The 72,089-nt window shown below is 42.1% G+C and overlaps 2 protein-coding genes across 3 annotated transcripts; both read left to right on the forward strand.

Moving 5' to 3' along the window:
* The first annotated feature begins 12,609 nt into the window (after nt 1–12,609).
* LOC123103432 (uncharacterized) lies at nt 12,610–21,788 on the forward strand. Its single transcript, XM_044525020.1, has 12 exons — nt 12,610–13,114; nt 13,882–14,011; nt 14,106–14,208; nt 14,480–14,603; nt 16,074–16,139; nt 16,350–16,388; nt 17,620–17,700; nt 17,844–17,891; nt 18,970–19,020; nt 19,099–19,167; nt 20,217–20,474; nt 20,945–21,788. Exons 1-12 carry the CDS (start codon nt 12,929–12,931, stop codon nt 21,203–21,205), a joined length of 1,416 nt encoding a protein of 471 aa, XP_044380955.1. The 5' UTR covers nt 12,610–12,928; the 3' UTR covers nt 21,206–21,788.
* A 3,211-nt stretch (nt 21,789–24,999) lies between these two features.
* LOC123103433 (grpE protein homolog 2, mitochondrial) lies at nt 25,000–29,629 on the forward strand. Of its 2 annotated transcripts, none has more exons than XM_044525022.1 (6): nt 25,000–25,289; nt 26,732–26,897; nt 26,983–27,173; nt 27,295–27,462; nt 27,648–27,776; nt 29,272–29,629. In XM_044525022.1, exons 1-6 carry the CDS (start codon nt 25,152–25,154, stop codon nt 29,371–29,373), a joined length of 894 nt encoding a protein of 297 aa, XP_044380957.1. In that variant the 5' UTR covers nt 25,000–25,151; the 3' UTR covers nt 29,374–29,629. The 2 variants fall into 2 exon arrangements, with proteins under 2 accessions (XP_044380957.1, XP_044380956.1); XM_044525021.1 differs by having other exon boundaries at nt 25,001–25,289; nt 26,732–26,909.
* Nucleotides 29,630–72,089: the final 42,460 nt, after the last annotated feature.

Here is a 72,089-nt window from a genome sequence, read left to right on the forward strand (position 1 = left end):
ACTTTATTATTGCCTCTAGGGCATATTTCCTTCACCCTGCTCCTACTTTCTTTAACTTTCAGGCAAAAAGGATATATGTTATAACTAGGGAGGAGGCGAACGAGTACGAGAGGAGGACGGAGGCAACTCGTCAGGCAGTAGCTGTTGCATCTCAGTACGACCCCGGCTACAACTTTGAATATCCACCAGGCCAGTTGTGGCCATAGACCAACTTAGGCCAAAAGTCTAAGCTTCGGGGGAGTACGTATTTCTCACCGGCATTACATTCATGTTCACACACTCATTTTAGTTGTCGGTGCTCATACTTTTTCATTGTACTATCCATGCTAGTTTAATTTCTTTTCTAAGCCTTCTTCTTGTGAGTTTGAAAAACCTTAATAAAAACCAAACAAATAGTTGTAACTTTTAGCTAGTTTACTTTCCATGCTTGTAGTAGTAGTAATTAAAAGAAAACCCAAAACGATTTCTCGTTCTTCTTTTGCTTGTTGGGAGCTTTCTCATGTAAATAGTTTTATTTCTTTTCTTTTCCTTCAGGGGTCGAGAAGAGAAGACCCTGATGAAAATGTTGAGTGGCTCTCATATGCATTATTGTTGATTTAACCAAGAGCCCATATTATCTTGTCTTCTCCCTTGTATTAAATGCTTGCATATTCTAGCTTAGTCCAATGCATGTGCACTATTATTATTATCCACACCGTTCGATCGTGCAAGTGAAAGGCAATAATAATGATATATGATGGACTGATTGAGATAAGATAAGCTGGTATGAACTCGACCTATCTTGCTTTTGTAAATATGATTAGTTCATCGTTCCTGATTCAGCCTATTATGAATGAAACATGTTTGCAATGACAAGTAGAGATTATAGTTGCTCATGCCATGCTTAATTAGCTAGGAGTTTATAATGGTTTACCTTGCATGCCAACATGCTATTAAAATGGTTGTGATGTGGTATGATAGGGTGGTATCCTCCTTTGAACAATTCGAGTGGTTTGACTTGGCACATGTTTACGCATGTACACAAAACCAACATAGCCTCCACGATATTTATGTTCATGGTGAATTGTATCCTACTCATGCTTGCACTCAGTGTTGATTAATTTTAATGCATGTTCATGACTGTTGTCGCTCTCTAGTTGGTCGCTTCCCAGCCTCTTTCTAGACTTCACTTGTACTAAGTGGGAATATTGCTTGTGCATCCACTTCCATAAACCCCAAATTTATTTCATATGAGTCCACCATACCTTCCTATATGCGGTATCTACCCGTTGTTCCAAGTAAATTTGTATGTGTCAAACTCTAAACCTTCAAATGAAATTCTGTTTTGTATGCTCGAATAGCTCATGTATAAACTAGGGTTGTCTATATCTTCCATGCTAGGTGGGTTATTCTCAAGATGAGTGGACTCCGCTCATCATTCACGAGAAAATGGCTGGTAACCGAGATGCCTAGTCCCATGCTCAAATCAAAATAATTGCAAACAAAACTCCCCCAGGATTGTTGTTAGTTGGAGGCACCCGCTGTTTCAGACAAGCCATGGATTGATGTTTGGTGGTGGTGGGGGAATATAAACTTTACCATTCTGTTTGGGAAGCGCCTATAATGTGTGTAGCATGGAAGATATATAGATCTCTTGGTTGTTATGTTGACAATGAAAGTATACCACTCAAAATATTATTTATCTCTGTTTCAAAACTGGAGCTCTGGCACCTCTACAAATCCCTGCTTCCCTCTACGAAGGGCCTATCTATTTACTTTTATGTTGAGTCATCATCCTATTATTAAAAAGCACCAGTTGGAGAGCACCGCTGTCATGTGCATGCATTACTATTAATTTACATTGAGTATGACTGTGAATGGATCTCTTTTATCATGAATTACAATGTTTAGTAGTCCTTGATCTTCGGGGGTGCTCTGCATTTATGTTTTGCGGTCTCAGAAAGGGCTAGCGAGATACCATTTTGTTATATCATATTATGATTGTTTTGAGAAAGTGTTGTCATCCGAGATTTATTATTGTTGCTTGCTAGTCGATTATGTCATTGATATGAGTAAACATGAGTCCTAAATGTTATTGTGAATATGGTTAGTTTATAATCTTTGCTGAAAACTTGAATGTTGGCTTTACATATTTGCAACAACAAGTCAAACAGAGTTTGAAAAAGTTTTTCTTTATCACTTTCAGTTTGTCAACTGAATTGCTTGAGGACAAGCAAATATTTAAGCTTGGGGGAGTTGATACGTCTCCAACGTATCTACTTTTCCAAACATTTTTGACCTTGTTTTGGACTCTAACTTGCATGATTTGAATGGAACTAACCCGGACTAACGCTGTTTTCAGTAGAATTGCCATGGTGTTATTTTTGTGCGGAAATAAAAGTTCTCGGAATGACCTGAAAATCAACGGAGACACGTTTTGGAATTAATAAAAAATACCGGCAAAAGAATCAACACCAGGGGGCCCACACCCTGTCCATGAGGGTGCAGGGCGCGCCCCCTGCCTCGTGGGTCCCCTGAGGCTCCACCGACGTCAACTCCAACTCTATATATTCATGTTTGGGTAGAAAAAAATTAGCGAGAAGGATTCATCGTGTTTTATGATACGGAGCCGCCGCCAAGCTCTAATCTCTCTCGGGAGGGCTGATCTGGAGTCCGTTCGGGGCTCCGGAGAGGGGAATCCGTCGCCATCATCATCATCAACCTTCCTCCATCACCAATTTCATGATGCTCACCGTCGTGCGTGAGTAATTCCATCGTAGGCTTGCTGGACGGTGATGGGTTGGATGAGATTTACCATGTAATCGAGTTAGTTTTGTTAGGGTTTGATCCTTAGTATCCATTATGTTCTAAGATTGATGTTGCTATGACTTTGCTATGCTTAATGCTTGTCACTAGGGTCCGAGTGCCATGATTTCAGATCTGAACCTATTATGTTTTCATGAATATATGTGAGTTTTTTATCCTATTTTGCAAGTCAATAGTCACCTACTACGTGTTATGATCCAGTAACCCCGAAGTGACAATAATCGGGACCACTCCCAATGATGACCATAGTTTAAGGAGTTCATGTATTCATTAAGTGTTAATGCTTTGTTCCGATACTCTATTAAAAGGAGGCCTTAATATTCCTTAGTTTCCAATAGGACCCCGCTGCCACGGGAGGGTAAGACAAAAGATGTCATGCAAGTTGTTTTCCATAAGCACGTATGACTATATTCGGAATACATGCCTACATTACATTGATGAACTGGAGCTAGTTTTTTTTTGAGAACTGATGACAGTGAGCAACTCCCACTGCCTTTGTATTAAAATAATAAGGTTAGGGGGGGTTAGAGAGTTCAGACTGTACAAAAATACATGTTGTGAGAGGGGGGTGGGGGGTTGTTAGCTATACAACACAACCGAACAGAAAATCAAAGCAAGTTGACAATGGAAGTGATGCAAGGAGCCAGCTCCCGCCTAGCTCTATGAGCCAGCATAGCAAAATCCTTCTTGAACCTGCCCCTCCAAGAATCAAAGGAAGGCTGAATCCCCCTGAAGTGTTTGTCATTCCTCTCCTTCCAGATCCCCCAAGCAGCAACCGTGAAGACTTCTAAGAACATCGGCCTTGTCCACCTGCTCTTGCCTTCATGAACCATTTTAATCCAGTCAGGGTCATTTGGCCAATGTATTCCCAGCGCAGCCCAGCACCTTTGACTGAAAGGGCAGGCGAAGAAGAGATGAGCAATGTCTTCCTCGGGCGGCTGGTTACAGAGGAGACAGGCGTAATTATCATTCTGGATTCTGAAGTGTCTGCGTCGAAGCATATTCCTGGTATTCAGTCTGTCAGCCAGCAACAGCCACAAAAACACCTTCCATTGCATCGTGCACTTGGTTTTCCAAATCAACCCAAAGATCTGATCTTCCTGAACCTGACTAAAGCAGTGCTCATAATATTTGGAAGATCGAAAGTTTGTCCCCCCCCAAACACATGACCATACGTCCCTGTCTTCATTCAAAGCCATTTCAAGGGTTTCCGACTGTATCTGAATAACCTCATTCTTAGCTTCCACTGACAGCGGTAGGTGGAACACCTCCCCCAATCTTTCTGACGACAGGAGATGTCTAACAGACACATCTGGATTTCGAGCAAACGAAAATGCTCTCGGGTACCTGTCTTGAAGAGTATCCATGTTCCAACTGTCCTTCCAGAATAAGATCGTATCACCGGCAAACACTTCAGCTTTAGTGATTCCTCTGTATATATCAGACATCGACATAAGGTCTCTCCACTAGAAGGAGCCACACGGGTCAGAGGCATGAGGTATTTTGTCCACATAGTACGAGTCCCAAATCAGTTTGACCCAAGGGACATCATGTTTATTATAAAACTTGTGAAGTTGCTTTAACAGGAGCCCCTGGTTTTGGGTTTTGAGGTCAATGATCCCCAAACCACCTTTGCTCTTGGGTTTGCACACCATATCCCAAGCTGCCAGGGAGCCACCCTTGGGCCCATCATCAGATTTTCTCACCCAAAGACACGATCTCCTCAGTTTATCCAGGTGCTCAATGATCCTAGGGTTTATCTTGATGGAGCACATGGCATAAATGACCAGGGAAGTGACCACAAAATTGAGCAACGTAAGCTTGGAGCCATAGTCCAGGAGCGAGATTGCAGCAGGCATCTTACGCTGAACGGAGGCTACCATTGGCATCAAGTCACTCAAGCTCGGGCGTGTGGTACCCATGGGCAGGCCCAAATAAGTGAACGGCATGGTGCCAAGAGAGCAGCCAAAGATAGCAGCAATCTCCCCTGCCAGCATCGGGTCACAATTGATGGGCACTAGAGTTGACTTGTGGAAGTTTATTTTCAGGCCCACCGACTTCGCGTAGTCAACTAGGATGGACTTCAGAACATGCGCCTGCGAGACTGAGGCCTGGAGCACAGCGATCGTGTCGTCAGCATACTGAATGACTGGGTAGTTGCTGTCAGACATAGGAAGAGGTAGTTGAAGCAGTCCATTCCGCGTGGCATCATTGATCGCTGACTGAAGCAGGTCCGCCGCAAGGACAAAGATCAGAGGGGACAGAGGGTCTCCCTGTCGGACTCCACAAAGGCAGTCAAACAGTTTCCCGGGGGCTCCATTGAGCAAAACCGAGGAACTACCAGAAGAAAAAATGCATTTGATCCATCCCAGCCACTTCTCATCGAAACCCATATGTTTCATGATCTCGATCATTGGTTCATGCTGGATGGTGTCGAATGCCTTCGCAAAGTCTAATTTTAAGATGCAACACGCTCTCCCCGACGACTGGCACTGATGTATGTATTCAAACGCCCAGGCCTGGCAGTCCTGGATCGATCTCCCCTTCAAGAAACCGTATTGGTTCCGATGAATGATTTTGAGAACCAGCTTCTGCAGACGGTTAGCCAACAATTTAGTTATCAGTTTCAGGCAACAATTGAGCAGCGTGATGGGTCTGAAATCATTGGCAGTTTCAGGCGACTGGGTTTTTGGGATTAGAGTTATGAACCCCGAGTTCAGACTCTTGAGATCAATGGTACCCTCATAAAAGTCATTGCATAATCTATAGAAGTCGTGTTTGATAATGTGCTAGCACGATTTCAGGAAACACCCGTTAAAGCCATCCGGGCCGGGCGCTCTATCCGATGGCATCTCTCTAACCACAGTGTCAATTTCCTCATGTGTGAAAGGCGTGGTTAGTCCCTCCAGCCCGTCCACTTTCTTAATGATTCTAGACAGGTCAAATTTCATCTCAAATTCACCTTTCTTGCCCAATCTCTCTCTGTAGGTATTGAACAGCTCATTGGCTTTACCCACATGATCTGTTACCAGCGAACCGTCTGGAAGTTTCAGTGAGGATATGGAGTTCTTGCGATATCTTTCCGAGGCCGCCGAGTGAAAGAATTTGGTGTTGTCACCCCCGCAAGAGAACCATCTTATCGTATACCTCTTTTTCCAATATTCTCGTTTGTAGCCAAGGAGGGTGACTAGGTGGGTTTTGAGAATATCCCTGAAGTTTGTTTCTGGGACCGATAGCGTCCTTTTGTCCTCGATATTGTCAAGTTCCAGGAGAGCCCAGTTTGTATTATCAATACAAAGGTTCAGCCTAGAGATCCGCTTACTCCAGCGTTTAAGGGCATACCTTAGGTTCTTAAGTTTTTTGCATAAGAGCTGAGCCGAATTCGGTGCAAAGCAGTGCTTCTCCCAGGTTGATCTAACCAGCTCGAAGAAACCCGGATGAGAAATCCAGAAGTTTTCAAACCTAAATATCTTACTCTTAGGTACCGAGGATTCAATCGAAATCACACAGGGTGTGTGATCAGATACTGGTTTGGGAAGGGGACCCACTGTGGTGTTCGGATAGTTTGAGGTCCAGTTAGACGATGTAAAGAACCAGTCAATTTGTTCTAGCAGTGGATCAGACTGCATATTACTCCACGTATATTGCCTGCCCTTAATTGGTAACTCAACCAGAGCCTAAGCGTGTATGAAGTCATTAAACGTGAGCATATCATTAGCATCTCCTCCCGGCTTGTTGCGATTATCTGGCGCTCTAATATAATTGAAATCCCCACAAAATAACCAATCCTCATCATCAGGTATATCCAGGTCAAACAGCCAAGATGTGAAATCGGATCTTCCCTGCCCCGCGCAGGGACCATAAATATTAACAATTTTCCAGGACTTGCCAGTGTGCACAGAGGTTAGCTGAATGCCCAAAGCAAAAGATTCAGAGCAAAAAACACAACCAGCGAAAACAGAGCTATCCCATAGCACAATAAGACCACCGGAGGCCCCTTGGGAGGGCACAACCTCAAACTTATCAAAATTTTTCGGACAGAATAGTTTAACAAAAGCTAGATCAAAAGTAGCACGTTTAGTTTCTTGCAGACAAATAATTGAACACCCACTAGAACTGATAGCATTGCGCAGCGCCAAAAGCTTCTTGTCGGAGTTAATCGCCTTAAGCTGCATCCAGGCCACCAGTGTTACTCTTGTGCATCTCTTGCGTAGCAAGCAACTTGTCTTCACTCAGCTGGCTCGGATGAACACCACACATATTAGTCCCAATGGACTGAATAGCATGGATAGAAGTGGGAGGTGGGAGGGTATCAGATACCTTTTCATTGTTCCTAGCAGAAGAAGAGCCTGCAGTAGAAAGGCCAGCAATATAAGGGTCCTTCCTGGGCTTGACCTTGGAAACTGGTATTCTCCTGTCAGACATTGGTGGCACCCGGAACCCATCATATTTGTTTGCGCGTGCACTGCGACGAAGGAGGACCGTGTCCACATTGGCTGTCTCCGTGAGTATCATACGCCCGATTGGGCCTGCATCAAGAGCCATGGAATCACGGACTTCCAAATTCACATCGGGGGCCAACCTTGAGGTGTCAATCAACGGAAGATCAGATGTAGGTTTTCCAAACCAAGCAGACAGAACGGTGACATTACCCATCTGAAACATTGAGCCAAAGATACGGCCGAAGATATCAACTTCAGGCCGTATAAGAGCAAGCACAGCCAAGCACATGCGATCAAGATGTAGTTGAATGCCAATGAAAGGGTTAAGCGGATAGCATGCTGTTTGAGGGGTTTCAGCAGGTAGTATAGCTCTGGTGTAGATCCTCTTTAACATCCCTCCCATCCATGATAGCAAATCACTGTCAGTGACAAAGAACAGAGCAGAAACAGAGCCTCCAGCTCGGACAAATGCATGGGCTGCAGAGGGGACACCATTTATGAAATTATCAGCCAATTCCTCGACATACGAAAGCTCAGACCACACATCAGACAGATTGTCAACCAGATTATGTTCCTGCTGCACACCATCCATCAAAGATGGACCATCATATTCAAAGTAGGTTCTGAAACTGAATCCTGTGTATGGTGGTGGCACCACTGGCCACGGACTCCAGTCATTGGCATGATGCTGATCCTGGGCGTGTTGATTACCAAGCCACGCTGCCTCATTAGCTGCTTGCTGGGCCTCCATCTCATTGATTCGAGCATGTTGCATGATCGTGTAGTAGGGCAGAGTGTACGGGTGTGGAGAAGCATTCAGGAGAGGGGGAGTATCCTCTGTCCCTTGCAGACCAGGTACAGTGTCTCTGCCATTCAGAACATAAACGGGGACAGACCAAGAGCGTCCCAAACCCGGCAGCATTCCAACTTTAGTGACCAGCAGACTATGGGGGACTTCCGCAATATCCTTAATGTGGCACTTGACCAGAACCCTAGCTTTATTCTCATTCGGTCTTGGCCATGACAGCAGTTTACCAAAACATGAGACCGCCTTATGAACATAATGTTCAATCATGTAATCCATAGGAAAAGCAAGCATTAAGATCCAGACTTCATATTGAAAAGCAGGCATTCTCATGTTAATCCCCTCGTCATGGGGGATTAGTGTGAAGTAAGAATCATCATTCAATGCGTGCGGCCCCTCTCTAATGGCGTCATCTCTACTCTGAACATCAACAAAAGCAACACAACCCACAGCGATCGGATAGACAAACTCATCCTCAATCTGATACTCCAAATCCTCCCTAATAATCCGACAGACTTCTTCTAGCCAAAATCTTTTCTGATGATCTGGAACAGGTGGTGATCTCAATCAGAGCATACCTCTCGTGGTTCAGCGGCGCCTCATCCACCACCATGGTGCTCCTCTGCAGGCGATGATCTGTCCCTCGCTCAATGTGTGAGCCGACGGGAGTGAAGGCAAACGGCCTAACTGGAAAGTTCGCCATGGCGATGCCAGTAGGGTTTTTCGAGGACTCCGGTCTTGGAGTAGGGGATGCAGGGGCAGAGGAGAAGGAGGAGGCGGATGAAACTGGGGAGACTGAATCTGATTGGGCCCCCAGGGCGGTGGAGTTGACAGCTGCGATGGGAGGGGGTATTCGGAGCGTCAAGCAATGGGGAAAGGACATGTCATCACTACATGGGATTTTCTATTTCACCTTCCATAACAAACCCTGGTTGTTACCGTGTTTATCCCACCTACCCCCCTGGCAGCCGATATCTTTCCGTTCCACAAGAGGAGGCGTAGACAGTTTAAAGGTCTTGGGCCGCCAATAGTAGGCCGGCCCAATCCAACCCCCCCGACACGTAATATGGCCCAACAAGTTACACGAGCTGCATCTCTGTAGGCCAGGACAGCTACGACTTATATGATCCCTGCTGTTACACGCCAGACAGGTTTGAAGCTTACGGCCCAACATGCATGCTTCACCCCGATCAGGAAGATATTCTGGACATAAACATTGATCGATAAGGCGGATACAACGTTGGCAGAAGATACCTGGGCAATCCGTGGTAGAGTGGCCATGACGCGAGCATTTGGAGCATTTAAGCAAACGAGAATCAATATAATCCTGGGATGGAACATCAGCAATCTGGACCATAGAGGCGACTTCAGTATTAGAATAGCCCGCTTGCCAACCGTCCATAATATGTTATAGCTTCTCGTCAGAAATGGAATCCCAATATGAATCACGAAAACGAGATCCCTTGAAAGAAGGTAGGGCTTGCACAATTTGCTTTCCAGAGCAAACAAAATCTCCCAAACGGATATTCAGCTCTTGATCCGCAATCACCGGAAATTTGAACTGCCCAAAAAAGATTCCATCGGTGGCTGACTGCCGACTCCAGTCTGGCGTGGAACCTTGTGAATGATCATGCGAATGCACCAGATGTTGAGCAACTGAGTTCAGCTGGTCAAATTTACTTTGTTGATCTTGGAGCCATTTTGATTTGATCGCCAAAGAGCGGGATCCTACCTCGTGCAGAAAACTACCCGCATGCCAACCAACTTCATGATGAACACCAGCGTGATCAGGGACTCCACGAAATAGATGAAAATGACAGATAAAATCTGGCCAGATCCGATCCTTAAGACCATAGATAAAGTGTCCCACACGGTTGGAGGCAACCGAGAATCAAAAACGACGATCACTTAGTTGCAAAACCCTAAATTTTGATGCGAGGCCGCCAATGCAAGATTGGAGCGCTAGGGCCACAGATTCCTCAATCAGCTTGAATGAAGCCGACGAGAAAGAAACAACAAGGAAGAATTCCTTGGAGGATCCAGGATTTGTCCCAGCGAAGTGCACTGAAGATCCAAACTTGGCACGTACCTGAGATTCAATCGCCAAGCCCGGAGAGAAGTCCCAATGGAGGAGGCTCTCCATGAGTAGATGGTGGATGCCACGGCCGGAGTGGCCCGTGACAGGGGAAGGGGTGGTGGTGGCCGCCGGTGCCGGAGTGGCCACCGGCGGGGGCCGCCTAGGGAGGCACCAAGGGAGTCACCTAGGGAGGCGCCAAGGGAGTCGCCTAGGGACGTGCGTATGCTTTCAAAATAACTGGAGCTAGTTCTGTGTCACCCTATGTTATAACTGTTGCATGAGGAATCACATCCGACATAATTATCCATCACTGATCCATTGCCTACGAGCTTTTCGCATATTGATCTTTGTTTAGTTACTTTTCTGTTGCCACTGTTACAATCACTACAAAAACTACTACTGTTACTTTTGCCACCGTTACCACTACTTCCATATTTCTTTGCTATTAAATACTTTGCTACAGATATTCTTTGGCTCCTCTTGTGTCGAATCAATAAAATTGGATTGAATACTCTATCCTCGAAAACTGTTGTGATCCCCTATACTTGTGGGTTATCAAGAGGTATATATGTAGTAGTGGAAAGTTCTTGATGGTGTGAAGTCCCCAAAGCGAGGAGTAATAATTAGTGAGTTTTTTTTTATTTTTTTCATGAGAGAAGTATTCTTGCCCAATATGCACTAGAACTAAGATATTATTTACGCGTGATCCGAAGGACATAGAGGCATGAAAGCAGGGCTTGTTCTCGTCGCCATCTAAGGTAGCCCTAAACCTCCCATGCTGAACATAGAGATTTCTTTTCATGTATTGTTTGTTGGAGCACTTTGATAACAGCTTGCTCGAGAGCCAGTTCAATGTGCAAGAGGAAACAACTCTCTTCAATGGTGCCAAGAATTGTAGCCAACATTTTTTAGTTATTTTCTCTCGTGTTAATAGGAAGAGAGAGTTTTTGCCAATGCTTTAGCACGACAAGGAGAGAGAGAGAATTGAGGGGGTACAAATAGTAGTGAAAAAAATCTAAGAGACCGTGAAGTCCTAAAAGTGAGGAGTAGTAATTAGTGAGTATTTTGATTTTTTAGGAGTACTTTGATTTTTGATCCATGAGAGAAGTATTACTGTCCATTATGCACTAGAATTGAGATTTTAATTTTTCATAACCCGAAGGAAGTAGAGGCATGAAAGTAGTGTGTGTTCCCGTCGCCATCTAAGGCATCTCTAATCTTCCCACGTTGAACCTAGTGACTTTTTTCAATGTAATATCTGTTAGAGCACTTTTGATAATAACTCGCCGGAGAGCCAGTTCCACATGCAAGAGGAAACAACTCTCTTCAATGTTGTCAAAAATGGTAATCAACATTTCTGTAGTTGTTTTCTCCGGTGTAATGGCAAGAGAGAGTTTTCGCCAACGATTTAGCATGACAACGCGCGGGCGAGAGAGGTTTGAATGTAAATGGGCCGAATCCGAGGCTTGTTGGACCGCCATCCCACCATCTAGCATGTAGGCCCTCATATTTTCAAATCTAGAAAGCGCGGGAGAAGGGATGGATGTGTTTACCGATATCAAAAGCGGGACGTGACCAAAGACAAAGTGAGTTAATGGTGAGGCTGAGAGTTAGGAAATAAAAGATCCCATGCTTGGTTAACATCACTCGGTCAACTTTCTAAAGTTGATAGGTCTTTTGTTGGATCATGCAATTTTTCATCGAGCAACGGCAGATAAATCAGAGCTAAATTGTTTATGCATGTGTATTGAGAATGTTTCCTTATGATTGCCTAAAGAATGTGTTGTTGTTTTGCAAATGTTCTATCATCGGTTTGAAGTCTCTCATTAAGATCCAATGTGTTTTTTCTCATGAAGTAGAGGAGAACGGGGAATCAAGCTCACGAGGAAGTTCGGTTTTAAAGCATGATCATGGGCGAGTAAACGACGATGATGGCTATGGAATGGTGCGAGGCTAAATATGTGAGGGTCCCAGTTTAGGAATATCATTACATACAAACATATTTTTATATTGTATTTATTGATATTATTATGTTGATATTTGTTTCAATAAACTGAGCCAAACTTATCACGTGTCACATGTGATAAGCAATCCAAACTACTTCAAAGAAAAAAAACTGAGCCAATTTTTTTACAAGGTTCTTTTTTTTTGCGGGAACAAGGTTTCATTTACTCCCCTCGTTCCTAAATAATTGTCTTTCTAGAGATTTCAACAAGTGACTACATATGGAGCAAAATGAATGAATCTACACTCTAAAACATGTCTACATACATCCGTATGTTGTAGTTTATTTGAGATGGCTAGAAAGACAATTATTTGGGAACGGAGGGAGTATAAAATAACACACTATATCACGGACAGGAGTGAATATATTGGTACAAATACATACGGGTATACTCTACACCTCAGTACGGTTACGTAGACGTACGGTGAGACCATCGTGCTCGAGCCCAACCTCCTTCCCTTCCCCCGCGACGCCCCCCTCTTCTTCTTCCTCCCCTTCCCTCTCTTTCACCTCCTTTCAAACCCTAGAAACCAATTCCCCAACCAAAACCCTAACCCTAGGTCCTTCCACCGTCTCCGCCTCCGCCTCCCGGCCCCCACCGCCCCTCGCGGTTCCCGCGGCCTCGTCCTCCCGCGCCCAGTCCCGCCACCACCACTCGGCCCTCGCGGACCTAGGGTTTGCGCGCCCTCGAGCCGGAGCCCGAATCCCGAGCCCTCGCGAGGGCGTGCGTGGTGTGTGCGGCTACGAGGTGGGAGGCGGAGATGAGATGAATCTGCCCGGTGGTGGTGGCGGCCATGAGTAGGCTCTCGTTCCGGCCGCGGCCGCTCGACATCCACAAGAAGCTCCCAATCCTCAAGTCGGCGCGGGACTTCGAGGACGATGACCCCACGGTGGCAGCGTTCGCCGCGGCAAGGGTAGGGGTTCTGCTGCGGCACTCCGGCTCGGACCTCACTGCTGCTGCTGCTGCGACTGACGGCGAGGTAATTTAATCAACTGACAACGTTTCAGTGGAGCGTGCAATCCTATGAACTGTCAATGTTTGGTAGCTCGCAGAGTTCTCTTTGTAGGTTAGTTGTTGGGTGTTGTTGATTTCAGTCCAATTAGCATGTTGATGAATTCAGCTTTATTCCATGCCAAAGAACCATGTCGTGCTCTGCTTCTGTATGTTATCCATAGGAAAACCATTATTTGGAGTTCTTAATAAGTTTTTTCTGTAGACATTGTCGTACGACTTCTGACATCATACTGCTGCTCTGGCCTTGTCAAATTCTTTTTCTTTTGAAGTTTTGATTGTTGAGACTACTTGTCCCAGTTTGAACTTTGTAGCATATATGGTTGTTGTTAAGGTGTCTAATTTACATTGATATATCATATATCCTACCATATTATTCATTGCTTCAAAAGCAGCTAAAAAGCCAGTGAATGCAGGTTATGTTACGTGATCCGTAATGATATCTTATTTTATTATTTTATATCAGTTTATATGTTCTCAGTTATCCTATACCATTTGTATACTGCTAGCGGCATCAAGGTGTGCGTGCTGACACCACACCACACCATACTGCTGCTTTCTGTATATCAGCTACCGTGCAATACTGCACATATCACATGGTGCATAATTGCTTATATTTTGTGATCTGAAAATCAAATTTGTGTCTCCACAAACAATAAATCTGAGAACATTTATACATATTATTATTTTGGGGGTTGTGCTGATCAATACAATGATTGTTACATGACTTTGCAGGGAAATTCAACTCCCAGTAAGAAGAATGCTCAAGAAATACCAACACCACAGTTTGATGATGTGGAGACCTATGATAGGGATTACACTCGCACCTTTGCACAACCATCATGTTATATACGAGGAAGAGGAGGTTTATTTCTTACTGCTATTATGGAATTGTAGTTTTTTATGTTGACAATATTTTTTTTATGAACTCTATTTCTAAGAATGATTACCCTATGCAGCCAGAGCTGAGATCGGTGAATTTGTTGAGTATGACTTGGATAACGAAGATGAAGACTGGCTTGACGACTACAACAATGAGCGGAAAAATCTTAACCCTGAAAAGTAAGAAAATGCTACAGATCTAATAAACCGCTCTACTGGTTATGGTTTGCATTTTGGTTACAGTTAAACATGTTCCTTTTGGAATCTAGAATTAAAGATCAAGAGTCCAGAATCCTGTTCACAGTCATATTTTCAGTAAGAGACCTTTGATGAAATTTTGGTTGTCTCAGTAATTTTAACAAGCTTTAGATGACACATTTACCATTTTATTATTTTTGCCTTATGGAGCGAGTATGTTATGCTACATTTTAAGTGAAATCTCATATTACAGGTTGGAGGTCCTCTTATTCAAGTTGGAAATTTTGGACCACAAAGCTCGAGAAAGAGCAGGAGCCATAACACCAACTTTCATAGGACCTGTTCCAGTTCTCTTGCAGCTCGATGTTGCTATGGAGGTAAAGCAGCATGCCTAGACCTTGCACAATGGCTTTAGGATGTTATGCTAAAATGGGAGCAAGGGAATTGTAAAATTGATGCACTGAACATATATGCAAAGCATTTTGCAATGGAGATTGTACTTGTTATTATAACATAATGCTAAGTTAACTGTATAGCTTTGTCAACCTACTAAAAACCTTACCTGTCTGTTACCGTCGTTATTAACTCTGAGACATTGCCAGTTTATTTTTACCGTACTTTATATGGCACAAATGCCAACTTACCATGTCAGTTGAATCAAGGCATTTTACCTAAGGACCCCTCATGCTAGCTTTAGCACGTGTCACACACTTCTTTTTAATATCAAATATGAATTGTATTAACCACTTTGCTGCTATACATGTCAGACACACCTTCATAGCTCTAGTAAATTTCGTATGTTCTATATGTAGCAGACCCCTGTAAGCCATCTTGCTGGCGGCAGTAGGGTACTTGGTGGGAGTAATCCGCGTGAGCCTTGTTTTTTTTTCTTTGCCGTGTTCCATTAAAAAAAATGACATTTGTAATTACTCCTTTTTTTATATCTGTTGGTTGTCATAAAAGAATGAACTTGACAATTCCAGTATCCTTATGTGTCCATCTCTGTTGTCTTATGTTGGTACTGAGGGTAAATGTTGTACTGCGTCTCTCTAGTTGGCATGAACATATATGTGCATGCGCAGAAGCTAAGGTGTAAGCAATGTCTGCTTGCGTCGTTTATTAGTACTCCCTCCGGTCCTTTTTAGTCTGCATATAAGTTTTGTCTGAAGTCAAAGCATCTCTACTTTGACCAAACTTATAGAAAAAAGTATCAAGATTTACAATGTCAAATCAATATCCTTAGATTCATTACTAAATGTAGTTTCATGGAATATATATTTGGCATGGTAAATGTTAATATTTTTTAATATATATTTGGTCAAACTTTGCAAAGTTTGACTTGATCCAAACCTAATACGCGGAGTAAAAAGGACCGGAGGGAGTATCAATTACTTCTTGTACGGGTTAAATTAACACATTACTATCTTATAAGGGTGAGCATAATTTACTAGTTCAATTAACTTAAGACTCACAACCCATAGTACACGGGTCCCGTTGACCTGATAGGCAAAGGATATATTGCTATGCTATTATGCTCATACATTACATTGCAGGCTCTATGCCTTACTCCATCTCAGTTAATATATTGATCAGAATTTGCTCATGATTGCTGAAACCTGCTTGTGTGGAGATCACATATGATACTTATCTAGAAGGATTTCAAGACATTGCAATTAAATGTCAACAAAGTTATTAACGGAAACTTATTGCATTTTTTGTTTGGTTTTGGCTTTTGTCTTATCAAAGGTACCTGGAAGGGGGCCCGTTTTCCCTTTCATTAGTTTTGCAGTCTTGTTGTACAGTTGTTTCCTACAGAGTGTCTGCTTACCAATTGTTTCTCTGTGCAGGCTTTGCAGTATTTGTCTGTTCGGTATGCTGTTTTCCAAGCTGTATATAACTATTGGAGAGCTAAGGTAGTCTCCACTGTCAAAATACAGCATATGGTCTTCTTAATACAAGACTACGAGCGATCAACTTATACCTTTTATTTAAATGCTGTAACATGGCTTGCTGTCAATATCTGTCAAACCTTGTTTTCTCATTGCATATCTGAGATTTTCTTGTACCGTGACTTAATTATGTTTGCTGCATTTGTTATGCTTACTGCTTCTTTCTTTTATTAGAGGGAACGGTGGCAAAAGCCTATTCTGCGGCGTTTGCAGGTTAGCTTACTTTATTTGAAGTGATTGACCGTGATGTTTCTGTATTGTTTTAATGCTCCAGGTGTTGGTAGATTTTCTTTTGTATGTGGACACTGTTTCTACCAACTGATATAGTACTCCCTCTGTCCGGAAATACTTGTCGAAGAAATGGATATATCTAGACGTATTTTAGTTCTAGATACAACCATTTTTATGCATTTCTCCGACAAGTATTTCTGGACAGAGGGAGTATATCCTAGATTCAGATGTGAAACGTTCTTTTCTTCTGTGTGTATAATCTAACACAGGATATGCTATATCTTAAATCATCTCACCAGACTTGTAATCATGTTAAAGCTATTTCAATCGATGTATCTATAGGTGATTGCTAGGAGTGTCTACACAAGTTAAATTGATTCTTTAGTGAAAACCAGCTGCAAATCGTAAGAATATTAGTTCTTCTTGGTGCAGTAGCATGTGCCAGGTACATGTTCAAAGTAAGATAAGTTTGCTATGATGTCCCAACGGCCTTACGTTTCCATCTGAGGAGCTATTTCTACTACATGCATTCATGCATACTCTCAGAATGAAGCTCCTGGTCAAATATATGGAATGTTCTGGTATGGTTGCTATTTTGTTGCACAGCTGCTGGCTGACTGTAAGGCCCAAAGCCATGGCCATGACACCTACGCATTTTGATCAGACATGGTCTTTTCGATTTCATCCCTCTGATCGGTTTTAGGGATGGTATGAATAGGGTAGCCAACTTTTATTCTTCACTGTTTCATCCTGTTCATCCAATCAAGAAGCCAAGCTGGATGGCCCCAATCTATCCACCTTTGTTCCTCCAATCAAACGAAGTCACAACATCTACAAAAGATTTGGCTATTCTTTCACATCTGGAATTTATTTGCCCATAAGCAGTTGCTTCAGTTTGCTGTGTCTTTGACTTATAGTTATGTAATGGAACCAGGTGAATTGGCCAGTTAATCATTGGGTTCCTGGCACAACAAAGCTAAAGCCACTGGTGTTCCTTAGTGTAATTTGTTCTAGGGGTTTAACTGGATTCACCCAAAGCAGTTTTAAGGGCTTATCTATGAAGATTTATAGTTGGACTTGTAAGCTACCAGCCCAACAAGTGTGCTCAATAGAAAAGTTTTTGCCAAGCTAGTTTTGTTGGGGAAAGTGTCAGTCTATCATACTCTGGTTCTGTTACATTACTATTGACTAATTTACTTTTGATTTTCTGAAGCCTCCTCCGCCGGTGAATGATACAAACCCATATAATGTATTCAGACCAAGAGAAAAGGCCCATCGTCTTCATACAAGAAGGGTGAGTGGCTTTAGGCCAGAGTTAGTTTGAACACCTGCCTTCGGGGAACAGCAATTACTGGAGAAACTTTTTTTTCTCTTTGATAGCACCTCCCTGCAATCATATTTCTCTTGCGTATACATAATATTTGCTTCCTTCTCCAGATGCAAAGACGAGAAAATAATATCCAGTCGTTTGAAAAACTCCGCCTGGTAAGCTGCATTTAGTTTGTTGTGGTCAGTTTTTCGATTGTGTTTCTCTGTTCCTGTACATCTTTATCTTTAGTTGATAAATGTGTGAAATTTTGGTTATATAACCATGGGGGAAGCTTATAATTACACTGTCCAATTATGATGATTTTATTAAATGACATCATGTGATTCCCTCCATGATCAAACTACTAATGATTTCTTTGTCAACATTTCTCATGTCAAAGTAGGTCTGCTCTAAGATTTTTCTTTGCTGCTATGTGAATAATCTGCTTTTAATGATTATGAGAATCTTGCACGCAACTGTTTAAAGGAGACCAAAAAAGGAAATCCATGATTTTTGTAAATAGTTTTATGTTAATGCAAACAGTACTGTTTTTGACGCCTGGTTTTGCGAGAAATTGAAATAATGGGATGATTGGTTAACCGTTCTCTTCTGCTTGTATTGTCAGTTTCTTGGGATTTGGATAGCTGCTGCACATCTCATGCTATGTTCTTAAACAATTCTCCCTCCATCCATTTTTCAAAGTTGTATTTTAATCAAGTAGGGGGATTAAGGAAGGCATGATAGTTCTAAACAAAATAACACTAGAGAAATGACCTGGTACCCATTGGTTAATATGCATGCTTGCCCTTAAATTTCTGCATGCATGCTTTATATTTTGAACAAGATTGCAAAAACTATATACCTTATATTTGAAATGGAGCGAGTAGATAGTTCCGAAGTCTACCAAGTACCAACAATAGCATTGTGCAAAACTTTATCTGAAAAATTTGAATTGCATTTCTTGTCACCTTCGTTTGGTGAAATATAGTATGCTAGCTGCAGCTTTTTAGCTATTACTCCCTCCGTTCCTAAATACTTGTCTTTCTAGACATTTCAAATGACTACTACATACGGATGTATGTAGACATATTTTAGAGTGTAGATTCACTCATTTTGCTCCGTATGTAGTCAGTTGTTGAAATGCCTAGAAAGACAAGTATTTAGGAACGGAGGGAGTAGATTACAAACTTTTTGCTGTATGTTTTTTCTTTGTGTGTTTTGCTGCTTACAACTCTACCTTAAAATTTATATTAGGTACGGCGCAATTTGGACCAAGCAAAGGCATTAATGGGGGCTCTGATTAAGGTTAGTTCATGCATAAACTGATCTTATAGCGGCAGCGTTACTAAATTTAACTTCTAACTGATAATATACACTCTTCAGAGGGAAGAGACAAAGCGGGAGGTCATGGAATGTGAGGTCAACCTTCAGCGCGTTCAGATGCAATATAAGGTATGGGCCATCATACATTTTGGTTCAGAATTTGCTTTTACATATACTCCCTCTGTTCCTAAATATAAGGCTTTTTAGAGATTCCAATACAGACTACATACGAAGCAAAAATGACTGAATGTACACTCTAAAATGTGTCTATACACATCCGTATGTAGTCCGTATTGAAATCTCTAAAAGGTCTTATATTTAGAAACGGAGGGAGTAGTTTGTATACTTGTCTTCTATAGGAAACATAACATTCAAATGAAAATAAGAGGCCACCATTTGCATCACATGGTAGTGGTGAATGGGTTTAATAAATACTCCCTCCGTTCCAAAATAGATGACTCAACTTTATACTAACTTTAGTACAAAGTTGAGTCATCTATTTTGGAACGGAGGGAGTAGTTAAAATGCCACTGTGATGGAACCAAATACTACCCGCACTCTATGTTTTTAAGGCGGTAAAGCGTCATAAGGCGGAGGAGGGCCGCTCTGACGCCTAAGCGCCAAGGCGAGGCGGTAAGGCGAGGCAAGGCAACGCCTTAAACATTGCAGGAAAAGAGTCATCAATAGGTCTGCACATATTAATACTAGAAAAAGAGCAATGGCTGAGAGATGGGCCACTACTTATGCACCTCCCAGTGGCCCAAAAGCCCATCTAGTGGCCATATACACCCCCGTGACCTAATTCCACTATCTCCTTCCCTTCTTTCCCACCACAGCCGCCACGAAGCCATACCCTTCTGGTCCTCCCTCCCTCCTCTTCATGGCCCCACCCTTCTCCCTCACAGCAGCAAGCCCCAGGAGCCCCCAGTCCTCCCTCCTCTTCATGGACTATACTTGTGATTTAATTCTGCCCATTATGTAGCAGATAATACTGGGTAAATTAAATATATATTTCTACCTGATATTATGGTGCACTCTCATCCAGTAAAGGATTTATCGTTAACTGATGTTACGACACAGTTTGTTTTGATGCTCTGGTCTGTTACCTTCCTTGCTCCAGTTTCATTTGATTCTTGTCACCCTCCTAATTTCTATTGTTCCCCTTTTCTCTCCTTCAGCATGAGGCCCAGCTTGTTGACGATGGGACTACACTGTCAGGGTTCCAGCAAGCTTCTAGCAGGTTTGGGTCAAGTGATGATGATTATGCGGATTCAGATGACACCGCAACTGAAGAGCCATATTTTCGGCAACCTGTTCTCCATCATCGGTACCCTGATAACAAGCAGTCGGCAATCCCTACATTGCGTATAAAGCGTGAGCCGGGGCTACCGGTGCTAAAAAGGAGGCCTCAGCAGAATGGCTGGGTATTTAAAAGGGTATTCCATCTTCCTATCACTGCCTCTTTTTTGTTATCAGCCACGTGAGTTGAGCAAACTGGTACCAAGCAGCCCTTTGCTGCTAGTTACTGGCAACGCCAAAGCAATGGGATAGTTTTAAGCCTGATGATTTTGAGTTAAGTTTTATTTGAAAGGTACTCCCTCCGTTCCAAAATATGTGGTGTGAAACCACGGCGCTTATTTTGGAATGGAGGTAGTATTTAGGAGCTAGGAGGACAACTTGGAAATAAATGATGTTTTTTGGGTACTTTATATGATACTTCCAGCTTCAACAAATTTGTTGGATGATGAACTTTAGTGTTCTATTCTTTTTAGTCTCGTTCCTGATTCTATGTTGAATTATTTATAAACTTCAGCCTGCTTACCAGTTCTGATAATTTATTTGTCAAGTCTGCTTACCAGTTCCACTGCAATAAAAAGGTCGTTTACCAGTTTTCCCGATTACACAGGATCCTGAGGAGCCAGTATTGTTATTCACAAGGCCGCTAGATCCTGACAAGTTGGTGGCAGCGGGTATCAAGTTGCCACCAGACCCCCCTATTGAGGTTGATGCCACCGTGCCACCATTTCGGTGCCGAGGGAGAATTGGCCGAGGTGGACGCATCATCTTTGATCGATGGAATCCTCTTCTCCGAACACCAACATCAGTTGGCCAGGAAACCACCCATTTCACACCATATGGCCGTAGGCCGCCCTCACCGGAAGGTTGAAGCAAATATTTGTCTGCACTCACCACTTATTTGACAGATGCAGCTAGTGCGAAGCGCTCAAGCAATTGTTTCTGCCTTGGTGCCAAATTGGCCCTTGGACTACATTCTCATGGCTGAGTTATGAGCTCTGTGGATCTGATGATCAGGTCAGAAAGCTCGTGGAAAAGCTGCAGGCTCGGTCAAAACCGAGAGGCTTGAAGCTCTGTTGCGGCTTACATTTTATTTTCAGATCTGGCTCGGTCATCATCTGTCACAGCTGTTGTAAAATTACTACAGTGTAGGTGAAGGGGTAGAGAGCATTTTTGTCTAATCTTGGGCATGTAGGGTCGGTATCTAGTTTGGTGCTCTCTCATTGATTATTCATTTGGAGAAGCGGCGATCCTTCTCATTGCTAAATTAACGTTCTGTATAATCTTTTGACACTTTGGTGCATTGTATTAACCGATGTGCACGCGTGTATATACTGAGAATCTATGCCCATGGGCAATGGCACTAGGTTAGGTAGAAGTAGAAGATGGAAATGGAATAGGTGTAGAACAATGTTGCTAGATCTGTCATTAAAGTGATTGTATCTGCTTTACTTCCTCATAACTGTTCCAAAATTTCATACGCATAAAAAGGTTACAAGCCTGAAGCTGTTCTTCATGAAAGGTTTCCCCCCCTTCTATTTCACCTGGATTGTGTCCGTGGATGTTTAAGATAATAATATTCTTCAGCATAGACACTGATCTGAGAAAACAGCGAAGGAGTCGTGTTACATGCATCATATGACTGAACTCGTTTCAAGTTGCAAGGGCAGATTTGCTCTATAAGTTGATGTTTTGATAAGACCATTAAGTGCCTGTTCAGTTCCACTCCACTCCCTCGACTCCGCTCCGGGAGTGGAGCGGGGCGGAGTGATTCCAAACAGGGCTTAAGTACTGAAGGTGGGTGGAAGTACATGCCTGGTGGGTAGTCTTTGTGCTGACGAACTGTGCAATTCTTGGCCAGTCCTCACCAAACCTGCACAATGTAGTTGCCCCCAAATCACATGGACGTTGTGTTAGCTCTGTGTTGACACTCAAAGCACAGAAAATGCATCAAGTTACAAAAAGTTCACAGCAGAATTTTGTTCTTCGGCAAAAATGAAGGTGCAATCTGCATCTTTATGAACTCTGTTGTCTACACGCATTTGTTTTACCTTCCTAGGGCAATCTTGAAGTTCACGCTTTCCCTGATGCTCCAGCGTTCTTGTGGAGGCCGTGCAGTGACACGCAGCAGCTCCATGACATGCTTCCTCTGAACGTTCTTCCTCATCGACGGCGTTGGGCGTTGTTTCCCCATTGTCGCACCTCGATTGTTGTGAGCACAGCGATCTTCGTCTCAAGGGCATAGACCCCTACTACTACATATATAGCGGCTGCAGCTGAGACCAGAAATGAACAGAGTTAGTGTCACACAAAAGGTTAGGTTACCAGGCAAAAAATCGAAGCAGCCTGAGCTGACTGAAAAGGTAGACAGCTGAATTCTGCATGCTGGGGTCACATGTAGTTTGTGATCAGTTGATTTCATGCCAAAACGATTGTTGTTCTGCTTTAGCTGGATAGGAAAAAACACACCTGCTTCATACAAATATAGTGACCAAACTTGGCCAATCCAATCGATTACTATCTCTCGTTTATATATGAATTTTACTGAAATGCAAGTGTTCCGGCCAGAAGTTGAATGCTTGGAGCACGAAATTAATACGGGCGTCTAGATTGTAAGATTATTAAGTAGCTTAACCTAACTTAGAGGGTTTTTAGAGACGATCTTCCGGAAAAGAAGACACACCCTGTTGATACAAGTAGTCTATATCAATCCTATTAACCATGAGAACTAGTCAATCCTATTCAACTAGGATGTCACATACACCCTCTTAAAAGGATCTGACACCCTCGTCGGCCCAAAAGAAACGTTCCCTCTTAACACACGTTCATGTATCCAGTGCCGACATATGCCATGCGGTGTGCCTTGATGGGCCACACACGCCATGCTCCACATATACGTACCCCTATCTGCACATGTCCATGTAACTGTGAGGGTTGGCTTTGATGCCATTTTATGACACATCGGCCTCTCACCCAGGCTATCGGTCATTACTCCTAGTTATCACTTGTGATCTAGACTTGCCTGGTGTATATCGCACATTTATATTCTTGTAGACTTTGTTTGTTTTCCAAGCGCATAAGATTGTAGGACATCAACAATTTCCCTCTTCCCGCAAAAAAATAATAATTTTTCCCCTCAAGTGAATGACCTTAGATTTATCAATCTGTACTATGCGCAGGTTGAAAGTATTCTCTCTCAAATAACCTTTGCAATCAAGATACAAGTACTCTCTTGTCAACACACCTAATGCAATTCTTACATGTATAGGTGACGCTATCCTACCTCATGTCGATTTAGGCTTCGAACCAAATATTGTGCTTATGCTGCATTTTTTTTGTGGTGCTACAAGCATCATCTTCCATGTTGCATACATTTGATGATTTTGTTAAGACTAATGACAAAGTGTTACATGCTAGAGTTTTTTCTACAAGGATTGACAGGCTCAGGATTATGATATTAAATCGGATCGGCCCTACAATCATCATATCGCTGCAGCGCCGTTGACTCGGGACGAGTTTGTTTCTTGATTGTTGGTATCTGATTACAGTGGTACTTGATCCCGTTACTCGTGTTTTGGTTGAGATGTGACCGAATTAAGTACCGCGAATCAAATATTGGGACTGTACAAAACCGATTACGCCCACCCCTGGCCTTTAAATGATTTTGCCCGAGCTTCTTCTCGCTTTCGTCCCCCTCATCTCCTTCGTAGCTATGTTGACCGGACACAACATTCATCCATCGAGCATCAATAGATGCCGACGACCGGCCATCACCAGATTTCTTGTTGCAACATCTTCCTCGCAGCATCCCGCAACGGCGGCCATCAACAGTTCTAGTTGCTGCACATGTTGCTCCCTTCAATGCCCCCCTTCAACCGTGAGACCTTCTCTCGGCTCTTAGGTATCCATGACTGTGAAATTCGTATCAGGAGAATCATGCGACGCCACCCCTAGTTGTAGTATGTTTTCTAATCTCTTTGGATTGGTTGCCTTGTTTGCGTTATCATTACCGGATATAACCAAACAAAACAGACAATAGTCTCACTACAGTTGCAATGTGATGTATTCTCGTATCGTTACCAGAACTCAGATAGTTAGGTTTCATCTGGTGGAACCAACACACCGGGGTTCAGGTCCTGAATTTGACACTGGTGGTCGTGTTTTCTGGATTTATTTCAGACATTTCGGTGACGTGTATTCAGCGAAAGGAGATGTTCTCGTCGAACTATGAAATCGTCTATGGCGACATCATCAATCTTAAATGATGTGTCGGCTCAGCCTCTCAAATGTGCTCACGTGCGTTCATAGGGATGAATGTGTATGTGTATGTATGACCGTTGCGTGTGTATACCGTGTTAAAAAAAGGGTGGACGAACCAAACACTTCCTCAAAGTAAACTGCTAATAATAATAAAAACCGATATAAATAAAATCAAGAAAAGCAGTCAATATAGATTAAAAAGATACGACGTCAGCTGTAACCCTTCTGTTTGTTCTCAGGAATGTCAGCGGCTCAGATAACCCAGCCGCTCAAACCCTTAAACCCTCTTCTTGGACGACAAGTTGATCCCACAAACGTCCCTTCAAAAGACACAAATACCCCTGCCACCCCAGCCCTGTCTCGCGATGTATTCACGGGGTATAACGGTCATTCGCTTCGATCCCTAGGCGCTCTTCCCTCCCCCGCTGGCCGCAATTCCCTTCCAGACGTTTCGATCCCTCTCTGGCTCTCTCCTCCCCCCCCGCCCCCTCCTCGGCGCCCGCCTCGCGAATCCGTCGGAAACCCCTCGCCGCTCCCTGTTCTAGCGCAGAGCAGAGATGGTAGCCGCGCGCCTCCTCGCGCGGGCCACGAGGCAATGCGCCGCCGCGGTGGTGGCGTCCGCTGCGAGGCGGCCGCTCGGCGGTGTGGCGGCGGTGGCCGCTCGCCCGCTCGGCTCTTCCTTCGGCCCCGCCAGGGTGAGATTTTCTCGGCCGTTTCTACGGACGGTCTGAGCTTCGATGTCCTTCCAGTGTTTTGGGTCGCATCTCGTAGGTGATTTCTAGAATTTTTAGGATGCGGATGAGTGGCATCCAGGCTTGGTGTTTCCGGCTGCAGATTATTCTTCGCCCGTGGTTTCTGCTCGGGGGGAATTCAGGGATTTATTCCTATTGATGGTTGGTGGAGTTGTGGGTTTTGCTCCTAATCGAGGTTGGATTTTGGATACGTCATAAGGTCATGCTAAGTCTAGGTTTCGGCGGAGTGTTGGGATTTTGGATATGATGGTCTATGAGTTATGTTTTCCAAGTGTCGGACCATAAAACCCTTGGATGTTTGGGTTTTGGATGTTGTCAGAATTGTTATTTGAATATAGAGTTGGGGATTTTCCTGCAAGGGGCCTAACTTCTACTATTAGAATGCACAGTTTTTTTGGGGGGAATACAGATTCCAGAATCCCAGTTTATCACGTACTTGTACTTATGCCTGCAGTAGTATGATGTGCTTCCTTGTAAGAATATGATTTGAATGTTGTGTCAGTTAACTCTGATTTGTGCATTGTTAGAAATTAACATGGCCTACACACAACTAATCTGAGTCCATAATTTCACCAAGGTAATAAATGGATTATCGTGTCTATGAACAATCCAAACAGTCAACAGGATGAAAGAATGATTGCACGCCAGTAAATTTCACACATGCTAGATAGTCTGAAACAAAGCCAAAGAATAAATCCATCATATCTTGGGTTGTATATGTTTATGCTATCGACTACTTGTTGCAAGATGGGAATAAGAAACTAGGCTGATGTAAATATGCAGCAACTACTACAAACAAATTTAATCTGCTCATCTGCCAGAGATCTCTCAGCATGTGGCTATGTATACTGTCGTTCTTATATCTTGGTAGAGCATCTTTCCGGCTGCTCACTCCGTGACCTTCACTGAGAGATTTCAAATGGACTACCACATACGGATGTATATAGACATATTTTAGAGTGTAGATTCACTCATTTTACTCCGTATGTAGTCACTTGTTGAGATCTCTAGAAAGACAAATATTTAGGTGTGGAGGGAGTAATTTAATGATCGAAATCCTTTTTCTTACAGCTAGTCGAAATCCTAATCTTTAGACTACAAATGCTGTGATGGTTTTGTTCTCAGAATGGACTATGTACATATGTATAATTTATTAATCCACTTCCACTTTCTGAAGTCTTATTCCACATAGTACTAACATCTATCATATTGACTCCTAAACTGTCTGTAGGCACATGATCTCTTTATTACTTTCACTTAATGGGAGACTCTGCTAATTTGGTTTAGATAACGCCTGAATTGCCAATAGTAATCTTCTGTCTTTGGGCTGTTTCTGTTTCTACCATCTATTTACTTATATGAGCTGTATATTCTCTGACAAGCAGGTTCCATATATGTTGAATCAGCCCTTGAGATACTCAAGCAACATCTTTCAAAGGTTTGGCTTTTCATCTTCTACCCCTCAACAAAATGATAAGGAGGTACATGAACCCAAAGACCAGGAAAGTACTGCACATGAATCGAATGGTGAAGCTTCAAAGGAAGACAGTGGTTCGTCTGGAAGTAGGTTTGAAAGACTTAAGTCCCCAGTCTGTCAGGAGGTGATGAACTAAATGACCTGCGTTTTCTGGTTCAGGTACAGAAGATCTTGATCTGTCAAAGGAGGATCTAGTGAAGCTAGTTTTTGAGAAGGATGAATTATTAACCTCGAAAGATGAAGAGATCAAAGATATGAAGGACAAGGTTTTGCGCAGCTATGCAGAAATGGAAAATGTCATTGCCAGGACAAAGCGTGAATCTGAGAACTCGAAAAAATATGCAGTGCAGGTGTGATGTTGTTACATCTGATTTATAGTTCAAAATTTTGATGGCATAGTGATATTTATAAGCATTTTGATTAGCTATTTTGAATTTGCTATTTCTTATAGCGTCTTAATCGTGTATGCAGAACTTCTCTAAGAGCTTGTTAGATGTTGCTGACAATTTGGCTAGAGCTTCATCTGTTGTAAAGGAAAGCTTCTCAAAATTAGATACATCCGAAGATTCTAGTGGAGCTGTACCATTACTAAAAACCCTACTGGAGGGTGTTGACATGACTGATAAGCAACTCGGAGAGGTACTTTTTCTATATAGTGCATGCTATTCATCAGAATATGATTCCGTTTCCTGCGTATTGTAGCTTTTCTGTACCTGAATTTTGTCATACTTTTCATTTGTGCTTTTAACTATTTCTTCTCCTTTTGCACATTGCTTTCTGGGTGATAATATTGCCTAATTGGGATTTTCCTCAATTTTGAACAGGTTTTTAAGAAGTTTGGAGTCGAAAGGTTTGATCCGTTAAATGAGAAATTCGATCCTGATAAGCATTTTGCACTTTTCCAAATTCCTGATCCTTCAAAACCATCCGGAACTGTTGCTTCTGTTGTGAAGGTATGTATCATCATCAAGATTCTTATGTGTATGTTTTTCCCTGTTCAATTGAATCTAAAATGGTTGGTTCTTAGAGTTCTTGAGTTTGATCTATTGCTTTATTCATCTATAATTTGTTGATTGACAGTTTTGTATTCTTTAGGCTTGTTTTACGGACATATGATCTTATAATTTTATGTTTATACAGCCACACCGGACCTACCCGTCTAGAAATATGCTCTTTTCTACTCATTGTAGATGGTCATGCTGTTAGGTAACTTTGATGAAAGATGTATATAGAATGAACAATAAATAGCAAATCAGAATATTTGGATTGCATAGAACAAGCGTAAAGAATAGTCAATGCTTGGAAACACCTGGCCCAGTTACTGGCTACTGGCTTTGCTTTGTAAATTTTTTAAAATCCAGATTTATTATACGTGGCTGTGACACATGTACCCCTGTACACATATTTTGGCTGTTTTGACATTATATCTCCATGGAATAGCATTTACAAGGAGAATCACTTCTGAGAGTAATGTCTGATTGCATAAAATTTTAAAACAACCTACATGTGTAGTTAATGTTAAACCTTTTGTATTGCCATATTCCCTGCTTTACCTATATCGCTATCTTAGAAACAATGTTGTATTGATATCCTTCCAACTTCCCAGTCTCTCCTTGACTCATTATGAGAGTAATGCTCATATGATGTACGGATTTGCACTGTGATAGTTTCATTAGTGAATAGAAGAAAATGTGTCTCAAGTTGCAGCATAAATCGATTAGTTGTATGAATGGAATTGACAATAATTTAGACATGAGAAGTGAATTTTAACTTGGCATTGTTGGGCCAAATGTTTGATTCAACCATCAATTGTGGGTAGGGTAGCGATATCATGCCCCTCCTTCCCTGTAGGTTGTTTGCTCAATGAATATTCACAGCCGTTCCCTTTTGGACTTTGAAAACCAGTCTGTTTTGAACTTTGAAGTAGAGAAATCTCTTGTGAACTCCCTGTGCACCTATGGCTTTCTGCACAACACTAGAAATCCAGTAAATTGTGCTCAAGCTCAACCCTTTGGCCATTAAGTTCAGATAGTTACGCATGGGGCTTTTATCCGTCTCACTGGGGGTCCTGCATAAACTTCTGGTGCAGTTTTGCTAAGAAACGAGGCATGAACTTGGCTGTACTCCAGTAGTCACAGTAATGGGCTATTTTCATGTGTCATGATTTTTTTCTCCCCAGAGGCTATATCAGGACAAATGGAGCGTTTTGAATATGCATATTTATGTGGGCAGCTTGCAGCCTGAAATTATGCAGTGGTCTTAAACTTAAATCTCTTGATGAGTTTTGGATAGCGACTATGATTGAAATGCCCATCACATATTGGTACAATCAATTGTGCATACCCCAAATGGTTTGAGATTGGCTGGCTGAAACCTCTATTAGAACCGGCAAAATTCTGTTTTCCCCCTGACGTATGCATGATTTCCTGCACATTTTTGTGATTTCAGGTGGGGTACATGTTACATGATCGCGTGCTCCGTCCTGCGGAAGTTGGTGTTACAGAGGGAGGTCCGTCCGAAGAGCCTGAGGAGAAATCAGGTGGAGATTAGATTAAAATCGGAATCTAGTAAAATATACCAGAAGCAAGAAGACGTAGCTGTTCCTGCTTGACGACGACCGGTACCTCATCAGCGAAGGAGCTTGGCGATGGCAGTGTTTCGGATTGTTTTTTAATGGTAAAACACAAGGTTGGCTTGTTGAAATCCCATTTGTATGTGTGCACGTCACACCATTCCTTAGCAGTACAATGTTTCGGAGAATTTTGCTAGGGCTTCGAAGACCTTAATAAGAGTTTTTCTTTTCACATGATAAAAAAGTGAATTAGGGCATTCCTAATAATGTTCCTTAGCAGTACAATGTTTCTCTTGAAAAAAAGTGAATTAGGGCATTCCAAATTAAGTCACCAAACAGACTCCCCCAAATGACCGTGGACACCTGGCCGGGCATAATGACAATATTATAAATAGCATAATGCATCAAGAATTCAAAGATAAATATTCCTCAAATGCAAATAGCAATCCAAACATAATAAACTTATGAATAAAATAGTTCAAAATTTTCACTCATGTTCTAGTTGCACGCAGGAGTTTCGCCTGCAATGAGAACATCAAACGTTGCGTTATGACATTTGTGCAAACATTTGTCGGGTGCGGTGTCCGCCCGACGTCGGTAGGGTGAAGGATATCCGGACGACGACTGAATTCAGGGCGCACGACGGCAACATCCGGCAAGGCATGCATGGATTCTAGGGGGTTCAGCAAGGCCTGCACGACATTGGAGGGGGTAAGGCGGGAGCGGTATCTGGGAGCGCAAATATAGAGCCAAGGAGGATAGATGCATTGTGAAAAAAATATGGGCTCCAGTACCGTTTTGGGTGGGACATGTGTGTCAGAGACCGACATGGAGGATGTTCGGACTCCCTTAGAGCTCCCCTCGATTTGGGGTCGGCCTGGTGGAATTTGGAAGTTCGGACAGTTCCAACTTGTTTTGGTTAGCCCCATTGGAGTGCTCAAAGTGTTTGGACCGTTCAGTCGAGACATTTGGGCCGATTTGGTGAGCCACTTTGGATATGTCCTAACTCGTCTCATGTGCTTGTTTAGACTTTATTTGTTGTGCGTAAGAAATTGCTATGGAGGCATCCAAGATTATTGACTAGTGGAGAGGAGAAGATGAAGATAAGGCATAATAGTATTTTCTTATATAGTTCATTTTATCTTATTTGAGTCACATGACCACCTATTACTAAGAGGTGTCAAAGTGTTCTGAAACATATGTTTCTCTCATGCTTCACTGAAACATATCCCAAGTGAGATGTGAGAGAAATCTCTTTGTGTTTCGAAGCATTTACCTGTCAGCCAGAGACAATAATCTTCTGGGTTGCAAGAGAAATGCTCGAACCGAGGAGTCAGCTTTACTTGTTCCTCAAGTAAATTTGTTGGGTGCGTTTGAAATCCGACTGTTAGATACGTGTTGGTTGGCCATTGGCCGGACGTTGTGTCCTGAATGGTCATTCCCCCTCGGGGTTTCTCCGGCTATAAATAGCCAGCCGCGCCTTCCGAGTTGGTTGACTGCTCTGTGTGATTTTGACAAGTTTGTCAAAGCACCCTCTCGCTGAAAGATAATACTTAAATCCACCGAGAGAAAACTCTAGAGCCAAAAAACTAGATAGTGGTTTAGCATCACATAGATCTAAGTCTAGTACACTCAGCCTATTACTCTTGAGAGCTGTTAACTCTCTAGACAGTTAGGCTTCAAAGTCTTCAGTAACCAAGAGTAATTGTGGTTTTCAAAGATAATCTGTGAAGGTTATGAAGATCGCCTGAATAATCTACCTCCAGTAATCGACACAAGTTGACAAAATTGCTGTCGAGGAGAATAGGCCGGAGAGTTTTGCTCCTGTGTTCAATCACAAGTCCCTCCAACCAGACGTTGCTAGTTTGCAGAAGAGTGAACTTAGAACAAATACATGGTCGCCATCGAGCACTACGGGTTTCATCTTTGCCCTTGTAATACTTTTAGTCGTTTATCGTCGGTAGTATTTTTATCGGATGATTTATCTTCTGTGCTCGTAGTTGATTTGTTTTGTTATTCCGTTTATCTATGCCGAGATGTTTTTTTTCATAGATTTGCATTTGTTCAGTTTATTTTCCGCTGTTGTGTACTAAGACATTTCAAGGTTCCGAAAGAAAATTTAAATCTCCCATTCACCCCCTCTGATCGATATACTCTCGATCCTACACAAATTCAAGCAAACAAGCATCTTAGACGAGACACATTGATGCACTGGTTGTGGACATTAGACTCCTTGGAGATCATAGAGCGGTGGAGTGCCTTGCGGACCACCCACTTCTTGCCTAGCATTGAACCAAAGATCAAAGCCGTAATGTAGGAGTTTGAATTGTGTCACAGAGGCGGGGACAAAGCGTTAAACCTCGAACCGCGATGCAGAGTTAGATACAAAGCGTGTGAGATCGATCGATCAGGAAGACCTAATCGCTCAACAACCGATGCATCACCTCAAAGACAACCTTGTCCTCCTCGTCATCCTCCAGGGGATGTGCGTCATTGATGCCCACTTTCATGATGCACCAGGACGACACCGTGTTGGCGATGGGCGTCAGGAGGACAAGCAATGACGGTCCTTGATGACAGGGGTACGCCAAAGAACGGATCCGTGGCAGGAAGGGCTTGTAGTAGCGTTGGCAGATTTCCCAACCACCGACTATGTTTGACATCGCACGGGGGGTGGGGGTGCTCATACTTGAACACACCAAGGAGGCACACCCTACAAGTTTCAACGGTCCTCCAACATCATGTTACAAACTATCACGACGGCGAGTGGGCATGTTCGACAGCGTCCGGCTTGGTTTGGGGCGCTAGGGTGACACATGTTGGGATGCAAGTGCTTCAGGGGCACATGTTGCACGGTAATGTGGCTACAGTGTTGGGAAATGCAATAAAAAACAAAAATTTCATCCTACGGTCACGGTCCAGGAACACTAAGAAGATGCATAAGAGGTAGATCGTTACCAACTTCAAGCTGCAGCGAAAGAAGAGTCGGTGTAGATTGTCGATGAAGTCCCTCGAGCCGTTCACGAACGATCCTTTAAATCGAAGATCGAAAGAACGACCTCACTACAGATTGCAAGCGTACAAGCTTCATGATCCGGTAGTGCTTCACCATCCAGAGCTAATCGTCGCCGATGAATTAGAGGAAGGAGAAGAGAACCCCACATGGCTTCTCTATTATGAGGATTAGAGAGAACTACAACTACTTCAAATCTAGATAAGTCTAGATCAAAAAGTAAAACTAGAGAGAGGGGGCGCCCGAGATCAAAGGAGAACTTGTGTCTCTCAAAGGGGGCGCCCCCCCCCCCCACACACACACGCACACACATGCACACACACACACACACACACACACACACACACACACACACACACACACACACACACACACACACACACACACATATATATATATATATAGGGTCACGCTATTCGCCACCCTGGGTGAGGAATAGTTATTCTTCACCCCCTCTCTATTTTGACATCAATTCACCGTATTTTTACGTTTCGTAAATTTTATCTTATTTTATACATAAAAAGAGGACGTAAGAAAATATGTAGTCGCCGTAAAAAATATTTTATATTACGTAAAATTACGAATGTAAAACACAGTGTAAAACATACATAAAATGTGATTTTTCTGGTCTTATAACCTATATTTTTATTTTTTATACCAACTTTTACATATTGAATCAATATGCATGTAACTATTTATATTCTAAATATAATTTATTTACAAAACGATCGTAAGATTACCTCGGGTAAAGAATAACTTATTCTGCACCCTGGGTGATGAATAGTAACACTATATATATATATATATATATATATATATATATATATATATATATATATATATATATATATATATATATATATATATAGGTGGAGGGAGGGCTAGGCTGACTTGGAGGGGGGTGATCCTCTCTTGGGTCATGGCCAAGGTGGAGGAGTCCTTCTCCAACTCCCCCGCGCCCAGCTAAAAGGGGCGCCATCCCTACATGGGCCTTCAAGGCCCATTAGCTCTCCACTAATAGGCCAATTGATATTTCCTTTAGCCCATTGATTCTAAATAAATTCTAGGGACTCCTAGATCATTATGTATGTCCTCTATTATTTATATTAGGTCCCCAGAAACAATTTCTTCCTATATATGATTTCCCAATACCCGAAACTCTTCCGGTAACTCCGAAACGCTTCCGGTTTCTCTCGAAACTATTTCTTTTATCCCCAAAACTATTTCGAGAATATTTTCTCATAACTCTCACTCTACTAACACTCAATAGATCATGATTCCCTTAAGCTTGTGACCTTGTAGGTTTTGTAAAACATAGACATGAACAAAACTCCCATTCGTTCAATGACCAACAACGAAACCATAAATATTCACATTGATCCCTATGAATATGCGAATGATATTCGAGTGAACCTTTGGTTATCATGTGCTATTCCCTTTGCTTTATGATACTTTACAAAACCCGAGGAAAGATGTATCAGCATCTTCTTGAGTCATTCTCATGCTCACTATATCGGTCTCCTCGTTATCGATTTTGTTCTTTCTCGTTGACATGTTCCGATATCCTTGTGACCTAGTCAGCTGTGTTTGTACAGACGATGATGGATGTCATCACACTGAGAGGGCCCTTAGAATATCTCTCCATCGTCGGAGGAGCAAACCCCACTCTTAAGCTCTCCAGCCCTTGTCAAACTTCCCGAAAAAGCTGTAAGTTGTCGTTATGATCACCATGTTACAGATGACGTTTGAGCAACCACAAAGCCCATTGTCCAGTAAGAAATGGCTATGACATTCTCATGGTCTAAGGAACTAAAGCATACGTTGACTCTCCATGTTATATCGATTGACTTGTGATGATTATATCTCGTAGTATAACAAACAAGTTGGGTCAATTGAATATGATCATTCTTCTAATGTCATACTCTCAATGTTGTTTCTGACTATCATTACACTTAATGATATACCAAGATCCGGAAAACATGATAAACATACAACACTTGAGCTAGTCCTATAGGCGAGACTTGGAATCAGTTTTTTACCATTTATCATTCCACACGTGCTTATGAGTTTTCCACTGAATCACATATTCTAGGATCATAGCAGTTATATCATAGAATATAAAATCTTAATTGTAAATGTGGAAATAAATAATAAAATATTATTGCCTCTAGGACATATTTCCAACAGACTCCCATTGGCACTAGAGTCAATGATCTAGTTAGCACATTTTACTTTTACACCAATGGAAATCTGGTGTTTAATACATGCTATGCTTGTGGTATAGCCTTCGTCCTTTCAAATATTACAAGTTCAGATCCGAGTGTATCTTTTGTATTATTATGCATCTGTCTCACTTTCACAAGAATACAAAATTTGTGTGAAACTGATTTTGTATATATTGAATCAGTGGCAGGACCTTTGATTCCTTAGTCCGAGCTATTGAACCACTATTCAGAACAATGTTCCTTTAATACAAACTATCTAGAAACAATACCAAGTTCACAAATGAACTTTTGATTCACCACCCTCCATTGTCGCTTCTAAAGTGACAACATACTCAGCCTTCGTTATAGATTTTGCCACAGTAATTTTCATGGACCAATTCCAACTTACTGTATCACCAATTGACACAAATCCTTTTATTCAAAATTGAGAATAGCTTGGAGTACCGATGAAGACTTTATCGATGTAACTACTTACAATGAGCCTGCATTGATGTAACTCCTTACAACAATCTCTTCCTTTTCTCCGTTTGCGAGAAACATGTCATCTTTCTTATTTTAATACTTAGCGAGATTTGCACTGTTGTCCTATGATTAAGATCAACAATTTGATCACTCTGGTAACTTTACTCACAACTTACTTGGAGTACTGTACATATCTGGTTGTTTACATACCATGGTATATGATTAACACAAGTGCGATTAAAATCTTAATTATGTATTTCGCTCATCAGTATTTCAGTAAATACTGATTCTTGCTTAAAACTCCTTCTGACTTTGATAAGAAATACTTCTTGACATTTTTCATACTAAATAGCTTTAGTATCTTGTCAATATGTATTTGGCTAACCTTGATTAGGCACTACTATCTCCATAGATTAGTATGCCTAATACCAAGGTTATATTACCTAAGTACTTTGCTGAAAAATTAGTTTCAATAAAGTCATAATTCATATCAAGAAGTTTATATACTTTCCAATCAACAATGTGTCATGCACACATAGTTTTTAGAAATATTATCATGCTCCCACTTACTTTCTTGTAAATACAAGCATCTTCGCTTTCCTCGACGAAATCAAATTATTTGACTATTTCATCAGAACGAAGATTCCAACTCCACTATGCTTGCTTTAGTCCATTATAGGATCTCTTGAAGTTTGCACACTTACTAGCATCCTCTGGATTGACAAAATAACCTTGGACCGTATCATATATACAACACTTGTTCTATTTCCATCTCACTGGGAATCCTTGTGACATCCATCTATTATATCTCATAATTGAAATATGTAGTAATTGCTAGTTTAACCCGTACTAACTTTAAGTATTGTTACGACAAGACAATGTCGCCATAGTCAATTCTTGATCTTGTCATAAACTACCTGTATCAAGTCAAGCTTTATAAAACATTTTTATATTTGTCAGTTTATAGATCCATTACTATACGTTAGACTCTAAATCTTCGGGAGGGTTCATAAAGTTCAAAACTTGATTCAAGTACATGGATACCATCTCAGATTATTTTGGCATATAGCCATTTTTGGAGTCAGGGTCAATCAATGCTTCTTTATATATTATAGGTTCATTGTTTGTTCAACAATATCTTGTCTGCACACCAGAATGGCTGCATGAATTTTCCCAACCTATATAGTTTAGCTGCAAATTCGACCGAAGTCTATATCTCATTTAGAGGCTTCCGTATCAGTCGCGATAGGAAATCCTAGATCCACTTCTAGTGTTTCTTTTATTTGACCTGATTACAAAGATTCTGTAATCTCATCGAGTTGCACTGTGCTCCCACTCACTCTTTGACAAAAACCATTTTCTTCAAAAAATTCCGCACTCTGTGGAAAAACACTTTACCTCGGTGTATGATAGAGGAATACCCAACCACTTGGGATAACCTACAAAGTAGCACTTACCTGACTTGGGACATAAACTTGTAAACAATTTTACTTATGACTTGTACTCCCAAATGTTAAGAAAAGACCAAATGTTTTTGGCATACCATTCCATATCTTATATGGTGTCATTTCAACAAATTTTATGCCACTCTTTTCAGTGTAAAAGCCACAGTCTCTAAAGCATTACATTGAAAGTATAATGGCAAATTGATTAATGTCATCTTTGATCTCACCATGTCATACATAGTTTGATTACATATACTCAAAACATTCTACTCTTAGTAATGTACTGGGAGATGCAATCTATAAAATTCTTTTCAGAGCTAATCAGACATTCACTAAACTTGTAACTCAAATATTCCTTTGTGCAATCCAATTGTAGAAACATAATTTTCTTGTTACAATAATTTCTACTTCATTCTGAAAACCTTTTGAAATATTTCAAAGGATCCAAATTTATCTCTCATTAAGTAAATATAAATAACTACTTGAGTCATCCTTGAAGATATATAAATCCACTGCTTGCAACAACACTTATTGGACTAGACATCAATATGCATATTCTCGATTATTTTGTTGCTCGTTCTTTTATGGCATGTGAATGATATTTTAGTTTACTTCACTATTTAGACGAAATTTGCAAGTTTTAGATGATTCATAATCAGATGACTTCAAAATCCATCACTATGGAATTTCTCCATGCGGGTTTCTCCAATGTGATTAAATGCAGTGCCACGCATATGTGGTATTCTTTGAGTCTTATGACATTTAGTGTCAGTGTTATGGATGTTCAATTATATCATCAATATTCATAACATATATCCTATTCACAATTGTAGTATGGCCTTTTGTTCATAACATCAAACAATAATTGTTCTCTCATAAACAACCTCCTTGCAACTTCTGTGCAATGGGCTAGAGTGTATAAAACTCTAAAATGAATTATGACAATTAATATAGAGATAATATGCTGAAAAAGTATAATAACTTTTACAAAGTTTCCAACACGCATGCTAACCTCATTGTCTGCTAGTCATTTTAGGCCGTAGTAGTTCTTGTATCGAGTTGCAACAGAATGCAATTGAGTCGGTATCCTTGTGATCAACTTTTAACCACAATCCCGAAGAATTAGTGATCAATAATTTAGTCACAATTCCGAAGAATTATACTTACTTGAACAACTTTCTCTACATCTATAACTTGTATGGCATTCATACTTGAGCTAGACATTCCAATCTTCTTTCTTTATGCCCTTTACTTCTCATAGTTTTACTTCCAACATTTCTCCTATTCATAGAAGAAACATCCAACCTTAAGAGTGGCGTGAGTCCAGAACTTCCCTAGGCATGTAAGTCTCATTACATCCTTCAGATTTGTTCTTTCTCTTTAAGTTCTCAGCATCAACTCATGACTGGCGTTCTTTCAGATCCTATGCATTTCAGTCTTAAACATAGTTGAACGCTGAATCTAGAACTTGCAAGCAAACATTTCTTTAGATATCACATATCTTTTGAGCCTTTGTTTGTTTTTGAAACAATTTTAGGTCCCAAGAATATCACATGACTATCCCAAACATTTTGAAGTTCGGGTTTCTTGGAAGCAAGCAAACTTTGATAGGATACTAGATTTTGCATTGAAGGACGTGAGTCTCTTCATCCACGACATATGTGGGAGAGCTTTGTAAGCATGCAATAGGACAAAAAAAAATCCTTCGACACTCTAGAGGACGATCCTCTCAATATGTTTACCAATCATAAAGATTCAACCAGATAATAAATCCAACTAATCAATTTCCACAGGAAAGGTGGAACCACGAGCCATTATTCTAAACTATAATGCAAACTACACAAACAATGTTCATAATTAATTGCACTAGTGATTAAAATTAATTAACACGTAATTGTTCTCCCACTTAAACCGATCTCTCATAATTGATTTTGAGTGATTCAAGACCCATATGTAACTCTCTACCATTGATGTGGACATCACTGATGACGTGAACTCAGTAGGCCAACTTGCCGATCACATCTCCTTGTGACTCTTGTTCACCTTTCATTGCTTTGTGCTCCGAGCATAGGACTATCATGCTAGAACTTCAAGACAACTGAGTGTTCCTGTTGTGAGGTCTGACCTTCACCCGCCTTACACCTCACAATTCATTCATACTCAGTGGACATGAGGTACCTTGAAAAGCTACGTGTTACAGATGGTTGCTACACTAGGAAGAGCACTAACAACTTGATATTTTAAGTGGGAGATTACCTTAATAAAAACAGCTACCGCACAATCGAAAGGGTGCAATCAAAAAGGGGTAAACATCTCAGGCAATTCATAAGAGCATGATATAGTATAGACCTAGGCGTAGGAGAAGTCCTCTTCATCTTAGCGAAATTTCAGCCAAAAGCATTATCGTGGCAGTAGTTTTAACAAAAACGAATTTCAGTAAAAACTGCTTGCCATGGCAACATGAAAATGCTACCATGGCAGCAATTTCAAAAATCACTGCTGTGCCAGTAGTTTTAACAAAAACAGATCGATGTGAAAACTGCTTGCCGTGGCAACTTGAAAATGGCGACGTGGCAGCAGTTTCAAACATCACTGCCTCGGGAGCACATTCTTCAACTTTTCTTCTCCATTATCTTGTACAACCTCCTTGCGCGAGGGTCTTCCTTCGCAAGCTTTTCACCGCTATCTGTAATCACACCACTATCTCTGTAGCTACTTTATTACGTCAAAGTTGTCATGCAAGTTATTAAAGTGACAATCCTGTGGCTCTAGCCATCATGGCGTACTGTGATGCGCATGTCACTTAAACATTACTACATATAACCATCTCATATATAAACTCATTATCACGATGAAGGCTATACCACATCACATGCAACCGGCAAAGCCAAGTTACACCCTCTAGTCGGGTTAGGAAAATATTAATTTACATGGCTTCTAGGGTTTCAAAGAACACTAGCTACCTATGTCCACCATCAAGTATGATTGTTCTTGTTGCTAGGGAAGATACTTAATTAAAAATCTCTATCCCCACACTAAACTTCGTCAATATGCATGACCCCTGTGAAGATCAAACATATTTATGCCCTCTCGTGTTTGCGAAAGTTCGCTATTCTTGACTATGATGTAGCCCAAAGAGCTGTTAGCAAATCGTTAACAGCCAGAGTCAATCAATTGATAGAACTTTGTAGAAAGATATATCATGTCGCAATGAACTGAACCAAGCAATACTCGTGGGAAGCAAACAAGAACATCAAGTAAAAGATCTTATCTTCTACTTGCACAATTTTATTAAGCTCTAGAACTCATCTAATTCTTAATTCTTTTTAGCTATAGATCAAATTTATTACTAAAAACTTTGTGTAATACCTTCACAATCACATGCGATCTAGATCGAAACTTGCATCTACTCGTAGAACCGCTCATGATGCCATTGTTGGGAAACATAGTAGAAAACAAAAAATTCGTCCTACGATCACGGTCCATGAATACTATGAAGATGCATAAGTGGTTTAGATCAAATTGTTACCAATTTCGAGTTGCAGCGGAAGAAGAGTTGGTGTAGATAATCGATGAAGTCCCTCGAACCATTCACGAACAATCTCTCAAACTGAAGACTGAAATCACGACCTCTCTATAGATTGCAAGCATACATGCTTGACGATCAGGTAGTGCTTCGTCGTCCAGGGCTAATAGCTGCCAGAGAATTAGAGGAGGGAGAAGAGAAACTCACAAGACTTATGTATTATGAGGATTAGGGAGAATTAGAACTAGTTCAAGTCTAGATAAAAAAACTAGAACTAGAGAGGGGGGCATCCGAGATCAAGGGAGAACTTGTGTCTCTCAAAGGGAGCGCCCCTCACATATATATAGGTGGAGGAGGGGCTAGGCTGACTTGGAGGAGGGAAAGCCCTCCCTTGGGTCATGGAAAAGGTGGAGGAGTCCTTCTCCAACGCCCTCGCACCCCCTTAGCTTGTCCAATAAGCTAAAAGGGGGCGACATCCCTACATGGGCCTTCAAGGCCCATTAGCTCTCCACTAATAGGCTAATAGATATTCCCTTTAGCCATTGACTCTAAATAAATTCTAGGGACTCCTAGATCATTATCTAAGTCTTGTATTATTTATATTAGGTCCCCGAAAACAAATTTTGCCTATATGTCATTTCTCTATATTCCTCAAAATTCTTCCGGTATTCCTGAAACACTTATGGTTTCTCTCGAAACTATTTTTATTCCCAAAACTATTATGAGAATATTTTCTCATAACTCTCACTCCATTAACACTCAAAATATTGTTATTCCCTTAAGCTTGTGATCCTGTTGGTTCGGCAAAACATAGACATGAAAGAAACTCCCTTTCGTTCAGTGACCAATAGAGAAACCGTGGACATCCATATTGATCCCTATGAATACAAGAATGATTTTGAGTGAACCTTTGGTTATCACATGCTATTTCCTTTGCTTTGTGATACTTTATAAAACCCGAGGGGAGATGTATCGGTATCCTCCTAAGTCATTCTCATGCTCACTATACTGGTCTCCTCGTAACCGGTTTTGTTATGGTTTATTGTTGACATGTTCCGACATCCCTGTGACCTATTCACCTGTGTCTAGCCAACCGATGTTGGATGCCGTCACACCGAGAGGTCCCTAATAATATCTCTGCATTGTTGAAGGAGCAAATCCCACTCTTGAGCTATCTAGCCCCTTATCAAACTTCCCGACAAGCCTGTAAGTTGTCGTTATGATCACCGTGTTACAGATGACGTTTGGGTAACCCCAAAGTCCATCGTCCGGTATGAAGTGGCTACAATACTCTCATGGTCTAAGGAACTAAATCACATGTTAACTCTCTGTGTTATATTGATTGATCTGTAACGATTGTATCTCAAAGTATAACAAACAAGGTGGGTCAATTTAATATGATTGTTCTTCTAACATCATACTCTCAATGTAGTTTTGGGACTATCATTACACTTAACGATATCCCAAGATCCAAAAACATGATCAACATACAACACTTGAGCTAGTCCTAGAGGCGAGACTAGGAATCAGATTTTTACCATTTATCATCCCACATGTGCTTATGAGTTTTCCACTGAATCGCATATTCTAGGATCATAGCAGTTATAGCATAGAATATAAACTCTTAATTATAAACATCAAACTAGATAATTGTAACATCCCAAATTTTCAATTTGGAATGTTATACACTAGATCATCATTGCATATCATATTTTATTGCATTTCGGTTGATCCTAGAAATTCTACGCAACTCAAGGACCCTCGGAGAGAGTTGGGGATTTCGTTATTTTCATATTTGAGTTTTCTCAAATTTTGAAAATAGGATCATTTGATTTTATTTATTTTATCTTTAATTATTTCTATTACAAAAATATGAGAGAGGGAATAAAATGACTTTCTCAAAATAAAGACATATTGTGTATTTAATAAAAAAATCAAATAAGATTTTATTTTGGTTTTATTTGCTATTTTATTTGAATTTAGGAAAAATGCGCGTTTTTCAAAATTGCATTTAGGACCCAAATAAATGTTCATCCTGAGCGGCTTGATTTTAGAAGCCGGGGAAAATTTATTTCGAGATTTTTGGAGTCTGTTCAGTATTCTTTTTGTTTTTTCTAAGCGTAACTATTAAAAAAACGCAACTGACCTACCGGGCCGTGTCCGACCTAGACACTTGGCCCGGCGGGCTTTATAAGCCGGGGAGGCCCAGCCGGACCCCCCCTCAAACCCTAGCCGCCCGAGCCGCCCTAGCCACCCCGCCACCGCGCCGCCCCGCCGAGCCGCGGCCCCACCGCTCGCCGGAGGTAGACCTCGCCGCCGCCAGTTTTTCTCGAAAAACTGATCAGTTTTCCGTTGGTTTTGTTTGGTTTTTTTAGTTCCATTTTTTAAATAGATCGGTTTTCTGGTTTATTTATTTAGCGAGCGTTCGCTCGTTCGTTCGTTTTAATGAACGCGTTCAACGTTTAGATCCAGATAATGAACGTTCGTTCGTTAATCTGTTCGTCATTTTTCTTTTTCTCAGATTAAATCCGCGATTTTTTGATCGCGATTTCTGATCCGATTTTCGTTCTAGTATAACTTTTCGCTCGTTTATCGGAACCAGGCGATTCAAGCGCCTGGAGTTTCGTCTCGAAACCCTCTTTCCGTTTAACCAACTCAAACAAGTTTTTGCCACTGTAAAAATTGCCCTAGATCCAGAATAGTAAATGAAGCTTGTTTCTTTTGCCGTTTGTCTTTCGTTGCTTCGTTCGATTTGATTCTTTTTGCCAACCGAAGTTCTTAAGTTGAACTTTCTGGTTAGATCTCTTATTCGAGTTTTACCCGTGCATTAGTTGAGTACTTATTGTATGCTTGTTTGTTTGCGATAGAGTACCCGGAGTGCACCGCTTGCTACTTCGGATCGCTAGGTTTTACGGATCATCAGCAAGGCAAGTAACACTTTGATCATACCTCCTACTACCCAGTTTTTATTGCATTAGATCAATCCTCACACATTGCATGATTAGTATCTAATTAAATTGTGGGTTTGGGAAGTAGTTGAGGTAGTACCTATTACCTGTTATGTTATCAAACCTTTGGGAGTTACTTCTACGTTTGCTTATTGTGCCATGCTATGCTAGTAGACGTGGATTGGGTGAGTGAAATCCATGACATATGTGAGTTTATTAAATTAATGGTTTATCTAAGGTGGCAACTTAAATACATATCTGGGTGGATTGAGGCACCTGGGTATTCCAGCGATTGCCTGTTTTCTTTTGGACCGCCACCCAGGCTCAAAGGGATCATGAGATTATTCATGCTAGAAACTTCCGTGTGTAGCCACAAGCTATTATGGGCTCTAGCATAGTTGACTAAGTCGTGCGAACTCTTACAGTGGTAGACTAGCAGATGTAGGGGAAAGTAGGTGTAACGGTCTACCCGATCGTAAGGTGCTAGTGCTTCTGAAAGACTATGTCTCGGTCATCCATTTCTCAAACACCATGTAGTGCGAGAATCCCAACGGAGGAGATCGAGTCTTGTGGGGAAAAGTGCGCAAACCTCTGCAGAGTGTATAAACTAATCATGGTTAGCTGTGTCCCCAGTTATGGACATCTTGAGTATCTAGTACTTGGATTATCATGTGAATCTCATCATGTTACTCTAAATTAATTTTGTTGGGTTTTGTTTAATGATGATGCTTAATTGGGATTGAGAATGCCGTCAACCATTCTCAATGTTTAACAACTACCATCATAGTTAAATAAAATTTATTCCTTTGCAGTAGGGAAAAATTGGCTTTATGCAAAAACTGTAACCATAGAGCTTTCCACCAGCCAAGTATGCATATAGTATAGGCTTATTCTTTCATTGCATCTCTATGTGTTACATTGCCAGCATATTCCATGTGCTGACCCATTTCGGGCTGCAGCGTTCATGTTGTAGACTTTTCAGATGATGATTAAGGTGCCTTTAGGTCGTGGTTCTATACTCAGTGATGCCGTTGGAGTTAATGGACTCACTTATCTTCCAAGCCTTCCGTTGTTATCATTATTAGATGGCCTTAAGCCATATTTATTGTAATAAGTTCTCTTTTGAGACACTCGATGTAATAAGTGTGTGATTGCTACTCTGTTATAAATCCTTCAAGTACTGTTTGGTGTCAGCATTACTGATCCAGGGATGACACCGGAGCACAGAGATTGGACCGTTTGAGGTCTGGTCGCTACAAGATGGTATCAGAGCACACACTGACTGTAGGACACGACCACTAAGCTAAAAGACCTAGATCACTACTCAGTCTCTTCTCATTCTGACTTCTCATCTTTTCTGCTCTTTTAGGATGGCAGATGCAAGGAACAAGTTCACGCAACCGGATGAAGATACACCCTTTGGACGTTATTTGAAGGAAGTCACTAGATATCTGAACATAGGAGTACCAAGCTTCACCGGGACTTACAACGCCACTTTACCAGAAGAAGAGCGCTGGATGATACAAGTTCAAGTTCCAGGAAGGACGTTCATGCCAGTCACTGAGCCCATAGAGTTTTCTTTTGATGCACCAACCTAGAGTCTAGGAAAGAGCATGGCAGCTCACATCGCCATGGGACGCATTAGAGAAGTTTACTGCAATGATCTCAAGGATACTATCTACCAGATTTGTGGGCACCGAGATGAGCACTGGGAGATGATCAGCACCAAGAAGGATAGATCAATTGCAGCTTTTATCCAGGAGTTAAACCAGCACATTCGATGTCAGGAGAACCAGATGTGCGTAGACATGATAGATCTAAAAAAGGCAAGGACAAGAATCACGGAACTGGAGGAAGAACTCAAGGCCACAGGTGAAGATTATGAATAGGAAATCAAAGTATTAGTGGAGAAGAATGACGATCTGATCAAGAAGATCGAAATATTTATGGGAGGCCCTACACCAGTAGAAGAAGACGAAGAACCCAAGGAGATTCGCCCGGAAGACTACATCATCATCGACGACACCGACTCGGATCCAGATGATAGCGATGATGACTATGTTGATGAAGCTGGAGCAGATATCATGGAGTCTGCAACCGAAGAATATTTCTAGTAGACCACCCCATCAGTAGTAGTAGTCCACCATGTAAATATACTAGTCCGAGCACTTTTGCGATAGTTAGATCGATTGTATGCCCTTGTTTGATTGAATGAAGTGAATTTTTGCTTTTGCCTCATGTGCATATGGGTAGTGTTTTCTCTCTAGACCCCTCTCTATTCTTAAATCTCATCTTTTCTAAACCCTCAGATGCCTCCGAGACGTGACCCCGGATTTACCTTCCCACCGGAGCTCACTCAGTTGATCCAGCGGCAGAACACATTGATGTAGTTACTAGTCCAGAATCAGAATCAAGGGAACAACAACAACCCACCTCCACCACCACCACCACCTGTTGATCACTTAGCCCGTTTTCTTAGGCTGAATCCGCGGGTGTTTTCCAGTAGCACCGAGCCGATAGTAGCAGATGATTGGCTCTGCAAGACAGCAAGGGAGTTGACCATGGCAGGATGCACAGATGCGGAAAAAGTGAAGTTTGCCGCACATCAGCTTGAAGGACCCACAACATCATGGTGGGAGAATTTCACAGCCACTTTCCCTATCGACACTGCCACATGGGACCAGTTTCAGCAGGTTTTCCGTACTGCCCATGTTTCAACATGAGCTATGGCCATGAAAAAGCGAGAGTTTCGCAACTTGCGCCAAGGAGGACGGACAGTTGGCCAGTATGTGGAGGACTTTAGTAAGTTAGCACGTTATGCCCCAGATGATGTAGCTACGGATGTAGCTAAGTAGGAGAAGTTTCTGGAAGGACTAAATGATGAATTGAGCATGCAGTTGATGGTAGCAACCTTCAACAACTACCAGGAGTTGGTAGATCATGCTCTTATGATTGAAGGGAAGCAGCAGCAGATTGAGAACCGCGAGAGGAAGTATGGACAAGGGAAGTACAATTCAAGAGCTTAGCAGAAGCCATGTTTTACCCCTAGACCGGGAGGACATTTTCAGCATACCCATGGAGGAGGTAGCTCGCACAATCACAATGGCCCCAAGAATGGTAATGGGAATGGAGGAAGCAACGGCCAGAACCGCACCAACCCATCAACCCCAGCCAAGAGAGACCTGAGCCAAGTCACTTGCTTTAAGTGCCAGAAGACCGGACATTATGCAAATGAATGTCCTGAATCACAGAATGGAAATGGCAATGGAAGCTCTGGGAAGAAGCCAAACCCTTTCAGCAGGGGGCAGGTGAACCACACTAACATGGAGGAGGTTGAAGAGCGGTCGGATGTAGTAATCGGTAAGTTTTTGGTTAAGTCATTTACTGTACTCGTTCTTTTTGATACTGGTGCATCACATTCATACATATCAAGGGGATTTGTGGATAAATATAATCCGCCCACCAAAGTTCTTAGAACACCTATGTTAGTAAGCTCACCAGGAGCGGAGTATAAGGCTAGCCAAGGATGTTTTCAAGTGCCATTGAGTATAGGTAGGCATGTGTTTCCCTCGGATTTGTTCATTTTGGAATCACAAGGTTTGGATGTAATTCTGGGTATGGATTGGTTGTCGATGTATGGAGGAAACATCAATTGCGCCAGTAAGTCAATTTTGCTTACTACCCCATAAGGGAGAAGGATCAAGTATATATCCCGGCATGTGCCGAAGAGGACTCAAGTAAATTGTTTAACAGGAGTTGTGCAGGAGGAAGTACCAGTGGTGAAAGATTTCCCTGATGTATTTCCAGAAGAGTTGCCAAGCATGCCACCGGATAGAGATATTGAATTTTTGATTGAGCTTTTGCCAGGCACATGGCCAATATCTAAGAGACCATATAGGATGCCCGCAAAGGATTTGGTGGAGATTAAGAAGCAGATTAAGGAGTTACTAGATAAAGGTTATATTCGCCCAAGTTCTTCACCTTGGGGATCGCCAGTACTTATAGTGGAGAAGAAGGATGGATCGTTAAGGATGGTTGTGGATTATCGAGGATTGAATGAAGTAACCATCAAGAACAAGTACCCACTACCGATGATCAATGATTTATTTGATCGATTGCAAGGAGCTAAGGTATTTTACAAGATCGACCTGCGATCAGGATACTGTTAGTTGAAGATTCGAGAACAGGATATACCTAAGACGACTTTTACCACCAGGTATGGGCTGTACGAGTATACCGTTATGTCATTTGGCCTGACTAACGCACCTGCCTATTTTATGAACATGATGAACAAAGTGTTTATGGAGTTTTTGGATAAGTTCATCGTAGTGTTCATTGATGATATCCTAGTTTACTCGAAGGATGAAGAGGAGCATAAGGAGCATTTGCGTTTGGTACTTGGTAAGCTCAGAGAACATCAGTTATATGCCAAGTTTAGCAAATGTGAGTTTTGGTTGAAGGAAGTTGGATTTCTCGGACACGTCATATCCGGAGAAGGTATAGCAGTGGATCCCACTAAGGTTGACACTGTGACAAATTGGGAAGCGCCAACAATGGTTGGAGAGATCCGGAATTTTCTTGGACTTGCAGGATACTACCGGAGATTTATTGAAAATTTCTCGAAGATTGCGAAACCTATGACGGAGTTGTTGAAGAAGGATACCAAGTTCATTTGGACTGAGGAATGTGAGGCTAGTTTCCAAGAGTTGAAGAAACAATTGGTTACATCACCAGTGTTGATTTTGCCAGATCAAACCAAGGATTATGAGGTGTATTGCGATGCTTCACGTCGGGGACTTGGAGCAGTGCTTATGCAAGAAGGAAGAGTTGTTTCATATGCCTCACGATAGCTTAAGCCTCATGAGTTGAATTATGCTACGCATGATTTGGAGTTAGCAGCCGTAGTGCATGCATTGAAGACCTGGAGACACTTTCTCATTGGAAATCATTGTGAGGTATACATGGATCACAAGAGTTTGAAGTATATTTTCACGCAGAAGGAGTTGAATCTCAGACAAAGGCGATGGTTGGAGCTCATCAAGGATTATGATATGAGACTGCATTATCATCCTGGAAAGGCTAACATAGTAGCTGACACGTTGAGCCGTAAGAGCCATGTCAACACACTAATGACAGGAGATTTACCAAGGGAGTTAGCCGAAAATCTTCGTGAGCTAAGTTTAGAGATAGTCCGGAGAGGCTATGTACCAACATTGGAGGTTCAATCTACTTTGACGGATAAGATCAGAGAAGCTCAAAGGACTGATAAGGAGATCGCTTCTATTAAGGAGAAAATGAGCAAAGGAAAAGCTAAAGGATTTCGTGAGGATGAGCATGATACCTTATGGTTTGAAGATCGTGTTTATGCGCCTAATGATTCGGAGATCAGGAAATTTATTCTGCAAGAAGCCCATGATTCACCATATTCGATTCACCCAGGAAATACCAAGATGTATTTGGATTTGAAGGATATTTTCTGGTGGACCGGAATGAAGAAGGATATTGCGGAGTATGTAGCAGTTTGTGATGTATGTCAGAGAGTAAAGGCAGAGCATCAGAAGCCAGCAGGATTGCTACAGCCATTGCCAATACCCGAATGGAAGTGGGATAAGTTAGGCATGGATTTTATTACGGGTTTACCCAGAACTCGTTCAGGCTATGACTCGATTTGGGTTGTAGTGGATCGTTTGACAAAGGTAGCTCATTTCATTCCAGTGAAGACTACCTATACCAGTGCAAAGTTGGCCAAGATATACATGACCAGGATCGTATGTCTGCATGGAGTTCCAAGGAGCATTGTATCAGATAGAGGAACCCAGTTTACCTCAAAGTTCTGGAATCAATTGCATGAAACTTTGGGTACCAGGCTAGAGTTCAGTACAACTTTCCATCCGCAGACAGATGGACAGACCGAGAGAGTCATTCAGATTTTGGAGGATATGCCGAGAGCTTGTGTGCTAGATTATGGATCTAGTTGGGATGAGAATTTGCCATACACAGAGTTCTCTTATAACAACAGTTATCAATCCAGTTTGAAGATGGCCCCTTTCGAAGCCTTGTACGGAAGGAGGTGCAGGACCCCATTGTCGTGGGATGAAGTTGGAGACCGCCAGTTGTTCGGACCGGATCTGATTAAGGAGTTGGAACAGAAAGTGAAATTGATTCGCGATAGGCTCAAGGTAGCCCCGTCCAGGCAAAAGAGCTACGTAGTGTTGGAAATATGCCCTAGAGGCAATAATAAATTGGTTATTATTATATTTCCTTGTTCATGATAATCGTTTATTGTCCATGCTATAATTGTATTGATAGGAAACTCAGATACATGTGTGGATATATAGACAACACCATGTCCCTAGTAAGCCTCTAGTTGACTAGCTCGTTGATCAATAGATGGTTACGGTTTGCTGACCATGGACATTGGATGTCGTTGATAACGGGATCACGTCATTAGGAGAATGATGTGATGGACAAGACCCAATCCTAATCCTAGCACAGATCGTGTAGTTCGTATGCTGAAGCTTTTCTAATGTCAAGTATCTTTTCCTTAGACCATGAGATTGTGCAACTCCCGGATACCGTAGGAATGCTTTGGGTGTACCAAACGTCACGACGTAACTGGGTGGCTATAAAGGTGCATTACAGGTATCTCCAAAAGTGTCTGTTGGGTTGGCACGAATCGAGACTGGGATTTGTCACTCCGTGTAAACGGAGAGGTATCTCTGGGCCCACTCGGTAGGACATCATCAAAATGTGCACAATGTGACCAAGGGGTTGATCACGGGATGATGTGTTACGGAACGAGTAAAGAGACTTGCCAGTAACGAGATTGAACAAGGTATCGGGATACCGACGGTCGAGTCTCGGGCAAGTACAATACCGCTAGACAAAGGGAATTGTATATGGGATCGATTGAGTCCTTGACATCGTGGTTCATCCGATGAGATCATCGTGGAACATGTGGGAGCCAACATGGGTATCCAGATCCCGCTGTTGGTTATTGACCGGAGAACGTCTCGGTCATGTCTACATGTCTCCCGAACCCGTAGGGTCTACACACTTAAGGTTCGATGACGCTAGGGTTATAAAGGAAGTTTGTATGTGGTTACCGAATGTTGTTCGGAGTCCCGGATGAGATCCCGGACATCACGAGGAGTTCCGGAATGGTCCAGAGGTAAAGATTTATATATGGAAAGTTGTTGTTCGGGTTCCGGAAAAAGTTCGGGTTTTTTCGGTATTGTACCGGGAAGCTTCCAAAAGGTTCCGGAGGATTCCGGAGGGGTCCGGAGGTCCGGAAATTGTTCCACCACGTCCAATACAGTAGCATGGGCTGTAGGGGGGCGCCCTAGCCTTAATGGGCCAGGGGAACCAGCCCCCCCAAGGCCCATGCGCATGGGAAGGGGAAAACCCTAAAGGGGGAGGCCTCCACTTGACTTGGGAGGCACTCCTCCCCCCTTGGCCGCCCCCCTTAGATGGGATCTAGGGCTGGCCGCACCCCTTGGGGGTGGGAAACCCTAAAGGGGGCGCGACCCCCTTCCCCCCTATATATACTTGAGGTTTTGGGGCTGCCAACACATGAGTTCTCTCCCTCTATTGGTGCAGCCCTGCCTCTCCTCCTCCTCCTCTCCCATGGTGCTTGGCGAAGCCCTGCTGGATTGCCACGCTCCTCCACCACCACCACGCCGTTGTGCTGCTACTGGACGGAGTCTTCCTCAACCTCTCCCTCTCTCCTTGCTGGATCAAGGCGTGGGAGACGTCACCGGGCTGTACGTGTGTTGAACGCGGAGGTGCCGTCCGTTCGGCACTAGGATCTCCGGTGATTTGGATCACGACGAGTACGACTCCTTCAACCCCGTTCTCATGAACGCTTCCGCTTAGCGATCTACAAGGGTATGTAGATGCACTCTCCTTCCCTCGTTGCTAGTTTCTCCATAGATAGATCTTGGTGACACGTAGGAAATTTTGAATTTCTGCTACGTTCCCCAACAATTGCGTAGATTCTTTGCACGAGTAGAACACAAAGTAGTTGTGGGCGTTGATGTTGTTCAATATGCTTACCGTTACTAGTCCAATCTTGTTTCGACGGTATTGTGGGATGAAGCGGCCCGGACCGACCTTACACGTATTCTTACGTGAGACAGGTTCCACCGACTGACATGCACTTGGTGCATAAGGTGGCTAGCGGGTGCCAGTCTCTCCCACTTTAGTCGGAACGGATTCGATGAAAAGGGTCCTTATGAAGGGTAAATAGCAATTGGCATATCACGTTGTGGTTTTGCGTAGGTAAGAAACGTTCTTGCTAGAAACCCATAGCAGCCACGTAAAACATGCAAACAACAATTAGAGGACGTCTAACTTGTTTTTGCAGGGTATGCTATGTGATGTGATATGGCCAAGAAGAATGTGATGAATGATATATGATGTATGAGATTGATCATGTTCTTGTAATAGGAATCATGACTTGCATGTCGATGAGTATGACAACCGGCAGGAGCCATAGGAGTTGTCTTTATTTATTGTATGACCTGCGTGTCATTGAACAACGCCATGCAATTACTTTACTTTATTGCTAACCGGTAGCCATAGTAGTAGAAGTAATAAGTTGGCGAGACAACTTCATGGAGACACGATGATGGAGATCATGGTGTCATGCCGGTGACGACGATGATCATGGAGCCCCGAAGATGGAGATCAAAAGGAGCAAAATGATATTGGCCATATCATGTCACTATTTGATTGCATGTGATGTTTATCATGTTTATGCATCTTGTTTACTTAGAACAACGGTAGTAAATAAGATGATCCCTTACAACAATTTCAAGAAGTGTTCTCCCCTAACTGTGCACCGTTGCTAAAGTTCGTCGCTTCTAAGCACCACGTGATGATCGGGTGTGATGGATTCTTACGTTCACATACAACGGGTGTAAGACAGATTTACACACGCGAAACACTTAGGGTTAACTTGACGAGCCTAGCATGTACAGACATGGCCTCGGAACACAGAGACCGAAAGGTCGAGCATGAGTCGTATGGTAGATACGATCAACATGAAGATGTTCACCGATGATGATTAGTCCGTCTCACGTGATGATCGGACACAGCCTAGTTGACTCGGATCATGTAATCACTTAGATGACTAGAGGGATGTCTATCTAAGTGGGAGTTCATAAGATGAACTTAATTATCTGAACATAGTCAAAAGGATTTTGCAAATTATGTCGTAAGCTCGCGCTTTAGTTCCACTGTTTAGATATGTTCCTAGAGAAAATATAGTTGAAAGTTGAAAGTAGCAATTATGCGGACAGTAGAAAGCTTATGTCCTTAATGCACTGCTCAGTGTGCCGAACCCCAAACATCATTTGTGGATGTTGCGAACATCGGACATACACATTTTGATGACTACGTGATAGTTCAATTAAACGGTTTAGAGTTGAGGCACCAAAGACGTTTTTCGAAACATCGCGAAACATATGAGATGTTTCGAGGGCTGAAATCGGGATTTCAGGCTCGTGCCCACGTCAAGAGGTATGAGACCTCCGACGATTTTCTTAGCCTGCAAACTAAGGGAGAAAAGCTCAATCGTTGAGCTTGTGCTCAGATTGTCTGAGTGCAACAATCACTTGAATCGAGTGGGAGTTGATCTTCCAGATGAGATAGTGATGTTTCTCCAAAAGTCATTGCCACCAAGCTGCTAGAGCTTTGTGATGAACTATAACATATCAGGGATAGATATGATGATCCTTGAGGTATTCGTGATGTTTGACACCGCGAAACTAGAAATCAAGAAGGAGCATCAATTGTTGATGGTTGGTGAAACCACTAGTTTCAAGAAGGGCAAGGGCAAGAAGGGATACTTCATGAAACGGCAAATCAGCTGCTGCACCAGTAAAGAAACCCGAGGTTGAACCCAAACCCGAGACTAAGTGCTTCTATAATAAGGGGAACAACCATTGGAGCAGGATTACCCTAGATACTTGGTAGATGAGAAGGCTGGCAAGGTCAATAGAAGTATATTGGATATACATTATGTTAATGTGTACTTTACTAGTACTCCTAGTAGCACCAGGGTATTAAGATACCGGTTCAGTTGCTAAGTGTTAGTAACTCGAAATAAAAGAGCTACGGAATAAACGGAGACTAGCTAAAGGTGAGCTGACGATATGTGTTGGAAGTGTTTCCAAGTTTGATGTGATCAAACATCGCACGCTCCCTCTACCATCAAGATTAGTATTAAACCTGAATAATTGTCATTTGGTGTTTGCGTTGAGCATAGACATGATTGGATTATGTCTATCGCAATACGGTTATTCATTTAAGGAGAATAATAGTTACTCTATTTATTTGAATAATACCTTCAATGGTCTTGCACCTAAAGGAATGGTTTATTGAATCTCGATCGTAGTGATACACATTTTCATGCCAAAAGATATAAGATAGTAATGATAGTACCACTTACTTGTGGCACTGCCATGTAAGTCATAATGGTATAAAACGCATGAAGAAGCTCCATGTTGATGGATCTTTGGACTCACTCGTTTTTGAAAAGTTTGAGACATGCGAACCATGTCTATTGGTGTATACGCATGAAGAAACTCCATGCAGATGGATCGTTTGGACTCACTTGATTTTGAATCACTTGAGATATGCAAATCATACCACATGGGCAAGATGACTGAAAAGCCTCGTTTTCAGTAAGATGGAACAAGATAGCAACTTGTTGGAAGTAACACATTTTGATGTGTGCAGTCCAATGAGTGCTGAGGCATGCAGTGAATATCGTTATGTTCTTACTTCACAGATGATTCGAGTAGATGTTGAGAATATTTACTTGATGAAACACAAGTCTGAATTATTGAATGGTTCAAGTAATTTCAGAGTGAAGTAGAAGATCATTGTGACAAGAGGATAAAATGTCTATGATATGATCATAGAGATGAATATCTGAGTTACGAGTTTTGGCACACAATTAAGACATTGTGGAAATTGTTTCGCAATTAATACCGCCTGGAACACCATAGTGTGATGGTGTGTCCGAACATCATAGTTGCACCCTATTGGATATGGTGCGTACCATGATGTCTCTTATCGAATTACCACTATTGTTCATGGGTTAGGCATTAGAGACAACCACATTCACTTTAAATAGGGCACCACGTAATTCCGTTGAGATGACACCGTATGAATTATGGTTTAGAGAAACCTAAGTTGTCGTTTCTTAAAGGTTTGGGGCTGCGACGCTTATGTGAAAAAGTTTCAGGATTGATAAGCTCGAACCCAAAGCGGATAAAATGCATCTTCATAGGACACCCAAAACAGTTGGGTATACCTCCTAATTCAGATCCGAAAGCAATATGGATTGTTTCTTGAATCGGGTCCTTTCTCGAGGAAAGGTTTCTCTCGAAAGAGTTGAGTGGGAGGATGGTGGAGACTTGATATGGTTATTGAACCATCACTTCAACCAGTGTGTATCAGGGCACAGGAAGTTGTTCATGTGGCACCTACACCAATTGAAGTAGAAGCTTATGATAGTGATCATGAAGTTTCGGATCAAGTCACTGCCGTACCTCGTAGGGTGACAAGGATACGTACTACTTCAGAGTGGTACAGTAATCCTGTCTTGAAGGTCATGTTGCTAGACAACAATGAACCTACAAGCTATGGAGAAGCAATGGTGGGCCCAAATTCCGACAAATGGTTAAGAAACCATGAAATCCGAGATAGGATCCATGTATCAAAACAAAGCATGGACTTTGGTGGACTTGCCCAATGATCGACAAGCCACTAAGATAAATGGATCTTTAAGAAGAAGACGGCGTGGACGGTAATGTCACCGTCTATGAAGCTCGACTTGTGGCGAAGAGTTTTTTCACAAGTTCAAGGAGTTGACTACGATGAGATTTTCTCATCCGTAGAAATGCTTAAGTCCATCGGATTCATGTTAGCATTAGATGCATTTATAAAATCTGGCAGATGGATGTCAAAACGAGTTTCCTTACCAGTTTTCGTAAGGAAAGGTTGTATGTGATACAATCAGAAAGGTTTTGTCGATCCTAAGGATGCTAAAAGGTATGCTAGCTCCAGCAATCCTTCTAAGGACTGGAGTAAGCATCTCGGAGTTGGAATGTGCGCTTTGATGAAATGATCAAAGATTTTGGGTTTATACAAAGTTCATGAGAAACTTGTATTTCCAAAGAAGTGAGTGGGAGCACTATAGAATTTCTGATGAATATATGTTGTCGACATATCATAGATCAGAGATGACGTAGATTTTCTAGAAAGCATATAGGGTTATTTGAAAGGTGTTTTTCAATAGAAAACCTGGATTAAGCTACTTGAACATTGAGCATCAAGATCTATAAGGATAGATCAAAATGCTTAATAATACTTTCAAATGAGCACATACCTTGACATGATCTTGAAGGTGTTCAAGATGGATCAGTCAAAGAAGAAGTTCTTGCCTGAGTTGTAAGGTACGAAGTTAAGACTTAAAGCTCGACCTCGGCAGAAAAGAGAGAAAGGACGAAGGTCGTCCCCTATGCTTTAGACGTAGGCTCTACAGTATGCTATGTTGTGTACCGCACCTGAAGTGTGCCTTGCCATGAGTCAGTCAAGGGGTACAAGAGTGATCCAAGAATAGATCACAGTACAGCGGTCAAAGTTATCCTTAGTAACTAGTGGACTAAGGAATTTTCTCGGTTATGGAGGTGATAAAGAGTTCGACGTAAAGAGTTACGACGATGCAAGCTTAACACCTATCCGGATAGCTCTGAGTAGAGATACCGGATACGTATAATGGAGAAACAATTTAGAATAGCTCCAAGTAGAACAGTTATTTGGAATAGCTCCAAATAGAGCGTGGTAGCTGCATCTAGGAGATGACATAAAGATTTGTAAAGCACACACGGATCTGAAAGGTTCAGACCCGTTGACTAAAACCTCTCTCACAAGCAACATGATCAAACCCAGAACTCATTGAGTGTTAATCACATAGTGATGTGAACTAGATTATTGACTCTAGTAAACTCTTTGGATGTTGGTTACATGGCGATGTGACCTGTGAGTGTTAATCACATGGCGATGTGAACTAGATTATTGACTCTAGTGCAAGTGGGAGACTGTTGGAAATATGCCCTAGAGGCAATAATAAATTGGTTATTATTATATTTCCTTGTTCATGATAATCGTTTATTGTCCATGCTATAATTGTATTGATAGGAAACTCAGATACATGTGTGGATATATAGACAACACCATGTCCCTAGTAAGCCTCTAGTTGACTAGCTCGTTGATCAATAGATGGTTACGGTTTCCTGACCATGGACATTGGATGTCGTTGATAACGGGATCACATCATTAGGAGAATGATGTGATGGACAAGACCCAATCCTAAGCCTAGCACAAGATCGTGTAGTTCGTATGCTAAAGCTTTTCTAATGTCAAGTATCTTTTCCTTAGACCATGAGATTGTGCAACTCCCGGATACCGTAGGAATGCTTTGGGTGTACCAAACGTCACAACGTAACTGGGTGGCTATAAAGGTGCATTACAGGTATCTCCGAAAGTGTCTGTTGGGTTGGCACGAATCGAGACTGGGATTTGTCACTCCGTGTAAACGGAGAGGTATCTCTGGGCCCACTCGGTAGGACATCATCATAATGTGCACAATGTGACCAAGGGGTTGATCACGGGATGATGTGTTACGGAACGAGTAAAGAGACTTGCCGGTAACGAGATTGAACAAGGTATCGGTATACCGACGATCGAATCTCGGGCAAGTACAATACCGCTAGACAAAGGGAATTGTATACGGGATCGATTGAGTCCTTGACATCGTGGTTCATCCGATGAGATCATCGTGGAACATGTGGGAGCCAACATGGGTATCCAGATCCCGCTGTTGGTTATTGACCGGAGAACGTCTCGGTCATGTCTACATGTCTCCCGAACCCGTAGGGTCTACACACTTAAGGTTCGATGACGCTAGGGTTATAAAGGAAGTTTGTATGTGGTTACCGAATGTTGTTCGGAGTCCCGGATGAGATCCCGGACGTCACGAGGAGTTCCGGAATGGTCCGGAGGTAAAGATTTATATATGGAAAGTTGTTGTTCGGGTTCCGGAAAAAGTTCGGGTTTTTTCGGTATTGTACCGGGAAGCTTCCAGAAGGTTCCGGAGGATTCCGGAGGGGTCCGGAGGTCCGGAAATTGTTCCACCACGTCCAATACAGTAGCATGGGCTGTAGGGGGCGCCCTAGCCTTAATGGGCCAGGGGAACCAGCCCCCCCAAGGCCCATGCGCATGGGAAGGGGAAAACCCTAAAGGGGGAGGTCTCCACTTGACTTGGGAGGCACTCCTCCCCCCTTGGCCGCCCCCCTTAGATGGGATCTAGGGCTGGCCGCACCCCTTGGGGGTGGGAAACCCTAAAGAGGGCGCAGCCCCCTTCCACCCTATATATACTTGAGGTTTTGGGGCTGCCAACACATGAGTTCTCTCCCTCTATTGGTGCAGCCCTGCCTCTCCTCCTCCTCCTCTCCCGTGGTGCTTGGCGAAGCCCTGCTGGATTGCCACGCTCCTCCACCACCACCACGCTGTTGTGCTGCTGCTGGACGGAGTCTTCCTCAACCTCTCCCTCTCTCCTTGCTGGATCAAGGCGTGGGAGACGTCACCGGGCTGTACGTGTGTTGAACGCGGAGGTGCCGTCCGTTCGGCACTAGGATCTCCGGTGATTTGGATCACGACGAGTACGAATCCTTCAACTCCGTTCTCATGAACGCTTCCGCTTAGCGATCTACAAGGGTATGTAGATGCACTCTCCTTCCCTCGTTGCTAGTTTCTCCATAGATAGATCTTGGTGACACGTAGGAAAATTTTGAATTTCTGCTACGTTCCCCAACACGCAGACCCAAGACGCAAGGAGACAGTTTACGAAGTCGGAGACCGAGTTTATCTTCGAGTATCTCCACTTCGAGGAGTTAAGCGCTTTGGAGTTTAGTTAGCGCCACGTTTTGTAGGACCATACAAAGTTTTGGAGCGTATGGGAGAAGTAGCCTATAAGTTGGAATTACCCGAATGATTGTCAGGAGTTCACGACGTGTTCCACGTTTCCCAGTTGAATAAGTGCCACGCAGAGATGGCTGATATACTGCTGAGAGATACAGTACCGGTGGAAGCGATTCAGTTGGACAGTGATTTGACTTATGAGGAGAAACCAGTCAGGATTCTTGAGTATGCCAGCCGAGTCACCCGCAGCAAGGTTATAAAGTTTTGCAAAGTTCAGTGGAGCCACCACACGGAGGATGAAGCCACCTGGGAACGAGAGGAAGATTTGCTGAAGGACCACCCTCACCTATTTTCTAGCCAACCCGAATCTCGAGGGCGAGATTCATCTTAAGGGGGGTAGGTTTGTAACATCCCAAATTTTTAATTTGGAATGTTATACACTAGATCATCATTGCATATCATATTTTATTGCATTTCGGTTGATCCTAGAAATTCTACGCAACTCAAGGACCCTCGGAGAGAGTTGGGGATTTCGTTATTTTCATATTTGAGTTTTCTCAAATTTTGAAAATAGGATCATTTGATTTTATTTATTTTATCTTCAATTATTTCTATTACAAAAATATGAGAGAGGGAACAAAATGACTTTCCCAAAATAAATAAATATTGAGGATTTAATAAAAAAATCAAATAAGATTTTATTTTGGTTTTATTTGCTATTTTATTTCAAATTAGGAAAAATGCGCGTTTTCCAAAATTGCATTTAGGCCCCAAATAAATGTTCATCCTGAGCGGCTTGATTTTTGAAGCCGGGGAAAATTTATTTTGGGATTTTTGGAGTCCGTTTAGTATTCCTTTTGTTTTTTTCTGAGCGTAACTATTTTAAAAAAACGCAACCGACCTACCGGGCCGTGTCCGACCTGGACACTTGGCCGAGTTGGCCCGGTTGGCTTTATAAGCCGGGGAGGCCCAGCCGGACCCCCCAAACCCTAGCCGCCCGAGCCGCCCTAGCCACCCCGCCGCCGCGCCGCCGCGCCACCGAGCCGCCGCGCCGCCCCGCCGCTCGCCGGAGGTAGACCTCGCCGCCGCCGGTTTTTCTCGAAAAACCGATCGGTTTTCCGTCAGTTTGTTCGGTTTTTTTAGTTCCGTTTTTTAAATAGGTCGGTTTTCCGGTTTATTTATTTAGCGAGCATTCACTCGTTCGTTCGTTTTAATGAACGTGTTCAACGTTTAGATCCAGATAACGAATGTTCGTTCGTTAATCTGTTCGTCGTTTTTCTTTTTCTCGGATTAAATCCGCGATTTTTCTGATCGTGATTTCTGATCCGATTTTCGTTCTAGTATAACTTTTCGCTCGTTTATCGGAATCAGGCGATTCAAGCGCCTGGAGTTTCGTCTCGAAACCCTCTTTCTGTTTAACCAACTCAAACAAGTGTTTGCCACTGTAAAAATTGCCCTAGATCCAGAATAGTAAATGAAGCCTGTTTCTTTTGCCGTTTGTCTTTCGTTGCTTCGTTCGATTTGATTCTTTTTGCCAACCGAAGTTCTTAAGTTGAACTTTCTGGTTAGATCTCTTATTCGAGTTTTACCCGTGCATTAGTTGAGTATTTATTGTATGCTTGTTTGTTTGTGATAGAGTACCCGGAGTGCGCCGCTTGCTACTTCGAATCGCTAGGTTTTGCGGATCATCAGCAAGGCAAGTAACACTTTGATCATACCTCCTACTACCCAGTTTTTATTGCATTAGATCAATCCTCACACATTGCATGATTAGGATCTAATTAAATTGTGGGTTTGGGAAGTAGTTGAGGTAGTACCTATTACCTGTTCTGTTATCAAACCTTTGGGAGTTACTTCTACGTTTGCTTATTGTGCCATGCTATGCTAGTAGACGTGGATTGGGTGAGTGAAATCCATGACATATGTGAGTTTGTTAAATTAATGGTTTATCTAAGGTGGCAACTTAAATACACATCTGGGTGGATTGAGGCACCTGGGTATTCCAGCGATTGCCTGTTTTCTTTTGGACTGCCACCCAGGCTCAAAGGGGTCATGAGATTATTCATGCTAGAAACTTCCGTGTGCAGCCACAAGCTATTATGGGCTCTAGCATAGTTGACTAAGTCGTGCGAACTCTTATAGTGGTAGACTAGCAGATGTAGGGGAAAGTAGGTGTAACGGTCTACCCGATCGTAAGGTGCTAGCGCTTCTGAAAGACTATGTCTCGGTCATCCGTTTCTCAAACACCATGTAGTGCGAGAATCCCAATGGAGGAGATCGAGTCTTGTGGGGGAAAGTGCGCAAACCTCTGCAGAGTGTATAAACTAATCATGGTTAGCCGTGTCCCCGGTTATGGACATCTTGAGTATCTAGTACTTGGATTATCATGTGAATCTCATCATGTTACTCTAAATTAATTTTGTTGGGTTTTGTTTAATGATGATGCTTAATTGGGATTGAGAATGCTGTCAACCATTCTCAATGTTTAACAACTACCATCATAGTTAAATAAAATTTATTCCTTTGCAGTAGAGAAAAATTGGCTTTACGCAAAAACTGTAACCATAGAGCTTTCCACCAGCCAAGTATGCATATAGTATAGCCTTATTCTTTCATTCCATCTCTATCTGTTACATTGCCAGCACATTCCATGTGCTGACCCGTTTCGGGCTGCAACATTCATGTTGCAGACTTTTCAGACGATGATTAAGGTGCCTTTAGGTCGTGGTTCTATACTCAGTGATGCCGTTGGAGTTGATGGACTCACTTATCTTCCAAGCCTTCCGCTGTTATCGTTATTAGATGGCCTTAAGCCATATTTATTGTAATAAGTTCTCTTTCGAGACACTCGATGTAATAAATGTGTGATTGCTACTCTGTTATAAATCATTCAAGTACTGTGTGCTGTCAGCATTACTGATCCAGGGATGACACCGGAGCATAGAGATTGGACCGTTTGAGGTCTGGTCGCTACAATAATGTAATATTATTGCCTCTAGGGCATATTTTCAACATAGAGTTAAGGACAAAGATAAAGGAGGGACTGGAGTGGATAGAAACAAGGGGTATGAGGGCCCATGTGTCCAGCTAACGTGGCAGACTGTCTAGACAAATGAGCAAGAGTAATGGGACCTGCCAAAGGACTTTTTTTGTCTAGACGGTTTGATATGGTGAAATATGGTTGAAGTAGAGGATGATGTTGGAAATCTTCATAGTGAATCTGCAACGAAGCCTCAAATTGGCCCCAAATGTCCAGAATGAATAGTCTTGAAACTTTTAGCCCTCCAATGCCGATCACGAAATTTGGCCCAACCGGTCCGGATTTCTGTATTCCCCCCAGCTTGGCCCCAAATTGGGGGGGGGGGGGGCAGGGGGAACTTTTCAGGAGTCATGACATCCACCACGTCAGAGCCTGACACTCGAGACCCACCTAAAACCTCACCGAGAGCCAACACAATTTGACAAACCCCATTGTTTTCACACCAATCCCACCCTCTATGTCTTGAATCCATCACCCCTGCCCATTCTTCCATCTACAACCGCCTTGATGGATCGTTAGAGCCCATCACGAGGTCCTTTGCCCCTCCGAACCAGGAGCCCATCCACCACGTGTTCACATTGGTGATTCTGAAGATTAACAAACATTAAGAGTGATATGTGAAGGAGAGGGTGAATAAGAGGCGCAAGCGGCCACTCTAGCGAGAGCTCCTCCTATGCAGCTGATATGTCTTCAACGCATCTATAATTTTTGATTGTTCCATGCTATTATATTATTTGTTTTGGATGTTAATGGGTTTTATTTTACACTTTTATATTATTTTTGGGACTAACCTATTAACCCAAGGCCCAATGCAAATTGATGTTTTTTTGCCTATTTCAGTGTTTCGCAGAAAAGGAATATCAAACGGAGTCCAAACAAAATGAAACCTTCAGGAGCGTGATTTTTGGAACAAACGTGATCCAGAGGACTTGGAGTGGACGTCAAGAAATGGACGAGGCGTCCACGAGGCTGGGGGGCACGCCTATCCCCCTGGGCGCGCCCTCCCCCCTCGTGGCTCAGCCGACCTACTTCTTCCTCCTATATATGTTCACATACCCCGAAAACATCCAGGAGCACCACGAAACCCTATTTCCACCACTGCAACCTTCTGTACCCAAGAGATCCCATCTTGGGGCCTTTTCCGGAGCTCCACCGGAGGGGGCATCGATCACGGAGGGCCTCTACATCAACTCCATGGCCCCTCCGATGATGTGTGAGTAGTTTACTTCAGACTTTCAGGTCCATAGTTATTAGCTAGATGGCTTATTCTCTCTCTTTGGATCTCAATACAAAGTTCTCCTCGATCTTCTTGGAGATCTATTCGATGTAACTCTTTTTGCGGTGTGTTTGTCGAGATCCGATGAATTGTGGGTTTATGATCAAGTCTATCTATGAACAATATTTGATTCTTCTCTGAAATATTTTATGCATGATTGGTCATCTTTGCAAGTCTCTTCGAATTATCAATTTGGTTTGGCATACTAGATTGATCATTCTTGCAATGGGAGAAGTGCTTAGCTTTGGGTTCAATCTTGTGATGCTTGATCCCAGTGACAGAAAGGGAAACGACACGTATTGTATTGTTGCCATCGAGGATAAAAAGAGGGGTTTATATCATATTGCTTGAGTTTATCCCTCTACATCATGTCATCTTACCTAAGGTGGTACTCTGTTCTGATGAACTTAATACTCTAGATGCATGCTGGATAGCGGTTGATGTGTGGAGTAATAGTAGTAGACCCTGTTCAAGAATTCATCCGATTAACCAGTTAACTTGCCGATTAATCCCTACTCATAGGGTCCCCGAGTAGCCGATTACCCGATAAATCATCTGATTAATTGATTAAATGGCCGATTAACTTGCCGATTAGCCTATTAATCCCCTACTCACCAGCCCACCGAGCAGCTACCAGTTAACGATTTCCTCAACAATACTAGTAGATGCAGGCAGGAGTCGGTCTACTTGTCATGTACGTGATGCCTATATACATGATCATGCCTAGATATTCTCATAATTATTCGCTTTTCTATCAATTGCTCGAAAGTAATTCGTTCACCCACCGTAATACTTATGCTATCTTGAGAGAAGCCACTAGTGAAACCTATGGCTCCCGGGTCTATTTTCCATCATATAAGTTTCCAATATATTTTACTTTGCAATCTTTACTTTCAATCTATATCATAAAAATACCAAAAATATTTATCTTATCATTATTATCTCTATCAGATCTCACTCTCGTAAGTGACCGTGAAGGGATTGCCAACCCCTTTATTGCGTTGGTTGCGAGGTTCTTATTTGTTTGTGTAGGTACGAGGGACTTGCGTGTGGCCTCCTACTGGATTGATACCTTGGTTCTCAAAAACTGAGGGAAATACTTACGCTACTTTGCTGCATCACCCTTTCCTCTTCAAGGGAAAACCAACACAGTGCTCAAGAGGTATCAAGAAGGATTTATGGCGCCGTTGCCGGGGAGTCTACGCACAAGTCAAGACATACCAAGTACTCATCACAAACTCTTATCCCTCGCATTACATTATTTGCCATTTGCCTCTCGTTTTCCTCTCCCCCACTTCACCCTTGCCGTTTTATTCACCCTCCTTTTCATTCGCCTTTTCTTTCGCTTGCTTCGTCATTATGGCTAGTCCTTTATCTACTCCTTTATCTCCCGAGAATGAGATCCTTAATTTTAAACAAAGGGAGGGAGAAAATCTAAAAGATGCTTGGTTCAGAATTTGCAATGCACAAAATAGATCTACTAGGAAGCAATCTACTTCCATTCTTCTACGCAATTTTTATGTAGGCATCATTCCTTGGAACAGATATATTCTTGTTACCATTACCAGAGGAAATTTCTTGGGTATCCACACTTTTGATTCTTACAATGCTATGATAGATTTGTTTGGCACACCACCTCTCTTGGTTAATGGAACTATGCTAACTTTGGAACATGTTATGCAAAGGCTCGATATTATTGAAAATAAAGTTGCCACTATTGAATTGATTGAGAATTTGGACAAAAAGATCCATAACCAAATTACCCAATATGGATCTAAGGTAGGAGTTGCTCTAAAAAGTTTTAAAGAAAAAGAACCTGTAGTTAATGAAAGAATTGACCAAGATTCCACTAGAATTGATAAACTTGAAGGTATTATTACCAACTTGGCGTCCGCTTTTTCTGCCGTAAGGAATACTTCAAATCCTCCTACCAAATTTGCCAAGCTAATGCACATTCCTAATAATAAGGGTGAAACTTCTAGTAAGGAAAATGCGGATCTCAAATCCATAAGTGTTGACCCCAACTTTCTCACATCATTAAGGAACCTTTTGCTACAAATGATTTTCTTGATTTCTTGCCTATGAGCTTAATCATTAATAGAAAGAAGGAAACTCCTAAGGGTTATAAGTGTTCTGTTGAAGAATTGCCTACCAAAGATGATAATACCTAGATCTATCCTTGCTTTTATGCCTAGCTAGGGGCGTTAAACGATAGCGCTTGTTGGGAGGCAACCCAATTTTACTTTTGTTTCTTGCTTTTTGATTCTGTTTAGTAATAAATAATTCATCTAGCCTCTGTTTAGATGTGGTTTTATGCTTTTAATTAGTGTTTGTGCCAAGTAGAACCTTTGGGAAGACTTGGGGAAAGTCTTTGCGATCTTGCTGTAAAAAACAGAAACTTCAACGCTCACGAGATTTGCTGCCATTTTTTACTGGAGAGTGATATTTAGTTAATTATTTTTTCAGATGATTAATATATAAACTCCTCACGTCCAGCAATTTATTTTATAATTTTTGGGGTTCCAGAAGTATTCAAAACCTACATATTACTAGACTGTTCTGTTTTTGACAGATTCTATTTTTCGTGTGTTGTTTGCTTATTTTGATGAATCTATGGCTAGTAATAGAGTTTATGAACCATAGAAAAGTTGGAATACAGTAGGTTTAACACCAATATAAATAAAGAATGAGTTAATTACAGTACCTTGAAGTGGTGGTTTGTTTTCTTTTACTAACGGAGCTCATGAGATTTTCTTTTAAGTTTTGTGTTGTGAAGTTTTCAAGTTTTGGGTAAAGATTTGATGGATTATGGAACAAGGAGTGGAAAGAGCATAAGCTTGGGGATTACCAAGGCACCCCAAGGTAAAATCCAAGGACAACCAAAAGCCTAAGCTTGGGGATGCCCCGGAAGGCATCCCCTCTTTCGTCTTCATCCACCGGTAACTTTACTTGGAGCTGTATTTTTATTCGCCACATGATATGTGTTTTGCTTGGAGCGTCTTGTATGATTTGAGTCTTTGCTTTTTAGTTTACCACAATCATCCTTGCTGTACACACCTTTTGGGGGAGACACACATGAATTGTAATTATTAGAATACTCTATGTGCTTCACTTATATCTTTTGAGTTGGATAATTTTTGCTCTAGTACTTCGCTTATATCTTTTAGAGCACGACGGTGGTTTTATTTTATAGAAATAATTGATATCTCATGCTTCACTTATATCATTTTGAGAGTCCTTTAGAACAACATGGTAATTCACTTTGGTTATAAATTTTAAATGCTAAGAGAAGTTGGATGCTTGATAGTTGTTTTGAGATATAAAGGTGGTAATATTAGAGGTGTGCTAGTTGAGTAATTGTGAAATTGATGAATACTTCCCGTAGCATGCACGTATGGTAAACGTTGCGTGACAAATTTGAAGCATGGGGTGTTCTTTGATTGCTTTCCTTATGAGTGGCGGCCGGGGACGAGCGATGGTCTTTTCCTACCAATCTACCCCCCTAGGAGCATGCGTGTAGTGCTTGGTTTTGATGACTTGTAGATTTTTGCAATAAGTATGTGAGTTCTTTATGACTAATGTTGAGTCCATGGATTATACGCACTCTCACCCTTCCATCATTGCTAGCTTCTTCGGTACCGTGCATTGCCCTTTCTCACCTTGAGAGTTGTTGCAAACTTCACCGATGCATCCAAACCCCGTGATATGGCTCTATCACACATAAGCCTCCTTATATCTTCCTCAAAACAGCCACCATACCTACCTATTATGGCATTTCCATAGCCATTTTGAGATATATTGCCATGCAACTTTCCACCGTTCCATTTATTATGACACGCATCATCATTGTCATATTGCTTTGCAGGATCATGTAGTTGACATCGTATTTGTGGCAAAGCCACCATGCTTAATTTTTCATACATGTCACTCTTGATTCATCGCGATCCCGGTACACCACCGTAGGCATTCACATAGAGTCATATTTTGTTCTAAGTATCGAGTTGTAATTCTTGAGTTGTAAGTAAATAAAAGTGTGATGATCATCAATAGAGCATTGTCCCATGTGAGGAAAGGATGATGGAGACTGATTCCCCCACAAGTCGGGATGAGACTCCGGACAAAAAAAGGAGGCCATAAAAAAGGCCCAAATAAAAAAATGAGAGAAAAAGAGAGAAGGGACAATGTTACTATCCTTTTCCACACTTGTGCTTCAAAGTAGCACCATGATCTTCATGATAGAGAGTCTCTTATTTTGTCACTTTCATATACTAGTGGGAATTTTTCATTATAGAACTTGGCTTGTATATTTCAATGATGGGCTTCCTCAAATGCCCTAGGTCTTCGTGAGCAAGCAAGTTGGATGCACACCCACTTAGTTTCTTTGATGAGCTTTCATATATTTATAGGTCTAGTGCATCCGTTGCATGGCAATCCCTACTCCTTGCATTAACATCAATTGGTGGGCATCTCCATAGCCCATTGATTAGCCACGTCAATGTGAGACTTTCTCCATTTTTATCTTCTCACACAACCTCAATCATCATATTATATTCCACCCATAGTACTATGTCCATGGCTCGCGCTCATATATTGCATAAAAGTTGAAAGAGTTTGAAAAGGCTAAGTATGAAACAATTGCTTGGCTTGTCAACGGGGTTGTGCATGATGGGAGCATTTTGTGTGACGAAAATGAAGCATGGCCAAACTATATGAATTTGTAGGGATAAGTTTTCTTTGGCTATGGTATTTTGATAAGACATAATTGCTTGATTAGCATACTTAGAGTATTACTATTTTTATGTCAACAATAACTTTTATCTTGATCTTTCGGATCTGGACATTCATGCCACAATAGAGAAAAATACATTAAAGAACATGCTAGAAAGCATTCCACATCAAAAATTCTGTTTTTATCATTTACCTACTCGAGGACGAGCAGGAATTAAGCTTGGGGATGCTGATACGTCTCCAACATATCTATAATTTTCGATCGTTCCATGCTATTATATTATATGTTTTGGATGTTAATGGGCTTTATTTTACACATTTATATTATTTTTGGGACTAACCTATTAACCCAAGGCCCACTGCAAATTGCTGTTTTTTGCCTATTTAGTGTTTCCCAGAAAAGGAATATCAAACAGAGTCCAAATGGAATGAAACCTTCGGGAGCGTGATTTTTGGAACAAACGTGATCCAGAGGACTTGGAGTGGATGTCAAGAAATGGACGAGGCGTCCACAAGGCAGGGGGCGCACCCTCCCCCCTCGTGGGCCCCTCGTGGCTCAACCGACCTACTTCTTCCTCCTATATATGTTCACATACCCCGAAAACATCCAGGAGCACCACGAAACCATATTTCCACCGCCGCAACCTTCTGTACCCAAGAGATCCCATCTTGGGGCCTTTTCCGAAGCTCCGCTGGAGGAGGCATCGATCACGGAGGGCCTCTACATCAACTCCATGCCCCCTCCGATGATGTGTGAGTAGTTTACTTCAGACCTTCGGGTCAATAGTTATTAGCTAGATGGCTTCTTCTCTCTCTTTGGATCTCAATACAAGGTTCTCCTCGATCTTCTTGGAGATCTATTCGATGTAACTCTTTTTGCGGTGTGTTTGTCGAGATCCGATGAATTGTGGGTTTATGATCAAGTCTATCTATGAACAATATTTGATTCTTCTCTGAAATCTTTTATGGATGATTGGTTATCTTTGCAAGTCTCTTTGAATTATCAGTTTGGTTTGGCCCTACTAGATTGATCATTTTTGCAATGGGAGAAGTGCTTAGCTTTGGGTTCAATCTTGCGGTGCTCGATCCCAGTGACAGAAAGAGAAATGACACGTATTGTATTGTTGCCGTCGAGGATAAAAAGATGGGGGTTTATACCATATTGCTTGATTTTATCCCTCTACATCATGTCATCTTACCTAAGGCGTCACTCTGTTCTTATGAACTTAATACTCTAGATGCATGCTGGATAGCGATCGATGTGTGGAGTAATAGTAGTAGATGCAGGCAGGAGTCGATCTACTTGTCACGGACGTGATGCCTATATACATGATCATGCCTAGATATTCTCATAATTATTCGCTTTTCTATCAATTGCTCGACAGTAATTCGTTCACCCACTGTAATACTTATGCTATCTTGAGAGAAGCCACTAGTGAAACCTATGGCCCCGGGTCTATTTTCCATCATATAAGTTTCCAATCTATTTTACTTTGCAATTTTACTTTCAATCTGTATCATAGAAATACCAAAAATATTTATCTTATCATTATTATCTCTATCAGATCTCACTCTCGTAAGTGACCGTGAAGGGATTGACAAACCCTTTATCGCATTGGTTGCGAGGTTCTTATTTGTTTGTGTAGGACGAGGGACTTGTGTGTGGCCTCCTACTGGATTGATACCTTGGTTCTCAAAAACTGAGGGAAATACTTATGCTACTTTGCCGCATCACCCTTTCCTCTTCAAGGAAAAACCAACGCAATGCTCAAGAGGTAGCAGCAGCAGACCGCCATGCCGATGCCATCCAAGAAATGGACGCCTTGGCCCCCACACAGTACAAGCCGCCATACTACTATGCCGCCCATCAGTACAACCAACCCGGCATGCAACAATCACCACATCACTCTGCTCCTCCCTTTAGCTCTGGACTCCATCCACCATACACTGTCGACTTCAACTCTTACTACATCTTAACCGAGTTGCCAACACTCCTCCAGTCATAGTTTCCATCTGAAAAGCCCTCGTCCTATGGTGCCCGATCACTGTTTGACGGAATGTCCCCCAAGCACGACAACAGCAGGCAACGAGGCGATGATGAACAAGATGCACCACGACGGCCACCGATGAGACAGATAAGTTGATGACCACGACTCGCCGTAGCCGGAGCAAGAGATTCCGACTGCTGGAGTATTTTCTGGCAGGTCCCTCGATAGGGCACTCTTGACATACGAGTAGACTAGATGGGGAACATAGTAGAGTTACTCACATTCATGCCCTCATGGAAGAGGTAAAACCCTACTCCTGCTCTTGTATATTGCTTGTGTATAGGTCTTAAAATGATTGAATGATTGAGCAATAACTCTGAGATTCTGTTTCTCAACAATAGCGCAATCCCAGCTTATATGGGTACCGAGGTCTACTTTTACATGATCCTTGTCGGTTGGAGGAGTCCTTCTCGGCACAAGCTATCTTGTCTTGCACCCAAAATCTTTCGGGTTTGTCTTTCTATAGGGCGATGGGACGGATAAATCGGCCGAAGGCATAACCAGACTAGGGGCTGATGTCTACTACACAACCTTGTTCTTGTAGACGTTGTTGGGTCTCCAAGTGCAGAGGTTTGTAGGACAGTAGCAAATTTCCCTCAAGTGGATGACCTAAGGTTTATCAATCCGTGGGAGGCATAGGATCAAGATGGTCTCTCTCAAACAACCCTGCAACCAAATAGCAAAGAGTCTCTTGTATCCCCAACACACCCAATACAATAATGGTAAATTGTATAGGTGCACTAGTTCGGCGAAGAGATGGTGATACAAGTGCAATATGGATGGTAGATATAGGTTTTTATAATCTGAAATTATAAAAACAGCAAGGTAACTAATGATAAAAGTGAGCGAAAACGGTATTGCAATGCATTGAAACAAGGCCTAGGGTTCATACTTTCACTAGTGCAAGTTCTCTCAACAATAATAACATAATTGGATCATATAACAATCCCTCAACATGCAACAAAGAGTCACTCCAAAGCCACTAATAGCGGAGAACAAACAAAGAGATTATTGCAGGGTACGAAACCACCTCAAAGTTATTCTTTCCGATCAATCTGTTGGGCTATTCCTATAAGTGTCACAAACAACCCTAGAGTTCATAGTAAAATAACACCTTAAGACACAAATCAACCAAAACCCTAATGTCACCTAGATACTCCAATGTCACCTCAAGTATCCGTGGGTTTGATTATACGACATGCATCACACAATCTCAGATTCATCTATTCAAACCAACACAAAGAACTTCAAAGAGTGCCCCAAAGTTTCTACCAGAGAGTCAAGACGAAAACGTGTGCCAACCCCTATGCATAAGTTCACAAGGTCACATAACTCGCAAGTTGATCACCAAAACATACATCAAGTGGATCACGTGAATATCCCATTGTCACCATAGATAAGCACATGCAAGACATAAATCAAGTGTTCTCAAATCCTTAAAGACTCAATCCGATAAGATAACTTCAAAGGGAAAACTCAATTCATCACAAGGAGAGAGAGGGTGAGAAACATCATAAGATCCAACTATAATAGCAATGCTCGCGGTACATCAAGATCGTGCCATATCAAGAACACGAGAGAGAGAGAGAGAGATCAAACACATAGCCACTAGTACATACCCTCAGCCCCGAGGGTGAACTACTCCCTCCTCGTCATGGAGAGCGCCGGGATGATGAAGATGGCCACCGGTGATGGATCCCCCCTCCGACAGGGTGCCGGAACAGGGTCCCGATTGGTTTTTGGTGGCTACAGAGGCTTGCGGCGGCGGAACTCCCACGAGATTTATAGGAGAGGTTGGCGTCGAGAACAAGTCAGGGGGTCCCATGGAGAGTCCATGAGGCACAGGGGCGCATCCTCCACCCTCGTGGGCCCCACGAGACTCCCCTCCGGCAATTCTTCGTTCCTGTATTTTTTATATTTCCCAAAAAAAATCTCCGTTGATTTTTAGCGCATTCCGAGAATTTTTATTTCTGCACAAAAACAACACCACGGTAGTTCTGCTGAAAACAGCGTCAGTCCGGGTTAGTTCTAACCAAATCATACCAAAATCATGTAAACATATTATAAACATGGCATGAATACATCAAAAATTATAGATACATTGGAGACGTATCAGCATCCCCAAGCTTAATTCCTGCTCGTCCTCGAGTTGGTAAATGATAAAAACAGAATTTTTGATGTGGAATGCTACCTAACATATTCATGAATGTAATCTTCTCTACTGCAGCAAGAATATTCAGATCCATAATATTCAAAACAAAAGTTTAATATTGACATAAAATAATAATACTTCAATCATACTAACAAAGCAATCATGTCTTCTCAAAATAACATGGCCAAAGAAAGCTATCCCTACCAAATCATATAGTCTGGCTATGCTCTATCTTCATCACAAAAAATATTTAAATCATGCACAACCCCGATGACAAGACAATCAATTGTTTCATACTTTTGATGTTCTCAAACCTTTTCAATCTTCACGCAATACATGAGCGTGAGCCATGGACATAGCACTATAGGTGGAATAGAATGGTGGTTGTGGAGAAGACAAAAAGGAGATGATAGTCTCACATCAACTAGGCGTATCAATGGGCTATGGAGATGCCCATCAATAGATATCAATGTGAGTGAGTAGGGATTGCCATGCAATAGATGCACTAGAGCTATAAGTGTATGAAAGCTCAAAAGGAAACTAAGTGGGTGTGCATCCAACTTGCTTGCTCACGAAGACCTAGGGCACTTTGAGGAATCCCATCATTTGAATATACAAGCCAAGTTCTATAATGAAAATTCCCACTAGTATATGAAAGTGACAACATATGAGACTCTCTATCATGAAGATCATGGTGCTAGTTTGAAGCACAAGTGTGGAAAAAGGATAGTAGCATTGCCCCTTCTCTCTTTTTCTCTCATTATTTTTATTTTTTGGGCCTTTTCTCTTTTTTATGGCCTCTTTTTCCCTTTTTTTATTTTTCTTCCGGAGTTTCAT

Source organism: Triticum aestivum, chromosome 5A, assembly GCF_018294505.1.
Source record: "Triticum aestivum cultivar Chinese Spring chromosome 5A, IWGSC CS RefSeq v2.1, whole genome shotgun sequence".
NCBI classification, from domain to species: domain Eukaryota; kingdom Viridiplantae; phylum Streptophyta; class Magnoliopsida; order Poales; family Poaceae; genus Triticum; species Triticum aestivum.

Coding starts and splice junctions, on each gene's coding strand:
- LOC123103432 (XM_044525020.1), top strand. CDS start 12,929: ATGAGTAGGCTCTCGTTCCGGCCGCGGCCGCTCGACATCCACAAGAAG. Junction 14,012..14,105: donor TTATATACGAGGAAGAGGAG/GTTTATTTCTTA, acceptor TACCCTATGCAG/CCAGAGCTGAGATCGGTGAA. Junction 17,701..17,843: donor ATCGTCTTCATACAAGAAGG/GTGAGTGGCTTT, acceptor TTCCTTCTCCAG/ATGCAAAGACGAGAAAATAA.
- LOC123103433 (XM_044525021.1), top strand. CDS start 25,152: ATGGTAGCCGCGCGCCTCCTCGCGCGGGCCACGAGGCAATGCGCCGCC. Junction 25,290..26,731: donor CTTCCTTCGGCCCCGCCAGG/GTGAGATTTTCT, acceptor TCTGACAAGCAG/GTTCCATATATGTTGAATCA. Junction 27,463..27,647: donor CTGATAAGCAACTCGGAGAG/GTACTTTTTCTA, acceptor AATTTTGAACAG/GTTTTTAAGAAGTTTGGAGT.